Source organism: Medicago truncatula, chromosome 2 (assembly GCF_003473485.1).
Source record: "Medicago truncatula cultivar Jemalong A17 chromosome 2, MtrunA17r5.0-ANR, whole genome shotgun sequence".
Lineage (NCBI taxonomy): Eukaryota > Viridiplantae > Streptophyta > Magnoliopsida > Fabales > Fabaceae > Medicago > Medicago truncatula.
Genome location: NC_053043.1, coordinates 26,599,668 through 26,670,394, shown reverse-complemented (window position 1 = coordinate 26,670,394; position 70,727 = coordinate 26,599,668). Strand labels below are relative to the sequence as shown.

General features: G+C 38.1%; 2 protein-coding genes and 3 non-coding genes across 5 annotated transcripts; all 5 read left to right on the top strand.

Moving 5' to 3' along the window:
* Positions 1 to 11,089: 11,089 nt before the first annotated feature.
* On the top strand, positions 11,090 to 14,128 carry LOC120578347 (uncharacterized). The gene is made up of 3 exons (XM_039831028.1): positions 11,090 to 12,465; positions 12,685 to 13,318; positions 13,400 to 14,128. Exons 1-3 carry the CDS (start codon positions 11,090 to 11,092, stop codon positions 14,126 to 14,128), a joined length of 2,739 nt encoding a protein of 912 aa, XP_039686962.1.
* A 16,504-nt stretch (positions 14,129 to 30,632) lies between these two features.
* On the top strand, positions 30,633 to 30,743 carry LOC120578822 (small nucleolar RNA R71). Its single transcript, XR_005644631.1, has one exon. It is a non-coding gene; the product is annotated as a small nucleolar RNA R71 (small nucleolar RNA).
* A 5,105-nt stretch (positions 30,744 to 35,848) lies between these two features.
* TRNAD-GUC (transfer RNA aspartic acid (anticodon GUC)) lies at positions 35,849 to 35,920 on the top strand. Its single transcript has one exon. It is a non-coding gene; the product is annotated as a tRNA-Asp (tRNA).
* A 2,418-nt stretch (positions 35,921 to 38,338) lies between these two features.
* On the top strand, positions 38,339 to 38,445 carry LOC120578736 (small nucleolar RNA R71). Its single transcript, XR_005644547.1, has one exon. It is a non-coding gene; the product is annotated as a small nucleolar RNA R71 (small nucleolar RNA).
* Positions 38,446 to 63,844: 25,399 nt separating this feature from the next.
* On the top strand, positions 63,845 to 68,249 carry LOC120578346 (uncharacterized mitochondrial protein AtMg00860-like). The gene is made up of 3 exons (XM_039831027.1): positions 63,845 to 63,870; positions 63,925 to 64,078; positions 68,070 to 68,249. Exons 1-3 carry the CDS (start codon positions 63,845 to 63,847, stop codon positions 68,247 to 68,249), a joined length of 360 nt encoding a protein of 119 aa, XP_039686961.1.
* Positions 68,250 to 70,727: the final 2,478 nt, after the last annotated feature.

Sequence of the window (70,727 nt, the reverse complement as noted above, 5' to 3'; positions counted from 1 at the left end):
GGGGAACTCCTTTGAGGAGGAGCACTTTTCTGGTCAAAGCCTTTGATGGAACCCGCAAGAGCGTTCTCGGGGAGATAGACATGCCAATAACTATCGGCCCCGAAACCTTTCTAATCACCTTTCAGGTCATGGATATCAATGCCTCTTACAGCTGTCTCTTGGGGAGACCATGGATACACGACGCAGGAGCAGTGACCTCTACTTTGCACCAAAAGTTGAAATTTGCAAAAAGTGGAAAGCTTGTTACCATTCATGGAGAGGAAGCATACCTGGTTAGCCAGCTATCATCTTTCTCTTGCATAGAAGCAGGGTCTGCAGAGGGGACCGCTTTTCAAGGATTAACTGTCGAAGGTACGGAGCCCAAGAGGGATGGAACTGCAATGGCTTCTTTGAAGGATGCACAGAGAGCCGTCCAAGAGGGTCAAGCTGCCGGCTGGGGCAAGTTAATACAGCTTCGTGAGAACAAGCATAAGGAAGGTCTTGGCTTCTCCCCAACTTCAGGAGTTTCCACCGGGGCATTCTGTAGTGCTGGGTTTGTCAACGCAATCACAGAAGAAGCAACTGGATTTGGCCCGAGGCCTGTATTTGTTACACCAGGAGGCTTTGCGAGAGATTGGGATGCCATTGACATTCCCTCAATCATGCATGTTTCTGAGTAATATACCTTGTTGCTTAAGTATCTTGTTTTTTCAAAATAACAATCCTCTCGCTCTGCCCAAAGCGAGAGTGATATTTTCTGTAAGGGCATGTTTGTTTCGGCATTGCCGTTGATTAATAAAAATTTTGTCGTTTCTTCCACGACTGCTTTTTTAGTGCTTTTTCCCTTGGAAATAATGGTAATGCCAGAAAAAACCAAAACATCTGTATTTTCTTATTAATTTCAAAAATCTGCATAAAAAAACCTCCTTCTAAAATCATCCAATCATTTTACGCAGATTGAACTATAATAAACCCGTTGGGCACAGTAATCCTGCATTCCCTCCGAATTTTGAGTTCCCAGTGTATGAAGCCGAAGATGAGGAAGGTGATGACATACCATATGAGATCACTCGGTTACTTGAGCAAGAAAAGAAAGCCATTCAGCCTCACCAGGAAGAGATTGAGCTTATCAACATAGGTACCAAGGAGAACAAGCGAGAAATCAAGATCGGTGCTGCTCTAGAGGAAGGGGTTAAAAAGAAGATCATCCAACTCCTCCGGGAATATCCGGATATTTTTGCATGGTCGTATGAAGATATGCCAGGTCTAGATCCTATGATTGTGGAGCATCGGATCCCCACCAAGCCTGAATGTCCTCCCGTCAGGCAGAAATTGAGAAGGACTCATCCAGATATGGCTCTCAAGATTAAGAGCGAGGTTCAAAAACAGATTGATGCGGGTTTCCTCATGACAGTTGAGTACCCTGAATGGGTTGCCAATATTGTACCTGTGCCAAAGAAGGATGGTAAAGTCCGGATGTGTGTTGACTTCAGAGACCTGAACAAAGCTAGTCCAAAAGACAACTTTCCATTACCTCATATTGATGTGCTCGTTGATAACACTGCTCAGTCTAAGGTGTTCTCCTTCATGGATGGTTTCTCCGGTTACAATCAGATCAAAATGTCTCCTGAAGATAGAGAAAAGACGTCTTTTATCACTCCATGGGGTACTTTCTGCTACAAAGTGATGCCGTTCGGCCTAATAAATGCTGGTGCTACCTACCAAAGAGGAATGACTACTCTATTTTATGACATGATTCACAAAGAAGTCGAAGTATATGTGGATGATATGATTGTGAAGTCAATAGATGAGGAGCAACATGTTGAATATTTGACAAAGATGTTTGAAAGGTTGAGAAAATACAAGCTTCGATTGAATCCCAACAAATGTACATTCGGCGTCAGATCCGGGAAGTTATTAGGCTTCATTGTCAGCCAAAAGGGCATTGAAGTCGATCCTGATAAAGTCCGGGCCATCCGAGAAATGCCAGCACCACAGACCGAGAAGCAAGTCAGAGGTTTCCTCGGACGTTTGAATTACATCTCCCGATTCATATCTCACATGACCGCAACCTGCGGGCCGATCTTCAAGCTACTCAGAAAGAATCAGCCTGTTGTATGGAATGATGAATGCCAAGAAGCTTTTGATAGCATCAAGAATTACCTGCTAGAACCACCTATCCTTGTCCCACCCGTGGAAGGAAGGCCTTTGATTATGTATTTGGCAGTATTTGATGAATCCATGGGATGCGTACTTGGTCAACAAGATGAGACTGGAAAGAAAGAACATGCTATCTACTATCTAAGCAAGAAGTTCACCGATTGTGAAACTCGGTACACAATGCCTGAGAAGACTTGTTGTGCTTTGGCCTGGGCCGCTAAACGCCTGCGTCATTATTTGGTGAATCATACGACTTGGTTGATATCCAGAATGGATCCGATAAAGTATATCTTTGAGAAAGCTGCTGTTACTGGGAAGATTGCACGCTGGCAGATGCTTTTGTCTGAATATGATATTGTGTTCAAAACTCAAAAGGCAATCAAAGGTAGCATTCTTGCCGATCACCTTGCTTACCAACCTCTTGATGATTACCAACCAATTGAGTTCGATTTCCCCGATGAAGAGATCATGTATTTGAAATCCAAAGACTGCGAAGAACCGTTGATTGATGAAGGTCCAGATCCCAATAGCAAGTGGGGTTTAGTCTTTGATGGTGCTGTCAATGCTTATGGTAAAGGAATTGGGGCAGTCATTGTATCCCCGCAGGGGCATCACATTCCTTTTACCGCCCGAATTCTGTTCGAATGTACCAACAACATGGCTGAGTATGAAGCATGTATCTTTGGGATCGAGGAAGCAATTGACATGAGAATCAAACACCTCGACATCTATGGAGATTCTGCGCTCGTCATCAATCAGATAAAGGGTGAATGGGAGACCCACCATGCTAAGTTGATTCCTTATCGTGATTATGCGAGACGTTTGCTGACATATTTTACAAAGGTTGAGCTGCACCATATTCCTCGTGATGAGAACCAAATGGCTGATGCTCTTGCTACTCTATCCTCCATGTTTCGAGTAAACCATTGGAATGATGTGCCATTAATCAAAGTGCAACGCCTTGAAAGACCTTCACATGTGTTTGCTATTGGGGATGTGATCGATCAGGCTGGCGAAAATGTGGTTGACTATAAACCCTGGTACTACGACATCAAACAGTTCTTGCTAAGCCGTGAGTATCCGCCGGGTGCTTCCAAACAAGAGAAGAAGACCCTGAGAAGATTGGCCAGTAGATTCCTGTTAGATGGAGATATTCTGTACAAGAGAAACTATGACATGGTATTGTTAAGATGTGTTGATGAACATGAAGCGGAGCAGTTAATGCACGATGTACATGACGGTACCTTCGGGACCCATGCTACAGGGCATACTATGTCAAGAAAGTTGTTACGGGCAGGTTACTACTGGATGGCCGTGGAGCATGATTGCTACCAGCACGCCAGAAAGTGCCACAAATGTCAAATCTATGCTGATAAGATTCATGTGCCTCCGCACGCTCTCAATGTTATTTCATCCCCATGGCCGTTCTCAATGTGGGGCATCGACATGATTGGAAGAATTGAACCGAAGGCTTCAAATGGTCATCGTTTCATCTTAGTGGCAATTGACTACTTCACCAAGTGGGTTGAAGCAGCATCTTATACCAATGTGACCAAGAAAGTGGTAGCTAAGTTCATCAAGAACAACATCATATGTCGATATGGTGTTCCCAGCAAGATTATTACCGACAATGGTACCAACCTGAATAACAATGTGGTGCAAGCTCTTTGTGAAGAATTCAAAATCGAGCATCATAACTCTTCTCCCTATAGACCTCAGATGAATGGTGCAGTTGAGGCCGCCAACAAGAATATCAAGAGAATTGTCCAGAAGATGGTAACCACTTACAAGGACTGGCATGAGATGTTACCCTATGCTCTGCATGGCTACCGTACTACCGTGCGCAGTTCAACCGGGGCAACCCCTTTCTCTCTTGTATATGGTATGGAAGCAGTTCTTCCTTTGGAAGTGGAGATCCCATCTCTCCGTGTGATCATGGAAGCAAAGTTATCTGAGGCTGAATGGTGCCAAAGCCGGTATGATCAGTTGAATTTGATTGAGGAAAAACGTATGGATGCCATGGCTCGTGGACAGTCATATCAAGCAAGAATGAAGACTGCTTTTGACAAGAAAGTCCATCCTCGAGAATTCAAGGTAGGGGAACTTGTATTGAAAAGGAGGGTAAGCCAGCAACCCGACCCAAGGGGCAAGTGGACGCCTAACTATGAAGGTCCTTATGTTGTCAAGAAGGCCTTCTCCGGTGGTGCTTTAATCCTTACACACATGGATGGTGTAGAACTTCCAAATCCAGTGAATGCCGATATAGTCAAGAAATACTTTGCCTAGAAATATGAAAAGAACAGCGTGGTAGGTCGAAAACCCGAAAGGGCGGCCTAGGCAAAAATGCGCTTCCCGGTGGATCGAAAACCCGAAAGGGCGGTCCAGGCAAAAATAAGGGACAAAAAAAATATATATGAAAAAGCTCGCTGAGATTGCACGCAACTCAGGCAAGAATGAGCGTCTCGATGAATCGAAAACCCGGAAGGGCGGTTCATGCAAAAATGAGATTGAAACAAAAGGCAAGTAACTATATCTGGCTAACCACCGTCCCCCTTGGGTAATCTGCAGCTGTTAATGACCATCTTCATCAGAAGTTTCTGTGCTTGTGAATTCAAAATTTCCAGGAAATGTAATGATTACCGTGTTCAATGTACCACCAACCAATAAAAATTACCATTTTCCAAGCTTTGTAAATCCGTGGAGTCACGCCTTCGGCTGACCACCACTCTTATACATGGATTTGAGCCTGTGCTTTTGTTTGAAACTCTGCTTTCTTTTTACTTTCAAAGCTATATACAAAACATTTTCTTTCTATTTTGATAATGATAATGCTCGAAACAAACATCTTGAAAATTGAAAAAGTTTTTTTGAAAAGCAAACCTGAGCAACAGGGTACATTCAAATGAACATGCATGAGCGAGTGTGTTTTGGTGTCTATTTCAATATATGTTACAAGCAGGACCTCCCCCGAGATGATCTGTGGTCAATGGCAAGAATGAAAAAACAGAATGAAAATGCATGAAAATAAATGAGCTCGCTAAGTGGAAAACCCGAAAGGGCGACTTAGGCAAAAATGAGCACCCCGCTGGATTGACAACCCCAAAAGGGCAGTTCAGGCAAAAATGGGGCAAGAAAAGAATTTATTTCCCCGGTGGATCGAAAACCCGAAAGGGCGATCCAGGCAAAAATGGGATGCAAAAATAATGATGAATGAAAATTGAAAAAATAACATGCAAAAAGCATTGACCACAGATGCGACGTCCACGATACATCCAGCATTATTCCCAGTAGAGTCTTCCGAGATTCTATCCTCAAGCAAGTTGCATAGCTACCTGCCCTCAGCCATGGTCCCGATACGTCTCCCAACGACGTCATCTCCAAAGAGGATTTCCAGGAATGTGTAATATAGCACGAGCCACTACGTGCCCAATACTCCAATGTCTTGTCTGTCTCTGCGAAACTGTGTCTACAAACTGCCAACAGTCATGCATTACAAGCATTCATACATGCATAATCATGCATATTACGTGCCCATGCATTTAATAAAACTGTTATATCATCCACGCATATTGCATTTCCAATGTCAACATCAGTCTCAATTCAATACTCATATCAGGTTCTCTATCAAGACCTTGTGAGCCAATAATATCGGTCAATTTCTACCTTTCAAATCAAATCGACGTCAAGTCAATTTCAACTTATATTTTGTCAAAAAACTAATCCCCAGTGAATGTGTTTCTGTTTGGTCGAGTGGCTAGTTCAAGTCCAAGAACAGCTTGTACCTATCAATTTGCTTATGTTATCGGTCGAGTGCCCAGCTCAATCCAAGAGCAGCTTGTACCCGTCTATCTGTTTCTGTTCGCTCAAGTGGCTAGCTCGATCCAAGAGCAGCTTGCGCCTGTCTATTTTGTCTTTGTCTCCGGTGGAGTAACCAGTTCGCATCCAAGAACAAGCTCGCACCTGTCTATTTGCCTTGCTTTCAGTCGAGTGACTAGTTCGAATCAAGAACAACTCGTACTTGTCTATTTGCCTTTGCTTTCAGTCGAGTGACCAGTTCGAATCAAGAACAACTCGTACCTGTCTACCTTTTCTATGTCCCCGGTCGAGTGACCAGTTCGAATCCAAGAACAACTCGCACCTGTTTGTCTGCTTTTATCCCCGGTCAAGTGCCCAACTCAATCCAAGAGCAGCTTGTACCCGTCAATTTGTTCCTAGTCTTCTATCTACCCTGTTATCTGTTATCTTGTCAATGTCTACCAATCCCGCAATGGATAGGACATCTTTTGTTAATTCCAGCTTTCGTTTGTCTCGCACTCATAATCCAAATGTTGCATGGCATTCATGATATTTGAAAATGTACAAGCGTATTTTTACGTCCAAACACAGTGCAAATGTTAATATTTAAGTATCTTTGTCCCGTCAAGCCAAAGACTCCGTCTCTTGACCCTCCAGACAAAGAAACTTAAATAGGGGCAGCTGTTATACCCTGATTTTGGACCTAAAAATACTCGTTCAAATTTCTTTTTTAACACTGATATTTGTCAATTCTCTGTTATTTTACTCTGAACCTTTACTCTTTTTTTCATCTGCATATTTTAATGTCTCTGTCTCAAAGTATGTTCAATCATGATTTTCTTGCATAAAGCTATCCAAAGTGTTTTCCTTGCATTACAAGTCATTTAAGCACTCTCTGAAACGTCGCATTACTTTTCTTGCATTTTATTTCAAAAAATCATGCAAAAGGGTATTTTGGTCATTTCCTGCAGTGGAACCCATTTTTGTCCCTGTATTTGTCTCAAAGTCTTCTTCAACTTGTCTGTACAAATCATCGTTAATTCTTTGTTAAAAATCATTTCAAAATCGCATCTGAGTCAATTTGGGTCAGTTTAGTCCCTAGGGGCATTTTGGTCTTTTTCTGTCAAAATTTCGGCAGGGAGGTATTTTAAAATACCTCATGTCGGTAATTTGTTCGTTTTAGTCCGTTTGTTGATTTTATTTTTCGTTTCACTTTACTTTTTTACCAATTACCAATTTTAATTCAATTTTATTTTTAATTACATTTTAGTCCATCAAACAATTTCCAGAATTGCATTTTAGTCCAAAACAGTTTAAAAATTACATTTTAGTCCTTTTTTATTATTACAGTCCAATCCTTCATTTTTTCCTTTTTGCAGAGAGGTCCCTAAGTCCAGTCCAGGTGTCATCACCCCATTGGGTCTCAAATTACACATGGCAGTCTATAAATAGCTTTATTCTGCACAGATCCACACATTGATTGACACATCACAAACAGATCTTTTTTCTCTCTCCATTCAGTTACAAATCAAAACAGAGAAATCATAGAAAATCATCAAGAACATTCACATAAACCCTAACCAAAATCATCACAAATTCATCAAATTCATCATTCTTTTTGTGCGATTCTCAGAGATTCTTCACGAATCTTCATCACTGAACCGTTTTCTGCTCCGCAATTCAAGTGCGAATTCGCCACCGAAAGCGGCGAATCCGAGCACGATCACGGAGAAGAGGAAAAAAAGCAACAAAACCGAATCTAGCAGCAAAACCGAATCCAGTGCCAAATCCAGCAACAAATCCGCGCTAAGAACCACCAAAATCAGCAAAGTCCGAACCAAATCACCAAGAACATCACCAAATAACAAGCACAGATTCGGTCAAAGAGTCACGAGAAGAAGAAGAGAAAGAAGGAAGGAATATTCCGGATATGGAAGAAAGCAAAGCTCTCTCCCTTGCTCCACAACACATCACAAATAGGTAACAATCTCTTCTTTCCTCTTTCCTCCTTTTGAATTCAAAAAATTTCCGAATCTTTGAAGTTAGATCTACTCCGATTGGGACTTTTTTTCAAAAAATAAGTTCAGATTCGTAAATAGCATAAAAAAGGATATCTAAAAATGTAAGAATTTTCGAAAACGGAGAAGTTTGCTCAATTCCGGCGGCGGCGCCGCCGCCCTTGGGTGGCCGGCCACCGCGCTGGAGGAACAAACCTCACCGGAGAAGATGAAGATCTTCCTCCATTTCCAGAAACCGGCGCGGGTGAGGGAAGAGAGAAGTGAGAGCTTCTCTCACTAGAGTGAGAGAAGAGAGAGAAGGAGAGGAAGAAAATAAAAAAACCGGAGTTCCCCCCTTTTTAAAGCCAGTGAACCGGACCGGTTCAAGACCGGTCCAACCCCCTTTGTTCCTGGCCGTTGGATCTAGGGTTTCCCTCCCTGGATCAATCCAACGCCTCATGTGTAATCTGTTTTTTTGTGTGTTTGGGCTTTGGGTTTGGGCTTAATTTTCTGCACGTTTCTTGTTTTTTTCTTGCTACCTACACCCTACTTTTCTGCTAATTGAACCCCTGTTTGCTCATTTTTTTTCTCTAAAAATTCCAAAAAAAATGTTATATGTTTCTTAATACATTTTAACACTTTTGTGATATTTTCCAGTGGTTTAAAAAATGATAAAAATGTGTGTGTTATTTTTTCTTGATTAATTTTGTGTGTGATCTAAGTTTGTGTATTTTTGTGGTATATTTTCTCATAAAATGTTGGCATGTAATGTGGATGATTGGTGTGTAATTTCATGATGAATATGTTGCTGATCATGTATATATCTCGCTGATTGTGGATGTAGATTTTCATGTCTCTCTTGTTTTGCAAGCAATGTGTGTTTTTATCAAGAAATAAAGTGCAAAATATCTTTAAAAAATGTGTCATGATTCTTGGCTTGAATATGTCCAATTGTTCCACATTATAGCTCAAAATCAAACCCCTTTAACATTGCTATAATGAGGGGATTATAGGTCATACGCATTGTCTAAGGGTCATAACCAATTTTGGGTATATTTTGCCACTTTATTTCATTTCATTACCCTTTTTCCTCTCTTGCTATTCTATTCAATTTTGTTTACCTTTCTACTATTTTTATGCTTTATGATACTAACCATTTCATCTCACATTTCATTCATCCCATAGTTTTGGCATCATTTTTTCTATTCATTTTTATATCAATTGGGTTTGTAATAATCTTAGATAGATTAGTTCCTTTTAAAATTCTTCACAAAGACCATAGCATGTATCTAGGACAATGTAAAGGACTATGGACATTATAAGGGATGTACACCGACACAAGCACCGACACGCACACACGTTGCATGATTACCGCTTAGATGTATGCTTAGGTTTTCCGACGCTTAGAAAAAAATCATTTTTCAAAAATACGAATAACCTCACTTGAAAACTTTTTTTCTAAAAAAGGAGTCAAAACTCCTCATTTCCCTTTTGTTTTCTTAAGAAAAATCCCAATGAATTTTAATCATACTTAGACTTTATTTTACAAAATAACTACTCCCACCTCACATTTTCCAAATCTCATGCTCTTGAGGCCTCTCATCTCTATTCTTCAAAAATTCTTTTTTAAAACTTAAAATCAACCAACAAAAACAAAAACCTTTTTGAGAACGAACTACGTTTGGTTTTGATCCCTTAAAAGGGTACGTAGGCAATGAGTTAAAACTCCTCCAAGCCAAATAAAAATAAGATCTCAATCATCTTCTCTCCCCCATTCTTCACTCAAATAAAACTTCTTTTCTTTCAATAAGTAGGCTATAAAAATAAAGCGTAGAAATAAACTTAGGAGAACGGTTCTTATGGAATACCATAATCGTTCCGGGTGCCTAACACCTTCCCGTAGCGAAAACGACCCCCGAACTTCGAATCTAAGAGTTTTTTCTCAATTTTGCCCTTCCCAAGAAAAAATAGAGAATATCAAAGATTGAAAGGTTCAAGCCTAATTTATGACTTGACACCCGAAAATCGCGATAACACTATGACACGAACTCAATGGCGTAGGTACCAACGCCAGAAAAAAGCGACAGCTTTACAAGACATCACCAATGTTGACAAAACGGAGGGTAAGCAGAAAGTGGTTTTCGAAATGATTAAGAAACCAGCAAGAGAGAGAATTTCACCCCCATTGTCAATCTTGAAGAAAGATCATCCCAAAGAGGATGAGGAGATGACTTCGAATTTCACGGGATCTGACCCGAGCCTTGACATAGTTTGCAATGTGGTTTCTATCCTACCTGTGGAATACGATGTCCAGTCAGAAATTAACGAAGTGGAAAGTGATTTCGTCGATGAAATGGTAACCCACAAGCCACTATGCTATTATGTCATGAACAATGGTTGTGTAGAAGAGCAACATGCAGTCTTCGAAAAACCAGACACTTCGATGAAATCACATTTCAAACCTTTATTTATTCAGGCCAAGATAAATGGCGTAGGGGTAAATAAAGTACTAGTGGATGGTGGAGCCACCGTCAACCTGCTGCCTCAATCATTTCTGGGAAAAATTGGACTTTATGACTCCGATTTGAAACCTCATAATGTCATTCTCACTAACTATGAAGGTACTTCAGGAAATTCTTTGGGTGCCATCGAACTGGAATTAATGGTGGGCAGCACCAAAAGGATAACAACGTTTATGGTGGTCCCGTCGAAAGCAAACTTCAATGTGCTGTTGGGTAGGGAATGGATACATGGTGTGGGTGCAGTTCCCCTCTACGGTTCATCAAAGGATTGCCATATGGAAAGAAGATGGGCTAGTTGAAAATGTGGAAGCCGATCAAAGTTATTTCTTGGCTGAAGTAAACACTATTACCAAGAAGAATTTCGATAAACAGCTGGCACATATAGCCCAAACAGATGACTTCGAACGATGAAATGTACTCAATGAAGCTGCAACCAGAAGCAGGGTTCGTGTGGGAAAAAGAATTCAGAGACCATGATTTTGTAATGGTCAATCAACAAGAAGCTCAGTTGGAGAGCGAAAGTTCGCTCGTAACTAGAGCCCAAGCATACAAAAAGGTTGCTGATAGCCTTGCCCTTAATGCTGTTGAGTATGCTACCCCACCACTAGGGGGGGGGGGGCGCAAGAAGTTGAAATTATGTCTGATCCTAGTATGTGGGAGAGACATACGACCTACTTGGCCGAAAAAGAATTACAAACGGCCAGAGAGGCCGGATCTTCGAAGCAAGAAGAAACTGAGAAATTAGAAGACGAATCGACGGATGTTGATGTCGAAGACCAGAAACTGGATTGCATTTATGATGATGAACCGTTGGGCTTCGAAGAGGATCCTATGGGATCCACCACAAAAATGAAGGCACAAGATCCCCTCGAAGAAATTGATCTGGGTGATGGGACAATTAAAAGACCCACTTATGTAAGTGCCAAAATCCCTGAAAAATTTAAATGTCAAATTGCAGAGCTGTTAAAAGAGTACAAAGATTGCTTTGCATGGGATTACAACGAGATGCCTGGTTTGAAACGAGAAGTAGTGGAGTTAAAGTTACCAATTCGATCAGACAAAAAGCCAGTCAAACAGATTCCGCGTAGGTTCGCTCCACAAATCCTACCAAAGATCAAAGAAGAAATCGATCGACTGTTGAAATGCGGCTTTATTAGGCCTGCAAGGTATGTAGATTGGCTAGCAAATGTAGTTCTAGTTAAAAAGAAAAATGGAACCATAAGGGTATGCATAGATTTTAGAGATCTGAATCTCGCTACCCCTAAAGACGAATACCCAATGCCGGTAGCAGAAATGCTAGTCGATTCAGCGGCGGGTTTCGATTACTTGAGTATGCTAGATGGATACTCTGGTTACAATCAAATCTTTATTGCAGAAGAAGATATCGCTAAGACCGCATTTCGATGCCCAGGGGCATTAGGATGTTATGAATGGATAGTGATGCCATTTGGTCTAAAAAATGCTGGTGCTACATACCAGAGAGCGATGAATTTAATGTTCCATGATTTCATAGAGAATTTTATGCAGGTTTACATAGATGACATTGTAGTGAAATCTTCTTCAGAAGAGAGACACTTGGAACATTTACGCCGATCATTCGAAAGGATGAGGCAATATGGATTGAAAATGAATCCTTTAAAATGTGCATTTGGGGTTTGTGCAGGTGATTTCTTAGGGTTCGTCGTGCATAAAAAGGGAATCGAGATCAACCAGAACAAAACCAAAGCAATAATTGAGACCAAGGCTCCTTCTACAAAGAAAGAGTTACAATCTCTATTAGGAAAAATCAACTTTCTCCGAAGGTTTATATCGAACCTAAGTGGCAAGACACAAGCTTTCTCACCACTACTCCGACTAAAGAAAGATGATGTTTTCAAATGGGAACCCGAGCACCAACAAGCTTTCGATGAAATCAAGTCTTATTTGGTAAACCCTCCGGTTCTTTCCCCTTTGTTGAAAGGTAGAAGAATGAAGTTATATATAGCAACGTCAGATGGCACCATCGGAAGCATGTTAGCACAAGAGGATGAATATGGCACAGAAAGGGCCATTTATTATTTAAGTCGAGTACTTAATGATGTTGAAACAAGATATCATCCTAGTGAAAAACTTTGTTTGTGTTTATTCTTCTCATGTACAAAACTTAAGCATTATATAAAGAATTTTGACGTTTATGTGTATTCCCATTTTGATATCATTAAACATATGCTGTCAAAACCAATTTTACATAGCCGAGTCGGGAAATGGGCTTTGGCACTGACAGAGTATTCATTGACTTATCAATCATTAAAAGCTGTCAAAGGCCAAATTGTGGCCGATTTCATTGTAGAGCATTCAGTGAGCGAGGTTTTGACAACTGAAATAGACAACCACCCATGGTATTTATATTTCGATGGTTCTAGTCATAAAAATGGTACTGGCATAGGGATAGTCATAATCTCGCCTAAAGATCATACATTTGAATACATGTTTCGAATTAATCAATTTTGCTCTAACAACGAGGCCGAATACGAAGCCTTAATTACAGGTCTAGAAATTGCACTCGAACTGGGGGCAAGATACATCGAAATCAAAGGAGATTCTGAACTGGTCCTCAAACAGATGACTAAAGAATATAGGTGCGTTAAAGAAAGTTTGGTCACCTATCATGCAATAGCCAGCAGGTTGCTAAAACAATTTACCCATGTGGGCATTCGGCACGTATCTCGAATGGAGAACCAACATGCAAATGATCTAGCACAGAAGGCTTCCGGATACAAAGTCCCTAAGGAACAGATGCAAGAGCCAATAGAAATCAGAAACAGGCGAAATTCGATAGAGTCTTTTTCTGGCGAATCGTTAACGCCAAAACTTGGGGGGACCAGAGCAAGCCAAAAGTCCATAAAAGGTTAGGATTTTGTCGAAATTTTTGTCATTAACGATTTAAATGAAAATGATTGGCGAAAGCCCATAGTAGATTATCTGGAAAATCCAAATGGAGCCACCCCTCGAAAAGTGAAATACAGAGCCTTGAGCTATGTAATAATCGGTAATGAACTATTCAAAAAGACTTCAGAAGGAGTTTTATTGAAATGCCTAGGGGAAACAGACGCGTATTTGGCTGTCTCTAATACTCATGATGGAGCATGCGGGACACACCAAGCAGGCCACAAAATGAAATGGCTCTTGTTTCGACAAGGTTTGTATTGGCCAACTATGCTCAAAGACTGCATAGAATTCGCAAAAGGATGCCAAGGATGCCAAAAATACGCTGGAATTCAACGCGTCCCAGCAAGTGAACTCCATGCGATAATCAAACCTTGGCCATTTAGAGGATGGGCTTTAGATGTAATAGGGGAAATTAAACCCACTTCATCGAAAGGATACAGATATATCTTAGTAGGAATAGATTATTTTACAAAATGGATAGAAGCAATTCCCTTAAAAGATGTTACTCAAGAGGAAGTTATAAGCTTTATCCAAAAGTTCATCATCTATAGGTTTGGTATTCCAGAAACCATAACCACAGACCAAGGATCCGTATTTACTGGTCGAAAGATGGTGAAATTTGCCGAAGATACAGGCTTTAAATTGCTAACTTCGACACCATACTATGCGCAAGCAAATGGTCAAGTTGAAGCAGCGAACAAAAACATTATTGCCATTATTAAACGGAAAGTACTTGAAAAAGTATAAACCAACGTTGCAGGAAATTAAAATCATACAAGAGTAATTCGAAAAGATAAATTCAAACATAGCATTTCATGGGGCCAACTAATGGGAGGTTTACACAAAAAGTTTCAAAATGAGCTTCAAAGGAGCGCAAAATAAACCACTACAAGAGAAATGCTACAAACAGAAAATGATTGCTTCGATGGAAAACCCTACATAAGCTGGCCAAATCCAAAAAGATCGAGGAACCATCGAATCTCGCTATCCAGACGACACCTAAGGCAGAAGCACTGGAAATCGTATTGGTCATCTTCAGCAGGATGAAATCCTCGATAGTTGCGCCTCAATCCGTCCCCGCGACAGTTGTGCCAGTTGTTGCAGAATCGACGACGGATTAACTGGGGAGGCAGTAATCTCTTGTACCAGCCTGAGACGAAGCGGAAACGGGTATTCCCGCCTGTTATCTCCTTGCGATAGCGCGCGACGTTTCTTGTCTCCAAAAGAGACCAGAAATCATGAAAGAGTTCAGCAGTATTAGGTGTGATACCGTCAAGCGCCCTCAGCAGTACGTCGAAGTAGAGAGCAGTCACAGAACCAGCATCCATGGCATTCTTAAGCAAGGCTTTGACAGTAGGAATGCATGGCTCAATATCCAACATGAATTGGGTACATATCAAAATGCAGAACATATGATGTCCATGCTCCCACAAACGAAGTTGAAAATCCAACTTAGGATGAGTGGGCTTCAGATCGGTGAGCAGCCTGATGCAATCCTCACCAAAAGCTCTTGAGACCTTACGGTCCCTACAGAGAGCAACAATCCTTTTGTTTTGTCTTTGAAAACAAAAAAGATCAAACATGTTGTCTTTAGCAACTCTTGCAGCGATGTCTATGATCAAATCATCACTCAAACAACTTATGTAATCCATGGAGAAAGTTTTGTTTGTGGAGAAGTGTTTGATAAGCACAAAGAAGGATAAGTGAGAGATGAAAAGACAAGATCCGAAGAACGCTATTTATAAGAAGAGTGGGAAGTTGAAAAGTGGTTTTTTCCCCCTTAAAATACAGGCGACGGTTCTTCTCTTTGGATCATCATGGATCATCAAGAGACACGTGGCAACAGATGGACGTTTTGATTGCCAAATCTTGGGAAGGAAGTTGTAACAATACTTTATGTTTTATCTTCCCTAAAAAAGAATCTCATAATTAGATTTTTGGAAGATTTACGGTTCCCTAGGTGAACTAATCTTACCAAGTTATGAAGTGACTTTTTGGTTTCTCATCATTGTGATCATCTTGAGATTTGTTCCAATAAAAAGAGCAATTTGAAATAAATATAGTTTCTTATTGAATATTACTCCAAGTTTAAAAACGGTTGCTAGACCGTTACAAGTTTAATACGAGTACAAAAAAAATAAAAAAAATAAACACAAAATAGGAACTAAACTCCCAGGATGGGTTCGATACAAGACGGTTACATTTGAAAACCAGAAGTAAGTTGATGCAGTTGTTGTTTCAAGCCATCGAGTTTGTCTTCAAGGGCTTTACCTTGGGCAGTGAGAAGTGCTATTTCCTGCTGAGAGGATTTCGATTCCTTAATCTTCTGGATGGCAATTTGGGCCTCTGACTTCATTATACCCTCTTTGGCCAAAAGCTAGGCTTTTTGGCCCTCCAGCTGCTCGATTTTTGCTTTATATTGAGCAATTGACGAGTCAATATCCGCTACTTGAGATTGGATGAGAGGAGTTTCCTGTCGAAAGGCTTCCAGCTTGGATTTAAATGCAGCAATCTCGTCCAACAGCTGATCATATCGGAAGGCCTGTTCCTCATGCTTAGACTTGCCATCTTTTCTTTGAAGACACCCTTGCTTTATGCTATCCAATAAGGGCTCTAAAGCTTTAAAAAATTGCTGGAACTTGAGACTTGAGGGAAGAGCTATGAGTTTGTGAAATATTTCTTGTATTTCGAGAAAAGCGTTCTCATCTTGCTCTATGATTTTGAATAAATCAACCCTCAACACTTTGCTTCGAAATTCGGCGAACAGGTTTTCGGTCGAAGCTTGAGAAGGATCCCCAGTCGACACATTGGAGGATTTCCCGGTGCTCCTAGACATGAGGATGTCACTGGCCAAAAGATCGAAAGCGTCCAAGGGATTAGACTCCTCAAGTTGACTTAGGTTTCTTGGAACCGAAGTTGGATCATGTCGAGATGGCTCAGCATTGCCTTTAGAATCCGGGGTATGAGTGAGCGAAGGGTTTTCAGAAATGGGATCATCTATGGGAGTAACGATAAATTGATCGGCATCGAGATCCACTCCCATGTCACTACCTTCTTCCGGCGCTTCACCTTGACGATCACTTGAGTCAACCACGATGTGATTAGGAGAAGTGATCTCCAGATCAGGTGTAAGAACGCTAGTTTCGACACCTTCATCCTCTTCAGCAATAGGTGAAGCTTCGGCTTGACCAACTTGAGCATGTTGGGGAATATCAATGTGCATGGCCTGCGAGAGAAATACTGTTGTGAGGGGCATATTTCGAGACCCATGGCTAAAAATAATTAAACAAAAGGGTTTTATGAAAAAATACCTTCGAAGCGTTGTCACCAACGCAAGAGTGAGCACTGTTAGGATTTGAATCTTTGTGGGTTTTCATCTTCTTGGGACTAGGTTGACCCAAAGTTTCTTCCACTACAGCTGTCTCGAAGGCTGGAGAATCATGTTTCCTTTTTCTATGACTCTCTTTCGGTTGAATAGGTTCAGAGACAGCGGCTCTTTCGATAGCAGTAGGAGGAATTTCAACCTGCAAGGAAGTTTAAGTTTAAAAGACTTTCCTACAGAGAGTATGGTTTGAAATCATTCAAGGAATGACTTACCTCATCTTCGACAGTCTGGGTTTGTTTTCCTTTGGAAGATTTTTCGGACTTCTTCTTCTTGTCCGTCTTCGAAGATTTCTTCTTGTGAGCAGTCTTGTCAGACTTTGATCTAGATGTCCTTCGAGAGTTGTCTTCTTTCGGATATTCTACATCTCCTGAGGCCAAAGGAAGCGCTGCTAGCCATAAACACAAAACAGATAAGTATCCTCTTTTATTCAAATATAATAGGCTCGGAATTTGGATGTTTTTTCTAAAAAAGAGAAATAGAAAGGGTTCATTACCTAATCCCATTTCGGACAAAATTCGAATATGAGGATCAGTTAAGTGCAGATGCCATCTATATGTATATAGGCTGTGCTTGGTCGCAGTTACTCTGTCTTTTTCCCTCTTAATAAATCTTTATTTCATCCCCATTATACTATCACAAAATAACCATTTGGGATAAGGTGGCCTAAAGGCCAAGGCCAACGGACTAGTTGGCAAAACGGGAAACCTCGTTTTAAAATGAAGTGCAAAAAGATATTTACTAGGGGTAAAAGGTGGAAAAGACATCAAAGGAAGTTTTTCGTGAATCTTATCCTTTAAAGTTTTAGCCGCATAATGAACTGTCCTCTTTAGATGGAGAGGATCATATACAGTTTGAAAGAAATTTTGAAAAGTTTGAATTTCTCGAATATGCGTACCTTTGTTTTTCTTCGATTTTCTCTGCACAGTGTGAAAAGCAAGGATTAGTTCAGGAAGTAAAGTATAAGGATCTATACGATCGGATTGGTGCTTAAAATAGCACTGCCACCATCGATAGAACACTTCCGTGCATGCAAAAGATGAAGTAAATGGTTTGGGTTCGAAAATAAGCTTTTGCGTTGAGCCCGACGCAGGATAGACATCCAGACATGCTCTATGAGAGGTTGCCTCAAATCATCTAAGCACTTGTACAATGAACTTGGCTTGGTCTGAATTAAGCCGAATTGCCTAGCCACATGGTTAGGTTGATAGCTGTACACACCATATGGGCTTCCGGCAGTCACTCGACTAGACAGAAAAGTGGGGGTGAGGTAAGCTTCCCAGATGGCATTAATATCTACTTCTTCTTCAGTAGAATCGGTTGGGAATCTTGCCGTAAACCATGAAGGCCCATGAGATCTAGTGGTAAAGGGAGCCATCGAAGGTGTGAAAGACGTGCAGCCTAAGAACGCGTTGTAAGCCACTGCAAACAAATAAGGAGAACTCCTATTTCCGTACTGAAGCATGGCCAGACATAGACCTTCGATTGACCTATTATCATAAGCTTTCGAAAGAGCAGGGGGCAGGTGAACTGCCAACTTCGTTCTGAAAGTGGCCAGAAGCCACAATTGGAATAACCAGATAGGGCCAGGAATAATGAGACTGCTACCAGGTTGGAAATCTTTTATACTGGATACTGCATGGTTCAAACTCTCATATAGAGATCCTAAGATAAGCTTGCTTAGGCATATATCCCTCCCTTCATGCAATTGGATTGCTAAAGTGGTGAATTTCTTGGGAATCTGAATTGACCTTGAGCAAAAAATGTACATGGATAGCCAATAAGTCAAGAAGGCGATATGCTCCTGATCAGACACTGTGGTACTAGAAGTGTCGTGATGATCAATGATGAAGTTACCATAGGCAGGTCTCGAAAAATCGAAAGATATCTCCGAGGAATGAGTATCAGGGTCGAAAATTTGGCCTACAGGTTTCAAACCCACTAGACCAGCAACATCTAGCAAAGTAGGAGTCAGCATACCACACTTTAAGTGAAGGCTATTGGTTGAAGGGTTCCATAAATGGAGAGCAGCGATTATCATCTCATTATCATATTTTGGTCCCTACCGGGATAGCTGAATAAGATCGAAAACTCCCATTTCTTTCCAAAAGGGACCTTTGATTTTCTCCACTTTATCCAGCCAGTCAAGGTATTTCTCGTTATTTTCTATCTTGGGTTCAGTCCTAAATTTAGACTTAAAAAAACTTAGGTCATATGGACCTTTTGAGAAAATAAGAGGCAATTGTGCCTCGTTGCAAGGAAAAACGGTGTCTAGTTTTTTCTGATCGTCGGAGTCGTCCGGCAAAGGCCCTAGGTATGCATGCGATGAGTTTGGGCATGAGATGATTACCTGAGATTTCCAGATTTTGTCTTCAGCTTCTTTGACATCTGGTTCTTCCATAAACTGAGGATTTATGGGAAAATTGGCACTTGGTTCATGTTGTTCCGTTGGTTGAGAAGAGGAACTTTCTGCGCGCGTCATGGAGATTCAAATTTTTGTTTCAGTAAACGATGAACAGTGTTTGGATCGTAAGTTAGAAGAAGGGGATGGTGAAAAGAGTAAAATTACTAAAGAGAAACAAAGTAAGAGTAAAAGTATGACTCAGGGTCATATATAGCTTTTGATGTTGGACAGATGTCAATCATCGCATGGAGCAGTTGTTTTTTGATGGTTCCCAATGACGGCATGGCCCACTAAGTCCTGAAAAAGGTGGTTTTGAACCTTTTCAAATATCCCGTTTGTTAAAAGAGTGATGTCAAGCTGAGGAATCATATTTTATCGGAGCCCTGGGATCGTTGGTTTCATCTAAATAACAAGTCCTTTTCAAACCAAAACTATAAGCTTATAATGTTATGTTTAGACCTAATTTCTCAAGACAGATTCTCTTATGTTCCTCTAGCAACCAAGCCTATTTCGCTGACTTGATTACTATCAGATTTTGGTTCCTCTAACAGCCAAGCCTATTTCGCAGACTTGATTGTTATTAGTTCCCTTGAAGATCGAAACTATATGTCTCAAAGATTGCAAAGCCTATTTCGCTGACTTTGCAATCCTTGTTTGAATTCACTTGTTCGAATATCAAAGCTCCACTTTCGTTTTATGAATTGTATTTGGAATAATGGATAAACAATTATCAAACCCTCCACTTTCGTTTCCACAGTTTGATAATGGTTGATCCATGTTAAGACGGTGAATTCATATAAGAAATTAGGGTTACATAAGATTAAGGCTTAGAGTTTGGTTTGATTAGGATTATGTCATTTAGACTTATCCAACAATCCCAAGACAAGGAGAAGTCTACTCACTCATGTTCATCGTAGACATGGGGGAGAAGAGAGAAAGCATAAAAGTAAATGACAAGAAAATAAAGGAAAAGAAAAAACTTTAATTAGAAAAGCAATTGTCACTTATTGAATTCCAAGTAAAGATGAATATTTGTGATGGATGGTGTTAGTCAATATTTGTGAAAATATGATCATTTAATGCAGTCAAGGGTTTGACCCAAAATTGGGGCGTAGCTTTGTGAAGAAATCCATCGACAAATACATAAGTACCTCAGCGGGAATCGAAGAAGCTGTTTTAGTTCGACGGATGAAAGAAGTTGTAGACGCGCCTTCAAGTCTGGTAGATAAGACCAAGCGGTTAGCAAACGGCTAGTTTTCGAACGGCTAATTTCGATTTTTGAATCGAAAGGATGTGATTAGGTAGTTATAGGACTATCTGTATAAATAGTAGTTTTTCTTAGGAAAAATGGGTCACAATTCAGTCATACTAAAAACTTACACTCAATACTGTCCGTATGAAAGCGACAAACGAGTCACAAGTTGCAAAGTATGAATATTGATGAGATAAAACCGCAAGTGCACGGTCTTACCGAAGTAGTATAAAAGAGTATCGTTCCGACAGGGAGTAGTTCAATTCAATTAAATTTTTAGAGATGATTAGAAGAGAGAAGAGAATTGTAAGTTGAGGGTTTTCAAGCGTTTGAAAGATAATAATAATAAAAAGAGCCTTGGGATCGTTGGTTTCCTCTAAATGATAAGTCCTTCTCAAACCAAAACTATAAGCTTATAATGCTACGTCAGACCTAATTTGTCAAGACAGTTTCTCTTATGTTCCTCTAGCAACCAAGCCTATTTCGCTGACTTGATTACTATTAGATTTTGGTTCCTCTAACAACCAAGCCTATTTCGCTGACTTGATTGTTATTAGTTCCCTTGAAGATCGAAACTATATGTCTCAAAGATTGCAAAGCCTATTTCGCTGACTTTGCAATCCTTGTCTGAATTCACTTGTTCGAATATCAAAGCTCCACTTTCGTTTTATGAATTCATATTTGGAATAATGGATAAACAATTATCAAACCCTCCACTTTCGTTTCCACAGTTTGATAATGGTTGATCCATGTTAAGACGGTGAATTCAGATAAGAAATTAGGGTTACATAAGATTAAGGCTTAGAGCTTGGTTTGATTAGGATTATGTCATTTAGACTTATCCAACAATCCCAAGACAAGGAGAAGTCTACTCACTCATGTTCATCGTAGACATGGGGGAGGAGAGAGAAAGCATAAAAGTAAATGACAAGAAAATAAAGGAAAAGAAAAGAACGTTAATTAGAAAAGCAATTGTCACTTATTGAATACCAAGTAAAGATGAATATTTGTGATGGATGGCTACTCTATTTATAGCATTTGTTCGACTTAAAATCTAAGCTATTACATTCGGGCTAAAAATAGAGTAGCTTAAAATCTAAGCAAAAGCAGCAAAAGTGACACTGGAGGGTGGCACGGGCGTGCCAAGTTTAGCACCGGTCGTGCCAAGCTTCTGGCATGGGGGAGACATATTTTTGTCTCTCAATCTTCATAATTTTGCATCCAATCGGCTCCAAGTCCCTTTCTTTTGCTCCAAGACTCAATCCATCCAATATTCATTCCTGAAATAAAATAAAATGCAATTTAAAGTAAACTATCCTAAAGCAAAAGGCATAGACATGGCAGCAACAAAAGGATTAATATATGACACTTTAAATAAAAGCTTATGTCTCCCTCGAGGTTTCATTTCAATGTACACTAATCACAACTTCAAGCATTCCTTGTAAACTTATTCAACCCGACAACAAATTTCAAGTGAGTGTGTGTGTGTAGTCCAACCCTTTTCTTGCTCCTGTATAAGATAGATATTATGAGGAACAGGTTCTAACCTTAACACTAAAATGACCGAGAAAAATCTTTTCTTCATTTCATATAAGAGAAGTGGGAGAGTTAAGATAGACTTGATGAATTTATACATTTGGGGGCTTGTAGATGCCTAGGGGCTATCATTTCACATTGGAAGTCCGTGAGGGGGTATCCTTTCCTCCAAGTTTCAATGATCACCCTAAGTAGTGCTACAACTTGTTTACTTCACTTAGGAAGTTCCTCTTTTTAGAGGGTTTAATTCAAGCACAATTTATTTGAGAAGTCATCACCACATTTAGGAAGTTAGTGAGAGGGTATCCTTTCCTCCACGTGTGGTGATATCCTTCCGCCCCATTTCGGTTTACACATTTCATCACATTAGAATTATTCCCACATAAACTTATACTACTTTTACTCTGAAGATTTTTAAGGGTCCAGGTTACCATTAAAGTTAGAACGTGTTCCTTAAAATACCTATTCATACACTTACTCAAGGATTGCAACCAGGTGTTTTTCTCATTGGAGAATTAATTTCACAATAAAACTTGATGTGGGTATAGCAAGAATACTTATAACACAAGAGATCACTTTCATGTACAAGAAACGACCATTTGAAGAGACGACAAAAAATTATGTCATAATAAAATAATAAAAACAAGCTGCTTATTCATGCCTTTTACAATAAAACATAACAAAAGAATAAAGTTCAAGGGAGTTTGGAAACACTACGACTAATGACACTTTATTAGGCTCCCCCCACACTTAGGAGAAGCATTGTCCTCAATGATTCAAGATAGAGGAAAAAGAGGAGGGAGGAGAATGAGATAGAAATTGAAGAGATAAGGTGAAAAAAAGGAAGAGGAAAGCTCACATTTTTATTGAGGTCCATAGGGAGGACCTTGGAGGTTGAAGTGTTGCATCATGTTCCGAAGCATTTGGTTATTTTCTTCGGATATGCGGTTGCCCCTTAGGACATCATTTCTTACCCCGGATAATTCAACACCTTGCCTTTTTTGCTCGGTGCTTATCCTTTGTACCTCGGTTTGCATCCATGCCCATCTTTCATTGTTGTCGTTATGGTCATGGGGTTCCTCTTCATGGTGCATGTGTGCACCGTCTTCGTCACCTTGATTATGCTCTTCATGTACCTGTAATCCATCACCAACATACAACAAATTCGCCTCCACCTCGGGGTTAGTCCAAGATGGGTTAGGAAGGAGAAACAAAAGAGGTATGCGAAGCTGAAGTGCATAAGTCATGGGTGGGTGAATCTTAATGAAATTCATAGCAACAAGAGTTTCAATATTAAGCCTATTGTTACCCGCAATTGGATTTATCCCATCTTCCTCACCCACTCCAAACTTCCTAGCTATGAAGGTAATGATACCACCGACTACTATCTCAGCTCTATTATCCGGTTTAGCACCTATGGAGGAAAGGTAATCAAGTAGGTAGAAACAGGTATTAACGGGATTGTTACTAAGCATTGCCCAAAGCATAAAAAGTTCATCCGTCCTAGTTGTTCCTACCTCTTTTCTACCCCAAATGGTACAAGCCATGACTCTCCGGAGGTATCTAAGCACTGGGTTGTGAATGTTACTAGCCTTATTGTTGCGAGGATTATATTGCCTTAACCCGGTAATGCGTTTCCAAAAGAGGGCGGGGTCATAGTCTTTCGACTTAAGATTTGGATTCCAAGAGTCATGGATGAACCCCGCATTTGCGAAGTCCATTTCTAAACAAAAATTTTCAAGAGACATCTCGTAATCCACATTCAAAAGTCGGAAGGAGACTCTATGGTCGGGGTTATCAAGGTTCACTTTATCCTTCGTAAATTCAATAGAACTTAAGAATTCATAAGTGAAATTTTCAAAACCTTTCATAGGTCTAAGCATATCCACCCATCCTAAATTTCTTAGTAAGCTAAACACATTATCCCTTAGTCCTAGCACACTCAAAGTATAAGGATCAGGATATCGACAAGGGTGCAAAGGTTTAGAGATAAGAATTTTATACCTGTCCCTTTGCTTGGTGTCCTTGAAGACTATGCCATGATTCTTGGCTTGCGTTTTCTTCTTTGATTGTGGTCCTCCGGAAGAGCTTGCTCCACCTTTCCTAGATGCCATTATCCGTAACCTTGGTTGACCTTTTTGTGTTTTGGGTGAAGGTTGGGTTTTGGGAAGTGGTTTTGGTGGAAAAGGTTGGTTGGGTGAAGGGTTGGTGTTTGAGTGAGTGTTAGGAGTTGGGTTGGGTGAATTGGTGAAGTATTTGTGGGTTTTTAGGTAGGTGAATGGGGGCTACGAATTTGGTGATTTTTGGTAGGGATGGAGGAAAGTTGTTTTTGAGTGAAGGGTTATGATTGGAATGTGGATTGTGATTGATTGGGTGAAGAAATTTTGTTAATTGGTGAAGTTTTGAGGGAGATATGGAGGTTTGAAATTTCTATGGTTATGGAGGTTTTTGAGAGAAGTTTGAATGTTTGTGGTGGAGAATGAAGGAAGAAGAAGATGAAAGGTGAGGTATATCCTTACCTGTAGTCGGGCACGGCCGTGCCAACCTTAGCACGGGCCGTGCCAACATTCTGGGGTTTTTGGAAGGTGAGGTCTGGCACGGCCGTGCCAATGTGAGCACGGGCCGTGCCAAGGTTCTGGATATCGGGGCTTTAAAATTTTCCCTTTTCTCGAATCATACTCGGACAATTACCTATAAAACAATTAAAAACAAAACAAAACAAAACAAAAGCAGTCAAATGCGTGGGTTGCCTCCCACGAAGCGCTTCTTTATAGTCATTAGCTTGACGTTATAGGAAAGTGTCCATTAGAAAGGATCAAAGAGGTCATATTATGTAGATGGCGCTAATGAGCGTTCTTGCACATCATGACCTTTAATCACATTACAAGAATAGAGGGCGGGACCTTTCATATAATTCTTCAACTCAAATCCTATCAACTCATCACTCACTTGAAAAACAATCCTACCATTTTGAACATCTACTATAGCACCCGCAGTGGCGAGAAAGGGTCGTCTTAAGATTATAGGGCACGCATTGTCCTCATCTATGTCAAGCACCATGAAATCAGTTGGGATGTCTATCCCTTCTATTTTAACGGGGATGTCCTCGACATATCCGACAGGTTGGATATCAGAACGATCGGCTAACTTCAATGTTGTTTCGGTAGGCTTTAACTCGCCCAACCCTAGCCTTGTAAAAAAGGATAAGGGCATCAGACTAACACTTGCTCCTAAATTGCATAAGGCTCGGTTTAAGGTTTCAGTCCCTGATGAGATAAAACCGCAAGTGCACGGTCTTACCGAAGTAGTAAAATAAGAGTATCGTTCCGACAGGGAGTTATGAATTCAATTAACTTTCAATAATGATTAGATGAAAGTTTCAAAGGTTAAAAGTTTGGATTTTTAATTATAAGAAAATAAAAGAAAAGATAAAAGCCTTGGAATCATTGGTTCATCCTAATGACAAGTCCTTCACAAACCAAACTATTAAACTTATAACCTTATGTTAGACCTAATTTCTCAAGACAGTTTCTCTTATGTTCCTCTAGCAACCAAGCCTATTTCGCTGACTTGATTACTATTAGATTTTGGTTCCTCTATCAACCAAGCCTATTTCGCTGACTTGATTGTTATTAGTTCCCTTGAAGATCGAAACTATATGTCTCAAAGATTGCAAAGCCTATTTCGCTGACTTTGCAATCCTTGTCTGAATTCACTTGTTCGAATATTGAAGCTCCACTTTCGTTTTATGAATTGATATTTGGAATAATGGATAAACAATTATCAAACCCTCCACTTTCGTTTCCACAGTTTGATAATGGTTGATCCATGTTAAGACGGTGAATTCAGATAAGAAATTAGGGTTACATAAGATTAAGGTTTAAAGCTTGGTTTGATTAGGATTATGTCATTAGACTTATCCAACAATCCCAAGACAAGAGAAGTCTACTCACTGACGTTCATCGTAGACAAGGAGAAGAAGAGAGAAAGCATAAAAGTAAATAACAATAAAGTAAATGAACTTTTATTAGAAAACAATTGTCACATATTGCATTCCAAGAAAAGATGAATAATTGTGATGGCTAGCTACTCTATTTATAGCACACATTTGACTTAAAATCTAAGCAAGTATATTCTAAGAATATTCCACGAGAGATTGTGCGCTAAAATAGAATAGCTCAGAATCCAAGCAAAAGCAGCAAAAGGTATTCTGGAGGGTGGCACGGCCGTGCCAAGGCTAGCACGGGCCGTGCCAGGCTTCTGACTTGTGGGAGACGTATTTTGTCTCTCAATCTTCATATTTTCGTGTCCAATCGGCTCCAAATCCCTTTCTTTTGCTCCAAGATTCAATCCATCCAATATTCTTTCCTGAAATATAATAAATTGCAATTTAAAGTAAACTATCCTAAAAAGGAAATAATACTAATATAAAATTATATAAAATCTAAATAAAACTAAACTAAAAAGCATATTAAAATAGTATATAAATGACTCATCAAACTCCCCCACACTTGAATCTTTGCTTGTCCTCAAGCAAAAGGCATAAACATAGTAGCACTAACAGTTATATCAAATGACAATTTCAATTAAAGCACATGTCTCCTCAAGGGCTTAAATCCCAAATGTACACTAATCACAAACTCAAGCATTTCTTGTAATTTTTATTCAACCCAACGATCAAGTTTCAAGTGAGTGTGTGTGTGAAGTCCAACCCTTTTCGTGCTCCTGTATAAGATAGGCATTATGAGGAAACATGGTCTAATCCTAGCACTAAACCAACCAAGAAAGATTCCTTCTATAATTCATATAAGAGAGATGGAAGTATTTGAGGATCTTTGTTCTTTGCCATTTGCACATTTTAAGTTCTTTATTTAAGGAACAACATCTTCACGTAGGAGGTCGGAGGGCCTACCCCCTTCCCCAATCTAGATCCAATGGTATCCCTTAAAACATCATCTTCACGTAGGAAGTCGGAGGGCCTACCTCCTTCCCCAATCTAGATTCAATGATGCTTTTTAAAGTTTTTTTTCTTAAGATATCAATCATCTTCACGTAGGAAGTCGGAGGGCCTACCTCCTTCCCTAATCTAGATTCAATGATGAGATCTTTGGAATTTATTTGGCTTTTGGCTTTTTATGAACTCCCTTATACTAACTTATACTACTGGCACTTTGAGAATCTTTAAAGGTTAATGCACCACTAAGATTAAAACGCGTTTCCTTAAAATACCTATTCATACATTTACTCAAGGGAAGCAACTTTTTTGTTTTTCTCATTGGAGAATTTTATTCACTTTAAAACAAGATGTGGGTATATCAAGAAGACTTAGAACACAAGAGTTTGCTTTCATGTACAAGATTCAACAAAATAAGAGGAGATAGTGAAAATTTTTGTGTCATGATATTTTCAATAAAAATTAGCTACTTAACCATGCCTTTTACAATAAAACAAAACAAAAGAATAAAGTTCAAGGGAGTTTGGAAACACTACGACTAAAGACACTTTATTAGGCTCCCCCCACACTTAGGAGAAGCATTGTCCTCAATGATTCAAAATAAGAGATATGAAGAAGAAGAAGAAGAAGAAGGAGGAGGAGGAGTAGTAAGAGAAGAGAGGAAGAGGAAAGCTCACATTTTTCATTGAGTTCTATAGGTAGGACCTTGGAGGTGAAAATGGTGCATCATGTTCCGAAGTATTTGGTTATTTTCTTCGGATATGCGGTTGCCCCTTAGGACATAATTCCTTAGTCCCGACAATTCAACACCTTGCCTTAGTTGCTTGGTGCTTATCCTCTAGTCCTCGGTATGCATCCATGCCCATCTTGCATTTTCATTTGTTTATCCGGCATCATGGTCATGGTGCTCCTCATCATGGTACAATTGTGCACCTTCCTCTTCTTGGTGCAAATGTGCATCTTCCTCGCCTTCATTATCGTGTTCTTCATGTACCTGTGGATCATCAACAACATACAACAAATTTTCTTCCACCTCAGTGTTAGTCCGAGATGGGTTAGAAAGTATAATCAAAATAGGCACATTGAGTTTGAGTGCGTAGGACATGGGTGGATGGGGCTTAATGAAGTTCATAAAGATAAGGGTCCTTATGTTAAGCCTATTGTTTCCCTCAATTTTGGTAATCCCTTGGTCCTCACCCACTCCCAATTGCCTAGCTATGTATGTGATGATACCACCCACGACTATCTCTCCCGTACTATCAAACCTATTACCGTCATGGGAAAGGTAATCAAGCAATTAAAAGCATGTGTTAACGAGGTGGTTGTTAAGCATGGCCCACGACATGAAGAGTTCATCCGTCCTAGTGTTCCTCAATTCGGTCCTACCCCAAATACTGCAAGTCATTACCCTTTGAAGGTACCTAAGCACCGGGTTGTGAATATGGCTAGCTTTGTTTGAACGTGTGTTAAATTGCCTAAGGTTGGTGATATGTTCCCAAAAGGTGGCGGGTTGATAGTCAACCGGCTTAAGACTTTGATCCCAAGAGTCATGGATGAACCCCGTGTTAGCGAAGCTCATCTCATCACAAAAGTGTTGGAGAGACATCTCGTAATAAATGTTCATAAGCCGGAAAGAGATTCTATGATTAGGGTTATCAAAATTCATCCTATCCTTTGTAAAAATGATAGAACTTAAAAACTCATAGGTGAAATTTTCATAACCCCGCATAGGTCTTAACATAGCAACCCACCCTAATCGTCTTAGAAATTTAAACACATTGTCACTAAGGCCTAATGTAACCAAGTGATAATTATCAGGGTACCTGCAAGGATGTAAATGTTTAGAGATGAGATTTATATACCTATCCTTTTGCTTGTTGTCCTTGAATATTATGCCATGATTATTTGCCGGTACTTGCTTCTTTGGGGGAGGTCCTCTTGAAGATGTTGCAACTTCTTTTCCACTTCTTTTGGAAGCCATAGCCTTGACCTTGGTTGGACTTGGTGTGGTTGTGGTGAAGGTTTAAGTGAGTTTTAGGAGTTGGTTGATGGAGGTTGTGATTTTTTTTGGATTGGGTGGATGAAAGTGGATTTTGTATGGATGGTTGCGGTGGGAATGGTTTTTGTGGTTGAATTGGGTAAGAAATTTTGTGAATTGGTGAATGTTTGATGGAGATGTGGAGGTTTGAGGTTTTGTGGTTATGGAGGTTTTAGAGAGAAGTAGGAGGGATGAGAGGGGTTTGGTTTGAAGAATGAGGGAAGAAGATGAAGGAAAATGAGGTTTAACCTTACCTGAGGTCGGGCACGGCCGTGCTGAGGTTGGCACGGGCCGTGCCAAGTTCCTGGAGTTTGGCCTGGTTTTGGAAGGGCAAGGTCTGGCACGGCCGTGCCAGTGTGAGCACGGGCCGTGCCAAGGTTCTGGAGACCGGGACTTCAAAAATTTTCTTTTTCTTGAATCATAGTCGGACAATTACCTACAAAACAAATAAAAACAAAACACAACAAAACAAAAGCAGTTAAATGCGTGGGTTGCCTCCCACGAAGCGCTTCTTTATAGTCATTAGCTTGACGTTCAAGAGGTTTCTCTACCCTATACCCAATCTTTCCCAAAGGGATAGTGGCGTCAACCTGGCATTCTCTCCCAAATCACACATGGCTTTCTTAATGCTTTCGGAACCTATGACACAAGGTATGGGAAAATTTTCTGGATTCTTAAGTTTAGATGATAATTTGGTTGGAAGTATTTCAATAAAAATTCTAAATTGGTCATCTAACTTTGATTTGACAAAACCTTGTGTTAATGGATTTTTAGGCTCATGAGGTGGTGAAACAAATGGCTTTTCATTTTCTCCTATAGTTTTCTCACTTTGAGGCTCATCACTTCCTATCTCTCCCTCATTGTTCTTAATTGTCACAACGGGGTCCTCTAATTGGTTACCATCCCTAAGAATAATAGAACTTATATGGCCTTTGGGGTTGGTTTCAGTTTGACCTGGAAAGATCCCGGTGGTTTGAGAGGAAGTAGTCACGTGTTGGGCCACTTGAGAGATTTGGGTTTTGAGTATCTTATTGTGAGTTGCTATGGAGTCTACCTTGGATGTGATTTTGGCAAGAGAGTCATTCAAAAATCCTGTTTGGTTTTTAAGCTCTTGGAGTTGCTTGGATTGATTTATAACATAATTTTCCATTAAAAGTTCCAAGCTGGATTTTTGAGGGACTCTTTGGTTGTTTGCATAACTGGGTGGTGTTGCTTGTTGTCCAAAAAGATTTTGAGGGGTTTGATAAAAAAAGTGGTTGTTTCCAAACCCTCGATTATATTGAGCATAGTTTACTTGCTCAGGACTTCTAATAACACTACCTAGTTGGCAATCAATGCCAATATGGCCAAATACACCACAAACTTCACAACGAGGTGATACAGGAGCAGGTGTGACAACACTAGTATTCATTGTATCAAATTTTTGTGTCAGTGTGTCAACCTTAGCAGTTAGATGATCAAGGGAGGAAATTTTGTACATACCTGCCTCTTTTTTAGAGGGTGAAGAAGCAGTGATGACTCTCTCACTTGTCCACTGATAGTGGTTTTGTGCCATGCCCTCGATCAAATCATATGCTGCTGTGTAAGTTTTATTCATCAAAGCTCCACCTGCAGCTGCATCAACATAGATTTTTGTGGTATACGAAAGACCATTATAAAAGGTGTGGATAATAAGCCACTTCTCTAAACCATGATGGGGGCAAAGCCTAAGCATTTCTTTGATTGAAACGCTCCCACGCATCGTAAAGAGATTCACCATCTTTTTGAGTGTATTAAAAAAGCCTCGCCCTGAATTGAGCGGTTTGAGAAAGGGGAAAGAATTGGGCAAGGAAAGCTCGCCTCATTTGGTCCCATGAAGTGATAGAACCAATAGTCAATGAATGAAACCAAGCACTAGCTCTATCCCTTAAGGAAAAAGGAAAGAGGTGCAGCCTTACGGTCTCTTGGTTTGCCTTCAAAGTTCCACTGAGTTTTAAAAAAATTGAAACATGAAGATTCGGATCCTCAGTGGGTGATCCGAAAAATTGATTTTGCTGCACTAGGTAAATAAGTGCAGGTTTTCTTTCAAATTTACTACCCTCAACCGTTGGGTACACAATAGCATCGTACGACTCATCTGAAGATGTGATTGCATACTCTTTGAGAGCACGTTTCTCATCCATGTCGTTATTATTGTCTTTGAGCCATGCCTGAAATCAAAACGGTTAAAGATAGAAAATAAAAAATAAGGAGAAAGGGAGGGAGAGATATATAAAATAAAAATAAAATAAGATAAGGAAATAAAATATATTATAAATATAAAAAATAAAAAAATAAAAAGGTAAGAAAAAGGAAATAAAATATTTTATAAATATTTGTATATATACTATTATATTATATTATATTTTTTTTATATTATATTTTTTTTTTAGACTAACCACTATTAAAAAGTTAATCAAATTACAATAACTCCCCGGCAGCGGCGCCAAAAACTTGGTTCCGGAGACCGGGACTTCAAAAATAAGAGTATCGTTGTGACAAAAACTTATGTCATTAGACCATGGATCAACTATCTGATAATACCATGTCATTAGATCCATGTTGTGACAAAAACTTATGACACTTGCGGTAATACCATGTTTTTCTACCCTTGATCATCTATCTGATAAGGTGGACACACTTCTTCAAAAATTTGATAAATTAACTGTAAGTGTCGTCACACATGCTCTTGTCTCACCACCTTGTGAATTTTGTGGAATATTTGACCATACTGATGTTGAATGCCAACTAGGTAGTGTTGCTAAAAGTCCCGAGCAAAAATTTTATACCTTTGGACAACAAACAACACCACCCATTTGTGCAAACAACGAAAGAGTCCCTCAAAAATCTAGCTTGGAAATTTTACTCGAAAAACATGCTATGGAGCAATCCAAGCAATTTCAAGAACTTAAAAATCAAACTGGATCTTTGAATGACTCTTTTGTCAAGCTTACATCTAAAGTGGACTCCATTGCTACTCACACTAGAATGCTAGAAACTCAAATCTCTCAAGTAGCCCAAAAAGTAGCTACTTCCTCTCAAACCCCCGATGTCTTTCAAAGTCAAACTGAAGCCAACCCCAAAGGCCTTATAAATGTTATTCAACTTAGGGACGGTAAGCATTTAGATGACCCCATTATGAAAACTAAGACAATTGAGGGTGAGATAGAGAGTGAAAAGCAACAAGATGAGAAAGTCATAGGAGAGAGTGATAAGCCAATCGCTTCACCACCTTATAAACTCAAAATCCATGTCCCACAAAGGCTTGTTAAGCCTAACCTCATAGTGATTGAGAGTTTTTCCACCCCTTGTGTGATTGAGAGTGAAACCATTGAAAAAGCTATGTGTAAAGTGGGAGAGAATCTCAGGTTGATGCCACTATCCCTTTGGGAAAGATTGGGTATTGGGTAGAGAAACCTTCTAATCGTCAAGCTAATGACTCTAAAAGAGCGCTTCGTGGGAGGCAACCCATGAGTTTTATTGCTTTTATTTTGTTTGTTTTGTAGGTATTTGTCCAAATATGATGCGAAAAAGTGAAAAAGATTTGAAGCCATTGACCAGAAATCCACCCAAAAAAAAAAAAATAATAATATTTCTTCCCTCTTTTTCCAGAAAGTTAGCACGGCCCGTGCCTGAGTTGGCACGGCCGTGCCAACCCATCAGCACAAAAAAAAAAAAAAAAAAATTTTTTTTTTTTCTTCCCGTATCCAAATCAAATAACATCTATAATCCTTCTTCCGTAATTCTCTCCAAACTTCACCAACATTCATCCACCCACAACCAAACCAATCTAGGGTCAATGGCATCAAAAAGGAAAGGTGAGAAGATTGAAGCCTCCAAAAGTGGTGCAAGCAAGAAGCAATCAACAACCCGAATCATGGGATCCAATTCAAGGATTCCGAGCAAAGCAATAGGTATAAATCTCTAATATCTAGAACTATCTCTCCTTGCAGGTACCTTGATGTTAATGCTATGGATAGACTAGAAATAGATGAACATGTGATTAGGCTGTTGAATAAATTCCCAACCCTGTGCTTAGGTACCTTCACACGGTTATTGCTTGCACCATATGGAGTAGAAAAGAGGTAGGAATGATGAGCTATTTATGTTGTCGGACATGCTTTATAACCACCATGTTAACATTTGCTATTTTTTTGCTTCATTATCTTGTTTCAATTAATAAAAAGAAACCGGATGATAAGGGTGATATAATGGTAGGTGGAATCATCACTTTTATTGCTAAGAGGTTTAGGGTGAGTGTGAATCAAAGGATCAAGAGGATAGATGAAAATTATTATCCAAACTTATATACTCTCACTACTTTGTCTTTCCTTAGAACCCATGACCATACTCACAATTACCAATATGAATGGAGAATTATTAGAACTAATTGTTTGATTATTCTACCTAATTCGGACATTACTAATCCGGAGGTGGTGGAAAATTTGCTTTATGTTGGTACTAACCCACAGGTACAAGATGATGGTGATGATGGTGGTGATGAAGAGGAGGTAGGTGCACAACACCATGAACAAAAAGCCGGTGGAAACTATAATGATAAACGGTGGGCATGGATGCAAACCAAAGTTCAAATAATATGCACCGAGCAACAAAAACAAGGTGTTGAAATGGTCGGGGTAAGAAACGATGTCCTAAGGGGCAATCAAATAAATGAATAACACAATCAAATGTTCCAATACATGATGCAACACCTTCACCTCCAAGGTCCACCTTGTGGACTTCCATAAAATTGTGAGCTCTCCTCTTCCTCTACTCTTCTCTACTTCTCTTCTTCTTCTTCTTCTTCTTCTTCTTCTCCTTCTTCTTCTTATTCTTCTTCTTTTTCTTTTTCTTATTTTGAATCATTGAGGACAATGCTTCTCTTAAGTGTGGGGGGAGCCTAATAAAGTGTCTTTAGTCGTAGTGTTTCCAAACTCCCTTGAACTTTATTCTTTTGTTTTGTTTTATTGTAAAAGGCATGGTTAAGTAGCTAATTTTTATTGAAAATATCATGGCACAAAATTTTCATTGTCTCCTCTTATTTGATTGATTCTTGTACATAAAAGCAAACTCTTGTGTTTTAAGTCTTCTTGATATACCCACATCTTGTTTTAAAGTGAATAAAATTCTCCAATAAGAAAAACACAAAGTTGCTTCCCTTGAGTAAGGAGGTAGGCCCTCCGACTTCCTACGTGAAGATGATTGTTATCTTGAGGAAAAACTTTAAAAAAGCATCATTGAATCTAGATTGGGGAAGGAGGTAGGCCCTCCGACTTCCTACGTGAAGATGATGTTTTAAGGGATACCATTGGATCTAGATTGGGGAAGGGGGTAGGCCCTCCGACCTCCTACGTGAAGATGTTGTTCCTTAAATAAAGAACTTAAAATGTGCAAATGGCAAAGAACAAAGATTCTCAAATACTCCCATCTCTCTTATATGAATTATAGAAGGAATCTTTCTTGGTTGGTTTAGTGCTAGGATTAGACCATGTTTCCTCATAATGCCTATCTTATACAGGAGCAAGAAAAGGGTTGGACTTCACACACACACTCACTTGAAACTTGATCGTTGGGTTGAATAAAAATTACAAGAAATGCTTGAGTTTGTGATTAGTGTACATTTGGGATTTAAGCCCTTGAGGAGACATGTGCTTTAATTGAATTGTCATTTGATATAACTGTTGGTGCTACTATGTTTATGCCTTTTGCTTGAGGACAAGCAAAGATTCAAGTGTGGGGGAGTTTGATGAGTCATTTATATACTATTTTAATATGTTTTTTAGTTTAGTTTCATTTAGATTTGATATAATTTTATATTAGTATTATTTCCTTTTTAGGATAGTTTACTTTAAATTGCAATTTATTATATTTCAGAAAAGAATATTAGATGGATTGAGTCTTGGAGCAAAAGAAATGGATTTGGAGCCGATTGGACACGAAAATATGAAGATTGAGAGACAAAATACGTCTCCACACCTTTTGCTGCTTTTGCTTGGATTCTGAGCTATTCTATTTTAGCGCGCAATCTCTCGTGGAATATTCTTAGAATATACTTGCTTAGATTTTAAGTCAAATGTGTGCTATAAATAGAATAGCTAGCCATCACAAATATTCATCTTTTCTTGGAATGCAATATGTGACAATTGTTTTCTAATAAAAGTTAATTTACTTTATTGTTATTTACTTTTATGCTTTCTCTCTTCTTCTCCTTGTCTACGATGAACGTCAGTGAGTAGACTTCTCTTGTCTTGGGATTGTTGGATAAGTCTAATGACATAATCCTAATCAAACCAAGCTTTAAACCTTAATCTTATGTAACCCTAATTCCTTATCTAAATTCACCGCTTTAACATGGATCAACCATTATCAAACTGTGGAAACGAAAGTGGAGGGTTTGATAATTATTTATCCATCATCTCAAATATCAATTCATAAAACGAAAGTGGAGCTTTGATATTCGAACAAGTGAATTTAGACAAGGATTGCAAAGTCAGCGAAATAGGCTTTGCAATCTTTGAGACATATAGTTTCGATCTTCAAGGGAACTAATAACAATCAAGTCAGCGAAATAGGCTTGGTTGCTAGAGGAACAAAAGAGAAACTGTCTTGAGAAATTAGGTCTAACATAAAGTTATAAGTTTAATAGTTTGGTTTGAGAAGGACTTGTCGTTAGGATGAACCAATAACCCCAAGGCTTTTATCTTTTATTTTATTATTTGCTCTTAATTAAAATCCCAAACTTTTCTACCTTATAAACCTTTAGTCCAATCATTATCTAAAGTTAATTGAATTCGTAACTCCCTGTCGGAACGATACTCATATTTTACTACTTCGGTAAGACCGTGCACTTGCGGTTTTATCCCATCAAGTTTTTGGCGCCGCTGTCGTTGTAGTATAGTGGTAAGTATTCCCGCCTGTCACGCGGGTGACCCGGGTTCGATCCCCGGCAGCGGCGCCAAAAACTTGATGAGATAAAACCGCAAGTGCACGGTCTTACCGAAGTAGTAAAATAAGAGTATCGTTCCGACAGGGAGTTATGAATTCAATTAACTTTCAATAATGATTAGATGAAAGTTTCAAAGGTTAAAAGTTTGGATTTTTAATTATAAGAAAATAAAAGAAAAGATAAAAGCCTTGGAATCATTGGTTCATCCTAATGACAAGTCCTTCACAAACCAAACTATTAAACTTATAACCTTATGTTAGACCTAATTTCTCAAGACAGTTTCTCTTATGTTCCTCTAGCAACCAAGCCTATTTCGCTGACTTGATTACTATTAGATTTTGGTTCCTCTAACAACCAAGCCTATTTCGCTGACTTGATTGTTATTAGTTCCCTTGAAGATCGAAACTATATGTCTCAAAGATTGCAAAGCCTATTTCGCTGACTTTGCAATCCTTGTCTGAATTCACTTGTTCGAATATCAAAACTCCACTTTCGTTTTATGAATTGATATTTGGAATAATGGATAAACAATTATCAAACCCTCCACTTTCGTTTCCACAGTTTGATAATGGTTGATCCATGTTAAGACGGTGAATTCAGATAAGACATTAGGGTTACATAAGATTAAGGTTTAAAGCTTGGTTTGATTAGGATTATGTCATTAGACTTATCCAACAATCCCAAGACAAGAGAAGTCTACTCACTGACGTTCATCGTAGACAAGGAGAAGAAGAGAGAAAGCATAAAAGTAAATAACAATAAAGTAAATGAACTTTTATTAGAAACCAATTGTCACATATTGCATTCCAAGAAAAGATGAATAATTGTGATGGCTAGCTACTCTATTTATAGCACACATTTGACTTAAAATCTAAGCAAGTATATTATAAGAATATTCCACGAGAGATTGCGCGCTAAAATAGAATAGCTATGAATCCAAGCAAAAGCAGCAAAAGGTATTCTGGAGGGTGGCACGGCCGTGCCAAGGCTAGCACGGGCCGTGCCAAGGCTAGCACGGGCCGTGCCAGGCTTCTGACTTGTGGGAGACGTATTTTGTCTCTCAATCTTCATATTTTCGTGTCTAATCGGCTCCAAATCCCTTTCTTTTGCTCCAAGATTCAATCCATCCAATATTCTTTCCTGAAATATAATAAATTGCAATTTAAAGTAAACTATCCTAAAAAGGAAATAATACTAATATAAAATCTAAATAAAACTAAACTAAAAAGCATATTAAAATAGTATATAAATGACTCATCAGTCCCTATCATACAAGGGATGGCAAAACTTCCTGGATCTCTAAGCTTTGTAGGTGGCTTCTTGATGATTGCATTATTTTCCCTTGTCAAAGCTATTGTTTCATTATGATCCATAGCCTTTTTCTTTGAAAAAATTTCTTTTAAAAACTTGGCGTATAGGGCCATACGAGACAAAGCTTCAGCATAGGGGATCTTAATGCAAATCTTTTGAATTATGTTTAAGAATTTAGTGAATTGAGCCTCCAAGTTGAGCTTAGTAAGCCTTAATGGTGTAAGGGCTTTGTTCTTGTTATGCGATTTTTCACTTTTTATCACACCTTTCTTACCTAAACACCTAACACTCTCCCTCTTGACACTTTTGGCTTTAGTAACGGTCTCTTCTAGCTTACTACCCCCAAGAAAAATAGCGTTGACATGGGCTTTGGGGTTTGTTTCAGGTTGACCAGGAAAGACTCCTGGTGTTTGAGAAGAGGTGGCCACCTGTTGGGCTACTTGGGAGATTTGGGTCTCAAGCATTTTTGTGTGTGTGGCGATAGAATCAACCTTGGTATTGAGTTTGGAGAGAGAGTCGTTCAGAAATCCTGTTTAGTTTTTCAATTCTTGAAGATTTTTATTTTGATTAGCAATGCAATTTTCCAATAAAATCTCCAAACTTGATTTCTGAGCTACTCTCTGGTTGTTTGTATAGCCAGGTGGTGATGCTTGTCCATAGGAACCTTGAGGATTTTTGTAAAAATTTTGATTTGGCCTCATTCCTTGGTGGTATTGAGCGTAATTCAGTTGCTCAATATTGGCAGCATTACCTAACTGACAATCAACACCTATATGACCGGATATACCACAGACTTCACAAGGAGGGGATGCAGAAGAAGGTGTGACAGCATCAACGTTAAGTTTTTCAAATTTTTGGGTTAATGCCTCAACCTTAGCAGCAAGGTGATTATATTCAGAGACTTCGTATATACCTGCCTCTTTCTTAGAGGGAGTAGGAGTGGTGACGGTTCTCTCATTGGTCCATTGGTAGTGATTCTGAGCCATGTCCTCAATCAAAGCATAAGCCTCCGTATAGTTTTTGTTCATTAGAGCTCCACCTGCAGCTGCATCAACAGACATCTTAGTGGTATATGACAAGCCATTATAAAACGTGTGGACTATAAGCCACTTCTCTAGGCCATGGTGGGGACAAAGTCTAAGCATTTCCTTGAAACGCTCCCATGCCTCATAGAGAGATTCCCCATCTTTTTGATTGAAACGAGTAATTTGATCTCTAAGTTTAGCGGTTTTAGATGGGGGGAAAAATCGGGCAAGGAATGCTCGCCTCATATCGTCCCATGAAGTGATGGAACCGACTTCTAGGGAGTGCAACCAAGCGCTAGCTCTATCCCTTAAGGAAAAGGGAAAGAGATGAAGTCTTACGGCTTCTTGGTTCTCTTTTATGGTTCCACTGAGTCTAAGGAAGGAAGAAATATGGAGATTTGGATCCTCAATGGGTGATCCAGAAAACTGATTTTGCTGCACCAAATGGAGTAGTGCAGGCTTGATTTCGAAGTTATTACCCGCAACCGTTGGGTACACGATAATAGCTTGTGGCTCTTCCGTTGAAGGAGTAGCATACTCTTTGAGAGTGCGTTCAGCCATAGCAGTATTATTTTGTGCCTCTCTCTTTTTCTTATGCAAAAGCCTTTCGATCTAAGGAATAAATTCTCCGAGACTTTTACTTCTTCGCATAAGAAACCGAGAACCCAAGAAGTTAGTGGTAATACAAAGAGAGAAGTAGAAGAAAAGAGGAAGAGAAGAGAGTTCTAATCACAAAGAAAGGGTTAATCAAATTAGTTTACTCCCCGGCAGCGGCGCCAAAAACTTGATGAGATAAAACCGCAAGTGCACGGTCTTACCGAAGTAGTATAAAAGAGTATCGTTCCGACAGGGAGTAGTTCAATTCAATTAACTTTTTAGAGATGATTAGAAGAGAGAAGAGAATTGTAAGTTGAGGGTTTTCAAGCGTTTGAAAGATAATAATAATAAAAAGAGCCTTGGGATCGTTGGTTTCCTCTAAATGATAAGTCCTTCTCAAACCAAAACTATAAGCTTATAATGTTACGTCAGACCTAATTTCTCAAGACAGTTTCTCTTATGTTCCTCTAGCAACCAAGCCTATTTCGCTGACTTGATTACTATTAGATTTTGGTTCCTCTAACAACCAAGCCTATTTCGCTGACTTGATTGTTATTAGTTCCCTTGAAGATCGAAACTATATGTCTCAAAGATTGCAAAGCCTATTTCGCTGACTTTGCAATCCTTGTCTGAATTCACTTGTTCGAATATCAAAGCTCCACTTTCGTTTTATGAATTGATATTTGGAATAATGGATAAACAATTATCAAACCCTCCACTTTCGTTTCCACAGTTTGATAATGGTTGATCCATGTTAAGACGGTGAATTCAGATAAGAAATTAGGGTTACATAAGATTAAGGCTTAGAGCTTGGTTTGATTAGGATTATGTCATTTAGACTTATCCAACAATCCCAAGACAAGGAGAAGTCTACTCACTCATGTTCATCGTAGACTTGGGGGAGGAGAGAGAAAGCATAAAAGTAAATGACAAGAAAATAAAAGAAAAGAAAAGAACTTTAATTAGAAAAGCAATTGTCACTTATTGAATTCCAAGTAAACATGAATATTTGTGATGGATGGCTACTCTATTTATAACATTTGTTCGACTTAAAATCTAAGCTATTACATTCGGGCTAAAAATAGAGTAGCTTAAAATCTAAGTAAAAGCAGCAAAAGCAGCAAAAGTGACACGGGAGGGTGGCACGGCCGTGCCAAGGTTAGCACGGGCCGTGCCAAGCTTCTGGCATGGGGGAGACATATTTTTGTCTCTCAATCTTCATATTTTTGCATCCAATCGGCTCCAAGTCCCTTTCTTTTGCTCCAAGACTCAATCCATCCAATATTCATTCCTGAAATAAAATAAAATGCAATTTAAAGTAAACTATCCTAAAAAGGAAATAATACTAACATAAAATAAAATAAAATCTAAATAAAACTAAACTAAAAAGCATATTAAAATAGTCAATAAATGACTCATCAAATATGTGTACCAACTTTCATTAAGTCTTTACAAATTCAATACAATCTTTTAAACACTTTTGTAATTCAAGTCTTGTTTTACTAAGTCTTTTCAAAGTACTTCCTTTTACTGTCATTATTTACAGAATTTCGATTGGATTCAACCCGGATTGGATTCGATTCTTTACATTTTGTTCTTATCTTTATCTTATCGAAAATACTTTACAAACAATTATTACTCCCATTTTCAAACAACAAAAGCACAATATGCTCCTAAGATTTACTGGTTGGTCTTGCAAGTAAACATCATTGAAACCAGCGATTGTTTACCAAAAATCAGTGTAAACAGATGGCTACTCTATTTATAGCATTTGTTCGACTTAAAATCTAAGCTATTACATTCGGGCTAAAAATAGAGTAGCTTAAAATCTAAGCAAAATCAGCAAAAGTGACACTGGAGGGTGGCACGGCCGTGCCAAGGTTAGCACAGGCCGTGCCAAGCTTCTGGCATGGGGGAGACATATTTTTGTCTCTCAATCTTCATATTTTTGCGTCCAATCGGCTCCAAGTCCCTTTCTTTTGCTCCAAGACTCAATCCATCCAATATTCATTCCTGAAATAAAAGAAAATGCAATTTAAAGTAAACTATCCTTAAAAGGAAATAATACTAACATAAAATCTAAATAAAACTAAACTAAAAAGCATATAAAAGTAAGCAATAAATGACTCATCAATTAGTGAGAATAGTTATTTTACTAAGTTACTAGAGTAAAGTTGAGATTTTTTAGTTTAGTGACCGTTAGTGACATTTTACCGTTATTAGTTAATTATCGGTTAGAGTGTAGAAATTTTGAGATGTGAATAGAAATGGGTTAAGTCCATTAGGTTTTGGGTTAGGCCCATTAGAGGGTTATACCACAAAACAATTGTCTTAGAGAAAAACCTCATTCATTTCATTTTATAGATATTTTCTAGAGAGAGGTAGAGAGAGAAAGTGGGAGAAGAGAAGAACAAGGGTTAGAGAGAAGAGGAACTTGAAGAATTCAAGGGTTTGAATAATCATAGGAGCAAAAGTGAAGCTTGAGTTAATAGTGGGTGATAATTAAGGTAAGGGGGTTAGTGTTCATCATAATCACTTTTGTAATTTTCAATTATTTGTATGATAAGTGCTTAATTGGATGAATTGATTAATTGTTTATAAATGATGAAATTCGTGCTCTATTTATGATGACATGTTTAGATGTATGAAGTTATGGATAATTGGATTGTAGTTAGTTGAAATACATGTTCAAAGTATGAGAAGTTGGTATATGTTGAAAATATGCTTAATTCGTGAATTATGTTTTGTTGTTGTTGAATTGTGATAAGTTTAATGATCAATTGATGTTGTTGTTGATATGTCATGTTGTTGATGATAATTCATAGCTTGGGTTTGCATGATTCATGATTGTTGTTGAGAAATGAGCTTTTGTTGGTGGTTTTGTAAAATGGGTTGATAATGAAGAAGTTTGATTTTGATGATGTTGAATGAGTTAAGGAAGTTGTTAGAATGATTTAAGATGATATGATTTTCTGTTTTAATCACTTGGTTTTGGAGAGAAATCGTTTTGGGAAGAAAACGGGTTTTTGAGTAAAAGTAGTTTTTAAGCGCTTTTGCAAAATAAGTCATTTTGGGATGAGATTGATTAAGTTGGTTTATTGTTTAAATGTCAAGTTTTCAAGTGTGGTTTGTATGGTCTAAGTGTTAGGAATGCATTGGCGAAAACGGAACTGAAATCAGATTCGAAAACAAGATTTTATGCGCAAAAACGTAAAAATGCATTTTGCTGTACTAGTGAGGTGACACAACCGTGTGTCTAGATGACACAACCGTGTCAGATTCTCCTGTAAGGGATGACACGACCGTGCATTTTGATGACGCGACCGTGTCAGTTCTGCAGAATCCTGAAACCTCGTTTTTTTCGTGTTTTTGTGTACTTTTAAGCATGTCAATGGAATCCAAACACCTAACCATATTCGATCAATTTATAATTAAGCTTCTAAGAGTATCATAGCTTGATTCTAACTTGGTTTTGATTTGGAAATGATTTGATTTCGCAATATGGAAGAAATGATATGAACTTGTCGTAACTTGGTAATTTTGATGATTTTGTCGAAATGAACTTTTGTAAACTAAATAGGATTAAACCTACAGCTCTTATAGACTTAGGTAGGACTTGTATGGTTGGTCAAACATCTTAATCATGTCAACTGTGATATTTCGGGTGGGAATGTAGAAAACGTGAAATTGGGTTTTCTCATACGAACTTTAGCTATTCTTTGAACTAATGTCTAATAGCTTGTAAGTGGCTTAAGCTCATGACTACATGATTGATTAAGATTGTTTGAGAGCTTTCAACTTGTCTAAGTTTCTTTGTCTTGGGAATTATCAATGTTGGCCGTTTGCCACTTGATACGGTTTTTGTCAGAAATGTTTCCTTTGAACCAATTTTCTTATGATCTATCGTGACTATCCTTATATGACTAAGTGATGGTGTGGTTGATGTTGGATGGTTATATGTTGGATATGATATTTGTCATGAGATGTTGTATGTTATCTTACTTGGAATATGAGAATTGTTTGGAATGGTGAAACTATATGATGTGGTTGATGTTGAATGGTTATATTTTGGATATGATGTTTATCATGAGATATGTATGCTATCTTGCATAGAATGTAAGGAATGCTTGAATGGTGAAACTATATGTGATAGTTGATGTTGAATGATTGTATTGGATATGATGTTTATCATGAGATGTGTATGATATCTTACTTAGAATGTAAGGAATGCTTGAATGGTGAAACTATATGTGATGGTTGATGTTGAATGGTTATATGTTGGATATGATATTTTTCATGAGATGTTGTATGTTCTCTTACTTGGAATATGAGAATTGTTTGGAATGGTGAAACTATATGATATAGTTGATGTTGAATGACATTGTTGATTATTGATAATCATGTTGATGTGTGTCGATGAATACTATGATTTAATTGTGTGTGGGCATGTTTTCTTGATAATGCAAATGTTGTGGAGATAATCAATATAATTCGGTGTTTTCCTATATATTGAGGTGAAATTGTGGATTGTTGTCGCATTATCGAGTCCTTATACATGTCCATGCATCATAGTTGTGTTGAGATGATGATTTATTCATTATTAGGCTTCGGCCTAGCAGAGATCTTTTGAGATCAAATTTTAGGGCTTCGGCCTGGCAGAGATCTAGTTATAGGGCTTCGGTCTGGCAGAGATCTTTTGAGATCTAGTTATGGGGCTTCGGCCTGGCAGAGATGTTTTGAGATCTGGATACGATGTTTGATTTCGTTATAAGGCTTCGGCCTGGCAGAGATCTTTTGAGATCTGGATATGGGTGACGACCCTGAGGTGATTTGGTACCACATGCATATATGTGTCAATAGGTGCATATCATGACATGAGTCTTATGATACATGTGATTGGTGATTGTTCACGAAATATGATTAATGATTGTTCATGGCTTATGATTGGTGTTTGTTCATGATGTATATGATTGGTGATTGTGTATGAATAACTGTGAATTGATATTTGTTCATGACACATGTGATTGGTGATTATTGATGTGAGATATTGGGGTTTTGATGTAAGTATATATATGAGAATATTATTATTGATCAAGTACATGATGTTTATATTGAAATATTCATGCTAATTGTTGATTGGATTATGATGATGTAATACTTACCCCTAGTGGATCTGTGATGGACCGCCTACCTATTTGTATGGATGGGTAGACGTTGTGCAGGATTAGTTGCTTGGTGGATATCGGGAGCTACCTCCGATATCGGTGTTTTTAGAGTCTAGGTTGGCTCTGATCTAGGCGTCGGTTATGTCTGTCTAGATTATCTTTTGTTTTGGATTTTGTTATGTTTGGAGATTACCCGTATGTTGGGATTTCGAGATGCATCTATGTTGATGTAATGATTGATTCATGACATGTATATTTGGATTACTCTGGTTTATATTCCGCTGCGCCTATTGAGGTTTATATACATGTTTATTGGTTTTTGAATTTTGGATGATGGCATAGCCTCTATTTCTTGAATAAATGTATTATTCGCATGTTTAATTGCTTTAATAGAAATAGGAGTGTTACAAGTTGGTATCAGAGCCATGGTCGGTCTTGTCCGGACTAGTATTCGTTGAATTTCATGTTTGTATGCGAATGGTATTGAGTTACCTTCGGTACTTGTTGTGTTGTTTCGTTCTTTTAGGTGGGTTTGAGCGTAGTGGGGGAGTAGCAGGTTGCATCTAGTGTGTTAGTCTGGCAAGGGAAGGTATCTTTGGCTGCGGAGGGTCAGTTGGTTGTGGTTTGTGTTAATTGTCGTGTTGATTTTGGATTTTGTTTGCTTCTTTGAAGGAGAATCAGTTGTGTGCTAAGTTGTCTAAGTGTGAGTTTTGGTTGCGGGAAGTGAGTTTCCTTGGTCATGTGATTTCTTAGGGTGGTATTTCTGTGGATCCTTCTAAGGTTGATGCAGTGTGGCAGTGGGAATCTCCTAAGTCTGTTTTTGAGATTAGAAGTTTTCTTGGTTTGGTAGGTTATTATCCGAGGTTCATCAAGGGATTCTCTAAGCTGGCGTTGCCATTGATGCAGTTGACTCAGAAAGGACAAACTTATGTTTGGGATGCTAAGTGTGAGAAGAGTTGAAGAAGAGGTTGATTTCAGCTCTAGTGTTGATTTTGCCGAATCCGAAGGAATCATTTGTTCTGTATTGTGATGCTTCTAAGATGGGTCTTGGCAGTGTGCTTCTGCAGAATCTTCAGGTTGTGGCTTATGCTTCGAGGCAATTGAAAGTGCGTGAGAAGAATTAACCGACTCATGATTTGGAATTGGCCGGCGTTGTGTATGCATTGAAGATTTGGAGGCATTATCTGTATGGTTCTAAGTTTGAGGTGTTCAGTGACCACAAGAGTTTGAAGTATTTGTTTTATCAAAAAGAGTTGAATATGGGGCCAAGAAGATGGTTGGAATATCTTAAGGATTTTGATTTTCAGTGGAGTTATCATCCCGGGAAGGCTAATGTTGTTGCTGATGCTTTAAGTAGAAAGACTTTGCATAAGTTTGCTTTGATGGTTAAAGAATTGGAATTGATTGAGCAGTTACGAGATTTGAGTTTGGTTAGTGAGTTGACACCGGATGGTGTGAGGTTAGGGATGTTAAAGTTGACAAGGTAAAGGTGGAGACTTTAGATTGGATGAGAATGGTGTTTTGATGTTTCGTGATCGAGTTTGTGTGCCGGATGTTGTTGAGCTTAAGAGGTAGATTTTGGACGAAGGTCATAGAAGTAGTCTGAGTATTCATCCAGGAGCGACTAAGATGTATCAAGATTTGAAGAGGTTGTTTTGGTGGCCTGGAATGAAGAAGGATATTGGTGAGTTTGTTTATGCTTGTTTGGTTTGTTAGAAATCAAAGATTGAACATCAGAGACCGTCGGGTTTGATGCAAGCGTTGTTTGTGCCAGAGTGGAAGTGGGATAGTATTTCTATGGACTTTGTTGGAGCGTTGCCTAAGACTAGTAAGAGTTTTGATTCCATTTGGGTGATTGTTGATCGGTTGACGAAGTCGGCACATTTTGTTCCTATTAAGACTAGTATGTCTGCGGCAAAGTTGGTTGAGATTTACATTGAGCAGATTGTTAGATTGCATGGTATTCCTTCTAGTATTGTGTCAGATCGTGATCCGAGGTTTACTTCTAAGTTCTGGGAGAGTTTGCAAGCTGCTTTGGAAACTAAGTTGAGACTGAGTTCTGCTTACCGTTCTCAGACCGATGGGCAGACGGAGAGGACTATTCAGAGTTTGGAGGATTTGTTGAGAGCTTGTGTGTTGGAGCAAGGTGTCAGTTGGGATGAATGTTTACCGATGATTGAGTTTACTTACAACAACAGTTTTCATTCTACTATCGGAATGGCTCCGTTTGAGGCTTTGTATGGTAGGAGGTGTAGAACACCGTTGTGTTGGTTTGAATCCGGAGAAAGCGCTTTGTTAGGACCGGAAGTTGTGCAAGAAACTACGGAAAAGGTTAAGATGATTCAAGAGAAGATGAAGGCGTCTCAGAGTAGACAGAAGAGTTATCATGATAAGAGGAGAAAGGATATTGAATTTCAGGTTGGTGATCATGTGTTTTTGAGGGTGAATCATGTGACCAGTGTTGGTCGTGCTTTGAAGTGTAGGAAGTTGACTCCTCGTTTGTTGGACTGTTTGATGTTATTGAGAAGGTTGGGGTTGTAGCGTATCGGATTGCGTTACCACCGTCTTTGTCGAATCTTCATAATGTGTTTCATGTGTCTCAGTTGAGGAAGTATGTGCATGATGCCTCTCATGTGATTCAAGTGGATGAATTGGAAGTAAGAGATAATTTGATGGTTGAGACTTGGCCGGTTAGGATTGAGGATCGTGACTGAAGAGTTTGCGTAGCAAAGAGATTGTTTTGGTCAAAGTGATTTGGGTTTGACCAACTAGTGAGAGTGCCATTTGGGAACCGGAGAATAGGATGAAGGTTTCGTATCCGGAGTTGTTTCCTTCAGGTAATTTTCGAGGGCGAAAATTCTTTTCAGGGGGGGGGAGAGTTGTAACAGCCCAATTTTTAGCTAGATTTATTTTAATTACTTTTATTATGTGTTTTATGTGCTTGTGTGTGATTATTCATCATTGGGTGCATTTTCCTGGGTTTCCGTGTTGGAAGGGTATTTTAGTCATTTTGGACTTAGGGGTATTTTGGTCATTTCGTGAGAACGGGTAAAATTATAATTTTGGTGGAAATTACTTTTAGTGATTAGTGAGAATAGTTATTTTACTAAGTTACTAGAGTAAAGTTGAGATTTTTCAGTTTAGTGACTGTTAGTGACATTTTACCGTTATTAGTTAATTATCGGTTAGGGTGTAGAAATTTTGAGATGTGAATAGAAATGGTTAAGTCCATTAGGTTTTGGGTTAGGCCCATTAGAGGGTTATACCACAAAACAATTGTCTTAGAGAAAAACCTCATTCATTTCATTTCATAGATATTTTCTAGAGAGAGGTAGAGAGAGAAAGTGGGAGAAGAGAAGAACAAGGGTTAGAGAGAAGATGAACTTGAAGAATTCAAGGGTTTGAATAATCATAGGAGCAAAAGTGAAGCTTGAGTTAATAGTGGGTGATAATTAAGGTAAGGGGGTTAGTGTTCATCATAATCACTTTTGTAATTTTCAATTATTTGTATGATAAGTGCTTAATTGGATGAATTGATTAACTGTTCATAAATGATGAAATTCGTGCTATATTTATGATGACATGTTTGGATGTATGAAGTTATGGATAATTGGATTGTTGTTAGTTGAAATACATGTTCAAAGTATGAGAAGTTGGTATATGTTGAAAATATGCTTAATTCGTGAATTATGTTTTGTTGTTGTTGAATTGTGATAAGTTTAATGATCAATTGATGTTGTTATTGATATGTCTTGTTGTTGAGAATTGAGTTGTTCTTCGTGGTTTTGTAAAATGGGTTGATAATGAAGAAGTTTGATTTTGATGATGTTGAATGAGTTAAGGAAGTTGTTAGAATGATTTAAGATGATATGATTTTCTGTTTTAATCACTTGGTTTTGGAGAGAAATCGTTTTGGGAAGAAAACGGGTTTTTGAGTAAAAGTAGTTTTTAATTAGGGCGTATATAATAGCCTCACAAGTTGAAAGTGACATTTAGAAATACTAAAAGGACCCCTAGTGCACGAGGCAAAGTTCAAAAGTGGCTGACTGAGGTCATCTTCGCTTAAGCGACGGCTAGCTCGCTTAAGCGACCGGCTTACAGTAAGTCTGGGTTCTGCTCGCTTACGATTCGCTTGAGCAAATTCCTGGCAGAATCAAAAAGGTTCCTCGCTCACGGGCTCGCTTACTGTAACACCCCGTTACCCAAAAGTAATTAAATATAACATAAACATCAGAGTTAAGCACCAAACGGGCATGCTACACTACATTTCAAAATTCCTTAAATAGCATATATAACTATTTAAATAAACAACTGTCAAACATCAATAAACTTGCAGCGGAATATTTGTTTCAACATCAACCATTATTTAAACCTCCAATAATATCTTGGCATTAAGCCTAAACAACAATAAATCAACCAACAAAGGGCCACATCATCAAGTTCCAAAATTGATACATAGGAAGGAAAAACAACAGTAATAATAATAATAATTCCCATCCCACGTATCAGAGCCCTAGACACGACTCTTGAGCCACCACCGACTACTCAGGATCACCTGCAAGTTACCCATAGGAAGGGCAACATTTTCAAGCAGAAAGGGTGAGATTCACAACAATAAAATATAGATATTAAAAACTTCAATTGAATCTAACACCCTATAAACATCAATTTATCATCTTGCAAATGTAAATATATAATTCACAAGCAACAACAACATCTCATCAATCAATCCATCATAATATGTATATAATTATATATATATCCATCAACAACATCATCATCATTAATATGGCAACTACAACCAACAACCAAGACTCATGCATGACATGACGACACCACTAAGACTCCTCAATTATGCAATTATGCATGTGGTACCAAACAGGACCGAAGCCCTCACCGCTTTTGAATGGTTAAAGCATTCATCAGGACCAAAGCCCTCACCGATGTGAACAACTAGTGCTCCAGGACATGAGTCCTCTCCGCTGTTTATGCATATGCAATGGACCTACTTTTGTATATCTACATACAACTTGACCATGCATACATACTCCATATGACTCCACTTATACAACATGTATGATTCAATAATTTTAGCATACAATACAGTCATCAGCAACAACATCAATCATCACCATACACACAACAACAATCAGCATGCAGCATTTAGGAACTCTCCTCGCGAGCACATCTGCTCGCTATGGCGAGCTCACAAAACAGGCTACTCGCCATGGCGAGTTCAAGGCGAACTCGAGGCGAGTGAAAATAAGGTACTCTCGGGAGTTTGTATGTTATTTATCGTCAATTCTGTTATTTATCGTAACTTTGTTCAACTGACGGTAATCTATGCACAATCTCATACTATCGTAAATCTCATACATCAAGTCGTCAATTCTCGGAAGCGGATATCTGTTATTTATCGTAACTTTGTTCAACTGACGGTAATCTATGCACAATCTCATACTACCATCCTTCTTCTTAACCAACAACACCGGCGCTCCCCAAGGTGAAACACTGGGTCTTACAAACTTCTTATCTAACAAGTCCTCCAACTGTTTCTTCAATTCAACTAACTCAGAAGCTGACATACGGTATGGTGCCATCGACACCGGCTTCGTTCCTGGGACAAGGTCAATTGAAAATTCAACTTCCCTCTCTGGTGGCACATCAGGAATCTCATCAGGAAACACTTCTGGAAATTCATTCACCACAGGCAACCTGTCAATTACAGCTTGATTTTCTAACGACAAATATGCCATTAAAGAATACATCAGAATCCCGTCCCGTTCTAGCTGTTTCATCTGTTTCGTAGACAAAAGTTCAACTTCACCTTCTTCTTCAGCAGAAGAAAAATGCACCGTCTTACTAAAGCAGTTGATATGAACTCGGTTATACTCTAACCAATTCATTCCAAAAATAACATCCATACCCGACAACGGCAAGCAAACTAAATCAACCACAAAGTCCCTACCAAACATAGATATAGGACACCCCAAACAAACAAGAGAAGTAGTTACTGAACCCTTAGTTGGAGTTTCAACAAGTATTTCTCCTTTCATATCAGATACAATCAAACCCAACTTATATGCACTTTCTAAAGCAATGAAACAATGAGTAGCACCAGTATCTATAATAGCAATTAAAGGAGTACTATTAAAGAAACAAGTACCTCTGATAAGTCGGTCCTCATTAATAGTCTGCGTACCAGTCAACGCAAACACCTTCCCTCCGGTCCTAGCCTTCTTCGGCTGAGTACACTGTGAGCTGATATGACCCTCTTCATTGCAGTTGTAGCAGACAATGTCCCCACGCTTACATTCAGCTAGTGCGTGTCCCTTCTGACCACACCTGAAGCACTTCCTCTCATCTCTACCACAAGCATTGCTCTTGTGGCCTTTTTCACCACACTTGTAACAAACAATCTCAGAAGGAGCATCTCTCCTCTTAGGCCTCCTATCATCATTCACTTTCTGCTTTCCTTTGTCAGCAGGAGCACTATAAGGCTTAGGACGACTCTGCTGTCCCTTGCCCCTCCTCTCACTCATTATCTTGTAATGAGCTTTGGTGTCTTCCTCATAAATCCTGCAGCTGTTTACCAACTCAGAGAAGACTCTGATCTGCTGATACCCAATAACTCTCTTAATATCAGCTCTCAACCCATTTTCAAATTTGATACACCTGGAGAACTCAGCTGTCTCCGCACTGTAATGAGGGTAGAACTTAGCAAGTTCCACGAACTTAGCAGCATACTCCGTAACGGACAAATCACCCAGTTTCAATTCCAGAAACTCAATTTCCTTCTTACCTCGGACATCCTACGGGAAATACCTGCTCAGAAACTCCTTCCTGAACATGGCCCAAGTTACCACAGCACCATCCTGTTCCAGCACAGATAACAAACTCACCCACCAGTCGTCAGCCTCTTCCGCTAACATGTGCGTCCCAAACCGCACCTTCTGTGTCTCTGAACACTGCATGACCCTAAAAATCCTTTCAATCTCTTTTAACCATTTCTGAGCACCATTAGGATCATATCTACCTTTGAATGTCGGTGGATGATTCCTCAAGAAGGTCTCCAACATTCTAGTTCCATCACTACCAGCTTCAGCTTTTGGTTGTTGTTGAACAGCTTGAGCTACAGCCTCAAGCGCAGCAACAAGAGCAGCATCACTACTTCCAGTCATCTCGAAGTTCTACATGAGAAACAACAACTTAGAACAACAACAAAAAGCAACATTAAAGTTGACACTCTATCCTAGGTGGCTCAACACGACTCTACTACTTGGCCGGACGGACCAACCTGCTCTAATACCAATTGTAACACCCCATTAACCAAAAGTAATTAAATATAACATAAACATCAGAGTTAAGCACCAAACGGGCATGCTACACTACATTTCAAAATTCCTTAATAAACAACTGTCAAACATCAATAAACTTGCAGCGGAATATTTGTTTCAACATCAACCATTATTTAAACCTCCAATAATATCTTGGCATTAAGCCTAAACAACAATAAATCAACCAACAAAGGGCCACATCATCAAGTTCCAAATTTGATACATAGGAAGGAAAAACAAAAGTAATAATAATAATAATTCTCATCCCACGTATCAGAGCCCTAGACACGACTCTTGAGCCACCACCGACTACTCAGGATCACCTGCAAGTTACCCATTGGAAGGGCAACAATTTCAAGCAGAAGGGGTGAGATTCACAACAATAAAATATAGATATTAAAATCTTCAATTGAATCTAACACCCTATAAACATCAATTTATCATCTTGCAAATGTAAATATATAATTCACAAGCAACAACAACATCTCATCAATCAATTGATCATAATATGTATATAATTATATATATATATCCATCAACAACATCATCATCATTAATATGGCAACTACAACAAACAACCAAGACTCATGCATGACATGACGACACCACTAAGACTCCTCAAATATGGAATTATGCATGTGGTACCAAACAGGACCGAAGCCCTCACCGCTGTGAACAACTAGTGCTCCAGGACATGAGTCCTCTCCGCTGTTTATGCATATGCAATGGACCTACTTGTGTATATCTACATACAAATTGACCATGCATACATACTCCATATGACTCCACTTATACAACATGTATGATTCAATAATTTTAGCATACAATACAGTCATCAGCAACAACATCAATTAGAGATCCAACAATCCAGAATAATGCACAATTAAGTATAACTATGCTCAAAACAACAAAAACAATCATCACCATACACACAACAACAATCAGCATGCAGCATTTAGGAACTCGCCTCGCGAGCACATCTGCTCACTATGGCGAGCTCACAAAACAGGCTACTCGCCATGGCGAGTTCAAGGCGAACTCGAGGCGAGTGAAAATAAGGTACTATCGGGAGTTTGACATTTTTCTCACTCAAACCTCAATTCCAAGCTCCCTATTCATGTTTTTAACCTAAAACTTGCTCCAGTCATCATTAAAATCATTTAGGCACATTAAACCATCCCCAAAACATCTTATAACAACAATTTGAAAATCAAGAATTTCACTCACTAACTCGCCATGGCGAGTGGTTCTGCTCGCAAGGCGAGACATGATGTTGCTCACTCGCGAGGCGAAGCATGAATACTCGCGAGGCGAGCGATGAACATCAGTACGGCCAGAATCTAGGTTTTTCCCAAAAATCCCATTTTTCTTCCATTCACTCCCCAAATCAGTTTACAGATATAAGTTAACTTGCTGTATACACTCAGAACCTATTTCTAACATCAAAACAACAATTCCTACTCCAAATTCATCATTTCTTCACAAAACCCATAATCCCCAATTTTCACCAAAACTCTGTTAAACTCAAAATTAGAAATTAACATCTACTCTACTGAAGCAAACCTCACCCTTACCTTAATTCAGAATGAAAAATGCACATCAATTGGATTCTCTTGGTTCTCCTCCCTTGTTCCTGGTTTTCTCTCCCAAAGCTTGGTTTCACATAAAACAGTTCTAACTCTCTTTTCCTAACTTCCCATTACTTAACTCCCCTTAATTATCACTTAACTCCCCATAATTCTAATAATTTCTATTATTCCCCCAAATACCAAAATAATTATTATTTCTCAGTTATTCTAATTATTATTAAAATAACTATATAATAAAATAAACACACCACATAAATCACCAAAAATCATATATAAGACTCTAATTAAATCAAAATAATTAAATATATCGACTAGGGCGTTACACTTACGGTTCGCTTAAGCGAATTCTGGGCAGAATCAAAACAAATTTTCGCTTACAAGCTCGCTCTCTGTTCGCTTGAGCGAACGGCTAAAGACGATTTCTGGGTTGCTAACATGAATGTTCGCTTAAGCGACGGGTCGTTCGCTTAAGCGACTATTCATATGGATTGTGCAAAAACCTACGGGTTTCAGACCCTTTCCCACTCCAAAACCCAATTTAAATCCCCTGAACAATTCATGTTAAGACAATTTTCAGAAATTATACATTATGGTTATTGAGAGATAGTCTCACCCTTACCTTAGATTTTGCAGAAAGATTGCACAGCAAATTCGGTCCTTAGGCTCTTCTCTCTTGTTCTTGCTTTTGAAGTTGAAGTAAATATCACTAGAAGGGGGGGTTGAATAGTGACCCTTTAAAAATTTCTCTGTACTCTTAGAGAGTTTGAGCTCTCAATACTTTGCTTGGAGTAATATGATTAGTAAAACAATAAATAACAACGCATAAAGTAAAGAGTAGAGTTTAAGAGAGATCACACAGAGAAGTTATCCTGGTTCCCCCAATATGGGTTAGTCCAGTCCCCACAGCTTTTGTGAGATTATCCACTAGTTCTTTAGGAGTTTCTTCCTCCTTTTTGCAATGTGCAACACAATATGTATTCACTAAGCCTCACCAGGCTTACACTGACTCTCGAGCTCTCGCTGAGCTTGAGGCTAAAACAACTATGTACTCTCCAAGCCTCACCAGGCTTACACCACTGATATTATTAGCTTCAGCAAGCTTACAGTATCACTCAAGATTTTACAGGCTTGAGGATATACAATCAAAATGAGATTTGATGTTTGGATCTAATTAAAACTTTCAAGCTACTAAGAGAATGAGAGATTGTAGTTTGTGATACTCTTAAAAAGATGATCCGAAAATATGATTTGGTTCTGTAAGAGTATTCTTGATATTGAGACTGATTGATGAATTTATTGCTTGTATGTAGGCTTGTGATTGTATTGGAAATTCATGCTTTCTTTGTTGAGAGAAAGCTTCTATTTATAGCCATCCTTCATCCTTCAATATCTGCAACTGTTCATTCTTGTGTAGACGCCCTTGCTGTTAATAGGAATTGCAAAACTGCCATTGTCCCGACGTTGAGTTTTGAGCTTTTCAGCCTCGGCCTCAACTTTTAACACTAAGAGCTTGAGCTTGAGCTTGAGCTTGAAATGAACCAGGAGCGTGTGTGAATAGTGAAAAGTACATGAACAGTGAAAAGTATTCTTTCTTTTCCACTTTCTTCTTACTTGTTCTCCAAGATACATCATTGTCACTGTCCTTGCAATGCTTTGTCTCCAAGATACCATTTATAAATTATATTTGAATACTTGGTCACCAAGTCATTGTACTTTATGTCTTTTTGCTTGCTTGCTCATCAAGATACATAATAGGGCTTATGTCATCATCCCTTTCTTCTCCAAATGATTAGCACATGATTGAAAGACAATTTTCCCTTGCATTTGCGCATGGTTTTCTTTGTGAAGCTTTCTTGGATTAAATCATTTAATTACCCTTTAATAATGAACACATATTCTTCTTGAGAGCTTGAGCTTGAAACTCCAATGATACATGGCTTTAACAATGTGTGAGAATTGGACTTTCCTATCCTTAATAAAATTCACTCAAGAGCACACATTCAATAACCAAATAACATTATAATCTTAATTTTAATACAAGAGTTTGTTTATCATTTAAAAACAAGTTCAAAGGGATTTTTGCTTCAACAATCTCCCCTTTTTTTGATTCATGACAAACTTTTGAAATTAAAATTGCATAAGGAGGTTTAGAATGAAAACTCCCCCTTAATTTATGCATCATATTAATTTTGGGGCTCCCCCTCAAATTATGATTATAAGATGGAAGGATTTAAAAGCATAGAGTCATTCATTTCATTAATCAGAATAGTTCATGATTACATTTGATTCATGAATATTTGCATAAGCATAATATTAAAATTTCAGAGGATCATTTTGCTACATACACCATGTTTAAGCTCAAAAAAGATCCTGGAAATTTCAAAAAGAGTTAAAAAACAAGAAATTCTCCTTTGCTACATATACGATGTTTATACAAGCACGAATTGCGCACTGATTGCAATTTTTAGAAAGCAAGAAATAAAAAACATAAAAACAGCATACACCAGATTTTTTCAAGACATTCTCCCCCTATTGTCAGCAACCAAAAAGTAAGGGGGTGGCCAGAGGTTCAGCCTCAGCCTCAGGCTGGAGGAGGAGCAGGAGCTGGAGCTGCAGATACTGGCAGGATGGGATACACAATTTCTGGTAGAAAAGGAGTAGCGAGATTTGGGGCAACAGCAGGTAGAAATTCAATTAGCAACCAATTGTTCATAAAAGCTTGCCTATTTCCATAACTAGCAATGGTTTGTTGCAAACCAACAATATTCAGAATCACATCAGCATTAGTGGGACCAGCAGGAGCAGCAACAGGCGCATTAGCATTTTTAGAGTTATTGTTTCCAAAAGATCCAAGTGAACCGAAATGACTAGGTTCAGGTAAGGGAGAGGAAGAAGAAGGTTTATTAAGCTTAGGATCAATTAATGGTGAAGCAAAGTAGTCACGAGTAGCTTCCATCAGAGGGTTATCAGTTGATTTTGTTGGTGAGATGAAAGAGGTTAAAGGAAAATTGTTATTGGTTTGTCCTTGAGAGATACCTTGCATTTCATCATCCAGATGAAATCCACCAGTCATGGAATAGAACTGTTGGGATTGAGATTGAAAGGTATGGCAGAAGCAGGATAAAAAAACGTAGAGTTAAAACCTTCTTGGACATCTTCATTCAAGTTTGGTAATGGTGAGGATTGGTGATCAAACGGAACAGGACTAGGGGATTTTCTAGGTGAAGGAATGGGAGGTGTATTGTGTTCAGGAGTGAAATTGTCTTCAGCTAAAGCATGATCTTGCTGAACATCGTCTTTCTCATTTCTTGGTTCTTTCTCAGATTCTTCAATTTCAGCTTCAGATGATTCAGATCCTTCATTAGGACATTCAGGTTCTGGCGTAGGTGTTGAGTACTCAATCTCTTCAGAAGGCTCAGGAGTTTCAGATCCTGAGTTAGACAAATCTGTTTCATGATCAGGTAGTTCGTCCTCAGCCTCAGCCTCAGCTCAAGGTTCACCTACTTTCCCTTTTTTCTTAACTGACTTACTAATCTTATGAGTTGCAGTTTTCTTTCCCTTAAGTTTAGGACCAATAGTAAAACCCAGGCGCCCTAAATTTGAACCATCAATCACAGCATATTCATCTAGGCTCACTTCATCATCTAAAGGAACTTTAAACTCTCTAAAAATTTTAGTTAACAACATAGCATAAGGAGTTGTTCTACGACGAGAGGCTGAGTGTTTCATATGAGTTAAAATCAAATAACCTAGGTTTAGAGGTTTCTTCTTCACCAGATGATAAATAACAATTAGGTCAGAATTGTTTACCTTGTCCCAACTACCAGCTCTTGAGAGAATGTTGCGAACGGTTATGTTATGAAATAGGTGACACAAAGGAGTAAGGTTGGAAGCTGTTGGTTTTTCATCAGACCCTTCCTTTAGAAAGCTTGCTAACACATCATCACTATCTAGCTTGTAATGATCGAACCAGTTATCTCCATAGAGATGAACACCCTTATTTTCTATGTGAAAGAGCTTACACAAGATTTCTGGAGTGAGTTTGAAAGTCACACCTTTGAGAGTGACAGAGACAGAGTTTGCTTTGAACTTAGTAGCAGCATAAAAAGCTCGAGTGAGACGTGGGTACTGTAACTCTTTTACAGATAGAATAGGTGTCCAACCTAAGGCATCAGAGTAAGGTTTAATATTCTGACCTCTTGAAGTCATATCAACCACATCTACTAACCTTCCATTTGCAATTGCTTTGTCCGCCCACTTGCTTAGATAAGCAGCCTTGATAGCAGGATCTCCAAAAACAATGTCCCGAGAAGCAGCTTTATCCTTTTTTGGAGCTTCAGATTTTTCTTTATCTCGAGCTCTCGGAGAGCTTGAGCCAGAGACCTTTAATTTCTTCTGAGGTTGAGGTGAAGATGACTCAACAGCTTGTTTCCTCTTTTTAGAAACAAATTTCTTGGACTATTTCGAATGAGGATGAGAGGTTTCAACTGCGGTTTCAACAGCCTTTCTCTTGAGAGGTGATTTCTGAGGTTGAGTTTCAATAGGTTCAGTGAGTCCTTCAGTTTGTGATTCGATCTTTTCCGCAACCCTAGGTTCGGTTCTTTCTCCATCAGAATCAATAACATGCACAGTTGAATTGATTATTGGAGGTTTGTTCACAGACCTCATTCTTTGAGATTTTCTAGTAGGGATCGATGATGAAGAGATTTTAGGTTTAGATTTCTTTGATTTTGAAACAATTGATTTAGACATGGATGCAGAAGAGGCTTTTGAAGTAAAAATAGTTGGAACAGATTTGGGAACAGAAGAAGGAGAGGAGTTCTTGGATTGAAAAACAGTGGTCTTTGGTGAGGGATTATTTGGTATAAATGGTACCAAAGCAAGATGACTGTTTGGTGGTGGTGTTGGTGGCGAATCGGGTTGATGAGAAGGAGGAAGGGATGGTTCGGTTTGATGAGGAGAAGGAGGTGGTGGTGAGGGTGACGGCGGAATTGGTGGTGGTTCGGTTTCAAAGGCGAGAGGTGGTGGAGATTCATTTTGAGTTTCTTCCATGAATGGTGATAGTTCGATGGAGAGAAGGAGAGACAAATGTGTTGGTTCGATGGAGAGAAGAAGAAGAAGAGGAAGAGTTTTTGTAGGAAATTGAAAAGGTAGTTTTTTGTAAGGGATAAAGAGAAGAAAAAATAATGATGATTAAAGGACATAAGCCATGGGAAAACGTGAGAGAAAAAGTTTGAAAAAAAAGTTTTTGATGCAAAAGACATCTATTGATTTGACCAATAGTGGTTTAGGAGACATTCAAAAAAGGTGGTATTTGGAGGGAAATAACAACAAGAGGTTTTTAAATAATGAGCTTAGGTGTAGTAAAAATGTTTATCCTCTATTTTAATGTTTGGAGAGAATTATAAAATAATTATTTTAATGAAGATAAACTAATAATAGATAATTTATCTCTTAAAAAATTAAATCTATCTTCTACCAACGGTTTGGTAAAAATATCTGCGAGTTGATTTTCAGTATCAATGAAAATCAATTCAATTTCTCCTTTCTGAACATGGTCTCTGATGAAATGATGTTTTATTTCAATATGTTTAGAACGAGAATGATGAATGGGATTTTTAGACAGATTTATAGCACTTGTATTATCACAATGAATAGGAATTTTTGTGTATTTTACGGAGTAATCTTCCAGCTGATTTTTTAACCATAATACCTGAGAGCAACTGCTTGCAGCTGAGACATATTCGGCTTCAGTAGTAGACAGAGCAATTGTATTTTGTTTTCTGCATGACGAACTGATGAGAGCTTGACCAAGAAATTGACATGCTCCGCTTGTGCTTTTTCTTTCAATTTTATCTCCGGCATAGTCAGCGTCACAATATGTTGTAAGATTAAATTTTTTGTCCTTTCTATACCACAAACCAAGATTAGTAGTACCGACAAGATATCTGAAAATACATTTAACAGCAGTAAGATGTGACTCTTTGGGTGCTGTTTGAAATCTAGCGCAAAGTCCCATAGCAAAAACGATATCTGGCCTGCTCGCTATTAGATATAATAATGATCCAATCATTCCTCTGTATTCTTTTTCAGATACAGACTTACCTTGTTCGTCTTTGTCTAAGCTTGAGGAAGGATGCATGCGAGTAGACATAATTTTTGCTTCATTCATTTTATAATTTTTGAGAAGATCTCTAATATATTTTTTTTGAAAAATAAAAATGCCGTCTTCTTGTTGTTTGATTTGCAAACCCAGAAAGAAACGAAGTTCTCCCATCATACTCATTTCAAATTCACTTTGCATGAGGTTAGAAAAATCCTCACACATTTTTTCATTTGTAGATCCAAAAATAATATCATCAACATAGACTTGAACAATTAAAAGGTCTTGGTTAAGACTTTTTCTGAAAAGAGTTGTATCGATATGTCCACGAGTAAAATCATTTTTGAGTAAAAAGGTACTTAGTCTTTCATACCAAGCTCGAGGAGCTTGTTTGAGACCATATAAGGCTTTTGAAAGTTTGAAAACATAATTTGGTTTTTTGTTATCCTCAAAGCCAGGAGGTTGATGGACATAAACCTCTTCATTCAGAAAACCATTTAAGAAGGCACTTTTAACATCCATTTGAAAAAGTTTGATTTGTTTATGTGCAGCATATGCAAGTAAAATTCTAATTGCTTCTAACCTTGCTATCGGAGCATAAGTCTCATCATAGTCAATACCTTCTTGTTGATTATAACCTTGAGCAACTAGTCTTGCTTTGTTTCTGACCACTTTACCATCTTCATCTAGTTTATTTCTGAACACCCATCTTGTTCCAATGATGGTTTTGTCTCGAGGTTCAGGTACTAAATTCCAGACTTTGTTTCTTTCAAACTGAGAAAGCTCTTCAGTCATGGCTTCAATCCATGATTGATCAATGATAGCTTCATTTATGGATTTTGGCTCCATTTGAGAAATCATAGCCATGTTTGTTTTGTCTTGGAATGATGATCTTGTTCTTACTTTATCAGCAGTGTCACCAATGATTAATTATTTTGGATGATCAACAACTGATTTCCAGCTTGGAGGAATGAATGAATCTGGTTCATCTTCATCCTTTTGTTTTGATATATCAGAGGTTTGTTGATGACTAGAATGATGAGGTTCATCTTCATCCTCATTTACATTCTCAACATTAAGATCATTAAATTCATCAAAAACAACATGCATACTTTCCTCTATACATCTGGTTCTTAGATTATAGACTCTATAACTTTTGGAAGAAGTAGAATAACCAAGAAAAATGGCTTTGTCTGACTTAGAGTCAAACTTACTCAGATTATCTTTGTTATTCAAAATGTAACAATAACATCCAAAGATATGAAAGTATGCAATGGTAGGTTTCCTATTTTTCCAGAGTTCATATGGGGTTTTGTTTAGAAAGTTTCTGATAGTAACACGATTCAGGATATAGCAAGATGTGTTAATTGCTTCAGCCCAAAAATATTTTTCAACATTTGATTCATTTAACATGGTTCTGGCAATTTCTTGTAAAGTTCTATTTTTTCTTTCAACTACACCATTTTGTTGAGGAGTTCTGGGACAAGAAAAATTGTGAGAAATCCCATTATCTTCAAAGAAGGATTTAAAGGATGAATTTTCAAATTCTCCTCCATGATCACTTCTTACAGAAATAATGCGTGAATTTTTTTCATTTTGAATTTTTTTGCAAAACGTTTTAAAAGCTTCAAATGAATCATCTTTGTTTTTTAAAAATAAAACCCACGTGAATCTGGAGAAATCATCAACAATTACAAATCCATATATTTTTCCACTAAGACTAGCAGTTTGAATAGGACCAAAGAGATCAATGTGAAGAAGCTCAAGAGGTTTGTTTGTGGAAATAATGTTTATGGGATGAAAACTACTTTTAACCTGTTTCCCTTTTATGCAAGCTTCACATATGTTATCTTTGTCATAACTGAGTTTAGGAAGACCTTTAACTAGATCAAGTTTGGATAGTTTTGAAATAGTTTTCATGCTTATATGACCAACTCGTCTATCCCAGATCCATTTATCTTTATCTATGGACGTGAAACAAGATTTAGTTGGAAGTTCATCTAAGAATAAAATGTACAGATTTTTATGTCTTGATCCAGTAAAGATGATTTTTCCTGAGGATGATTGCTTAATTTCACATATGCTTGGTTTGAAGATAACTTGAAAGCCACTATCACAAAGTTGACTGATGCTTAGCAAGTTATATTTTAAACCTTCTACATATTGAAGATCCTTAATCTTAGCAGATTTATTGTTACCAATGACACCCATACCTTTGATTTTAGCTTTATCATTGTTACCAAATGTTACTCATCCTGCTTCCCTTTCTTCGAAGGAGAGAAAACAACCTTTATCTCCTGTCATATGCCTTGAGCAACCACTGTCCAAGTACCAATGCCTTTTCTTGGTTGCCAGCATACATTCCTGTGTCAGAGGTTAGTAGTAACTTAGGTACCTATATAGATTTGGGTCCTTGAGGGTTAGTGTTCTTGAGATTTTTGTTTTTATTGTAACATTTGGATTCATGATGACCAAATTTGTTGCAATAGGAACATTTTTTCTTTTTCTTGACCAGATAGTTTGTTTCAAGATGTACAGGTTTTCTATAACAGTTATCTTTAGAATGACCATGTTTTTTACAAAAAGAGCATTCCTTTCTTATTTTAGGAACTAAGATTTTTTTACCTGGTTTAGGAATAAAAAAGTCTTTATATATTTTTTGCTTCTTTGAAATGTTAAACCCTATCCCTGTTTTATCGAGCATTCCTTTTTGAGAGCCAATAATTTTTTGAAATGTTTCAGTTGATTTAACAAAACTAGAGATGTCATTTGTTAATCCTTCTACTTGATCTTTCAAAAATTAATTTTCTTTTTCAAACATTTTTGTGGTTTGTTTGACTGTAGTAATATCACTTATAGGTTCCTCTATTTGAGTTTTGTGAGAATCAATATTTTCAATATTTTTTAAAGGAGGAGTATCTAACGTAATTTTTTTTTCAGATAATCTAAGATTTTCTTATTTTAGATTTTGAATGGTTTGAAGATATTCTTCATTTCTTTTTTGTAGCTCCTCATTTAGTTTCTTCATTTCAATAAGTTTATTTCTTTGAGATAAACATTTTTGAGATAAAGTTTCTGAATCGTTTAAGAGGTTATCAAAAATTATTTCTATCTTTTGACAAGAAAGACAGGAGTTTGAGAAAATTACCTCTTCTGCATCATCTTTTGCCATAAGACATAAGTTTGCTTCTTCAACCTCTATTCCATCATTTTGGTCGTCAGCATCATCCCAAGTGGCAGGCATAGCTTTTTGGAATGGAGGTTTCTTTTTCTTTTCCATAGGACATTCCGATTTGTAGTGTCCTATCTTGTTGCATTCGAAACACTGAACCTTGCTTTTATCTGTTTCGACTTTTTGAGGCTCTCTTCTGTTTTGAAATGGTCTTCTATTTTGATTTCTTCTAAAGACCATTTTTTGAATTTTTCTTGAAATTAAGGCTAGGTCAACCTCATCCTCATATTGATTTGTGAGATCGTCATTTGATTCAAGATTTTGTGAACAAGACATCTCATTTTGATTTTCATGGCTTTGAGAGGCTTTCAGAGCAACCATCCTGGTTTTTTGTGGTGGTTTATCTTCCATGAGGATGGATTCATGAGCTTTTAAAGAACCTATTAATTCTTCAATCTCAAGCTCTTTAAGATTCTTAGCTTGAGTGATTGCCGTAACCATTGGTCTCCAAATCTTTGGAAGACTTCTTAGGATTTTCCTGACTCTCTCATGATTTGTGTACTTTTTACCAAGAGAGCGTAATTCGTTTACAATGATTGTCAATCTTGCGAACATTTCATCATTGGTTTCATCTTCTTTCTTCTTTAACATGACTAGTTCCTTCATGATGAGTTTTTAAAGCTTCCCATATTTCTTTTGCGGTTGTACATTCTTCTATTCAATCATATTCTTCCCTGCTTAAAGCACATGTTAGAAATAATTGAGCTTTAGAGTTTAGAAGTACCTGTTCATTTTCTTCTTTTGTCCATTCTGCTTGTGGCTTTATTACTGAGGGTGCGGTTGTTGTGCCCGTTGTCATTGGAACAAAATTTCCATGTTCAAGACTGGCCACATATAATTGTCTTGAGATATTAGAAATAATCTCATCTTTCCTTTCCAATAATAGTAGTCTGTTCCATCAAAATATGGAGGTCTATTTGATGATCCTCCTTCAGGTACAAACTTTGCTATTTTTGACATTTTCTTCTTCCTGAATCTTTTCCTCTTACACTATTAAGTGCTCTAATCGAGGTAGAGCTCTGATGCCAATTGAAGTTGAAGTAAATGTCACTAGAAGGGGGGGTTGAATAGTGACCCTTTAAAAATTTCTCTGTACTCTTAGAGAGTTTGAGCTCTCAATACTTTGCTTGGAGTAATATGATTAGTAAAACAATAAATAACAACGCATAAAGTAAAGAGTAGAGTTTAAGAGAGATCACACAGAGAAGTTATCCTGGTTCCCCGAATATGGATTAGTCGAGTCCCCACAGCTTTTGTGAGATTATCCACTAGTTCTTTAGGAGTTTCTTCCTCCTCTTTGCAATGTGCAACACAATATGTATTCTCTAAGCCTCACTAGGCTTACACTGACTCTCGAGCTCTCGCTGAGCTTGAGGCTAAAACAACTATGTATTCTCCAAGCCTCACCAGGCTTACACCACTGATATTATTAGCTTCAGCAAGCTTACAGTATCACTCAAGATTTTACAGTCTTGAGGATATACAATCAAAATGAGATTTGATGTTTGGATCTAATTACAACTTTCAAGCTACTAAGAGAATGAGAGATTGTAGTTTGTGATACTCTTAAAAAGATGATCCGAAAATATGATTTGGTTCTGTAAGAGTATTCTTGATATTGAGACTGATTGATGAATTTATTGCTTGTATGTAGGCTTGTGATTGTATTGGAAATTCATGCTTTCTTTGTTGAGAGAAAGCTTCTATTTATAGCCATCCTTCATCCTTCAATATCTGCAACTGTTCATTCTTGTGTAGACGCCCTTGCTGTTGATAGGAATTGCAAAACTGCCATTGTCCCATCTTTTGTACGTTGAGTTTTGAGCTTTTCAGCCTCGGCCTCAACTTTTAACACTAAGAGCTTGAGGTTGAGCTTGAAATGAACCAGGAGCGTGTGTGAACAGTGAAAAGTACATGAACAGTGAAAAGTATTCTTTCTTTTCCACTTTCTTCTTACTTGTTCTCCAAGATACATCATTGTCATTGTCCTTGCAATGCTTTGTCTCCAAGATACCATTTATCAATTATATTTGAATACTTGGTCACCAAGTCATTGTACTTTATGTCTTTTTGCTTGCTTGCTCATCAAGATACATAATAGGGCTTATGACATCATCCCTTTCTTTTCCAAATGATTAGCACATGATTGAAAGACAATTTTCCCTTGCATTTGCGCATGGTTTTCTTTGTGAAGCTTTCTTGGATTAAATCATTTAATTACCCTTTCATAATGAACACATATTCTTCTTGAGAGCTTGAGCTTGAAACTCCAATGATACATGGCTTTAACAACGTGTGAGAATTGGACTTTCCTATCCTTAATAAAATTCACTCAAGAGCACACATTAAATAACCAAATAACATTATAATCTTAATTTTAATACAAGAGTTTGTTTATCATTTAAAAACAAGTTCAAAGGGATTTTTGCTTCAACAGCTTTTCCTCCCAAAACTTGTTTTACGTGAAACGTTTTCTAACTTCTCTTTTCTTAACCCCCAAAACTATAACTCCTCCTTTATTTCATTAAACTTCCTTAATTTTTATTAAATCCTAATTAACTCCCCAATTTTCCAAATAATAATAATTCTCACATTATAAATTTCATAAATAATCATATAATATAATATAGCACACCAAGAATCAACATAATTCATATTAAAATCATACAAAAGACTCTAAAATAAATTAAAATAATTAATAACAACTAGGGCGTTACAACATGAGTCTTATGATACATGTGATTGGCGATTGTTCATGAAATATGATTAACGATTGTTCATGGCTTACGATTGGTGTTTGTTCATGATGTATATGATTGGTGATTGTGTATGAATAACTGTGAATTGACATTTTTTCATGACACATGTGATTGGTGATTATTGATGTGAGATATTGGGGTTTTGATGTAAGTATATATATGAGAATATTATTATTGATCAAGTGCATGATGTTTATATTGAAATATTTATGCTAACTGTTATTTGGATTATGATGATGTAATACTTGTAACACCCTAGTCGTTATTTTATTATATAGTTTATTTATAATAATAATAATAAGTGGGAATTTGAATTATTTTGGAAGTTGGGGAGTTATTTAGGAATTAATAGAATTAAGGGGGAGTAAATGATATAAAGGGGAGTTAATATTTGGGGAGTTAGGAAAAGAGAAGTCAGAAAGCAGTGTACGTGAAAAACAGACAAGTTGGGAGAAAAAGGGAGAAGAGCCAAGTAGAGCCAAGTGAACCAGATTGTCGTGCTTTTGTTCATCTGAATTAAGGTAAGGATGAGGCTAACTCTCAATGATTATAGTTTGTATAATTATGATTTTGATTTAGCAAGGGGTTGTGATTAAATTTGGGAATTGAGATTAGGTTTTGATTATTGATTTTTGAATGAAAAAGTGTAGAAACCATAGAATTGAATGGTGAAAAGAGTGGTTAATCAGGTAGGGTAGTGATGGATTAACGTTTTAATGATAGGGTAATCATATGGTGATGATTATGGATGATTTTGGAGAGTTTAGGGTCAAGAAACAGAGCCAAGGAGGCTCCCATGGTATAAAATCGCAGAAAAATCTGTAATATCAGCATGTATGATGCTGTCGAAATCGTGAGGCGATTCCAGTGATCGTGAGGCGATTTTGACAGAAAATCTGTAAATTTCAGTATGTCTGATGCATACCCTATTTCATGTTCTTGCGTCTTTTTCACACGTTTCTGTTTTGAATTGACCTTTGGTGTAAACATGAAAGTTGTAGATAATTTTGTTAGCATTCCAATGACTTTGGTTTGACTTGAAAATGATTTTTTGTTTTTGAGTTATGATGGAAATACTCTAGGGGAGGTCTTAGTGAAACCTTATGAAAATTCAGCACAACCATTTCTAAGTTAATCCAAAACTTATGGGATAATTCCAAGGCTCAAAACTAGAAGTAATATGAGTTCAATTAAGGTGTTTAAGAATATTTAACCCATTTCCTGAGTTCGCCATAGCGAGCAGATGTGCTCGCGAGGCGAGTTGCCCAGTTTTAGAACTATTTGTTGTTTAGTCGAATGATGTGGAGTGAAATTGATGTATGAGCATAATTATAATTAATTGTGTATGTTCTGGATTGTTGAATTACTTATGATGATCTTTTGATGACTGTAACGTATGTTATATTTATTAAATCATACATGTTGTTTGAATTGCGGAGTTGTAAGTCATGAAAACATATGCACTGTTAAGTTGTATGCAGATATACACAAGTGGGTCAGTTGCATAAGCATATAAAGCGGGTGGGCTCTTGCCCTGGAACGCCTTGTCGTTCAAAGCGGTGGAACACTTTGTTGTTCAAAGCGGTGATTAGCGGTGAGGACCTATGTCCTGAAATGAATGCTTTAACCATTCTATTAGCGGTGAGGGCTCCGGCCCTGAATATGGTACCACATGCATTGTAGAGGAGTCTTAGTGGAGTTGTGGAGTATTTCATGAGTCGATGTTGTTGGTTTTAATTACCATTTGTTGTTGATGCTGATAATGATGATATTTATATATATTGATGAATTATTATTATGATAGGGTGTTGGATTCAATTGATGCATTCATTATCTATATTTATTGTTGTGAATCTCACCCCTTCTGTTTGAAAATGTTGTCCTTCCTATGGGTAACTTGCAGGCGATCCTGAGTAGTAGGTGGTGGCTCAAGGGTCTAGGGCTCTGATACGTACGGGATGGGATTTTATTGCTTGTTTTCATTCCTATGTATCAAATTTTGGAACATGATGTTGTAGCCCTATTGTTGTTTGAATTTCTTTGATGAGGCTTTCATGCCAAGATTATTTATTGGAGATTAAATTTGTTGGGTGTTGTTGTTATTAAAAGTTGAAAATATTCCGCTGCAAAGTTTTGATGAAATGATTTAAGTTGGTTGTTTAGTAAATAGTTTTATACTCTATTTAAGAAATTTTGAAAATGTAGTGTGACATGCCCGTTGGGTTGTTACTCTGATGAATTATTTATTATTTAATTGATTTTGGGAACGGGGTGTTACAATACTTACCCCAAGTGGATTTGTGATGGACCGCCTACATGTCTGTATGGATGGGTAGACGTTGTTCAGGATTAGTTGCTTGGTGAGTTCTTGTGCTTGGTGGATATCGGAAGATACCTCCGATATCGGTGTTTTTAGAGTCTAGGTTGGCTCTGATCTAGGCATCGGTTATGTCTGTCTAGATTATCTTTTGTTTTGGATTTTGTTATGTTTGGAGATTACCCGTATGTTAGGATTTCGAGATGCATCTATGTTGATGTAATGATTGATTCATGACATGTATATTTGGATTACTCTGGTTTATATTCCGCTGCGCCTGTTGAGGTTTATATACATGTTTATTGGTTTTTGAATTTTGGATGATGGCGTAGCCTCTATTTCTTGAATAAATGTATTATTCGCATGTTTAATTTCTTTAATAGAAATATGAGTATTACAAGTTGGTATCAGAGTCGTGGTCGGTCTTGTCCGGACTAGTATTCGTTGAATTTCCTGTTTGTATGCGATGGTATTGAGTTACCTTCGGTACTTGTTGTGTTGTTTCGTTCTTTTAGGTGGGTTTGAGCGTAGTGGGGGAGTAGTAGGTTGCCTCTAGTGTGTTAGTCTGGCAAGGGAAGGTATCTTTGGCTGCGGAGGCTCAGTTGGTTGTGGTTTGTGTTAAGTGTCGTGTTGATTTTGGATTTTGTTTGCTTCTTTGAAGGAGAATCAGTTGTGTGCTAAGTTGTCTAAGTGTGAGTTTTAATTTCTGTGGATCCTTCTAAGGTTGATGTGGTGAGGCAGCAGGAATCTCCTAAGTCTGTTTTTGAGATTAGAAGTTTTCTTGGTTTGGCAGGTTATTATCCGAGGTTCATCGAGGGATTCTCTAAGTTGGCGTTGCCATTGACGCAGTTGACTCAGAAAGGACAAACTTATGTTTGGGATGCTAAGTGTGACAAGAGTTGAAGAAGAGGTTGACTTCAGCTCCAGTGTTGATTTTGCCGAATCCGAAGGAATCATTTGTTGTGTATTGTGATGCTTCTAAGATGGGTCTTGGCAGTGTGCTTATGCAGAATCGTCAGGTTGTGGCTTATGCTTCGAGGCAATTGAAGATTTGGAGGCATTATCTGTATGGTTCTAAGTTTGAGGTGTTTAGTGACCACAAGAGTTTGAAGTATTTGTTTGATCAGAAAGAGTTGAATATGAGGCAAAGAAGATGGTTGGAATATCTTAAGGATTTTGATTTTCAGTTGAGTTATCATCTCGGGAAGGCTAATGTTGTTGCTGATGCTCTGAGTAGAAAGACTTTGCATATGTTTGCTTTGATGGTTAAAGAATTGGAATTGATTGAGCAGTTACGAGATTTGTGTTTGGTTAGTGAGTTGACACCGGATGGTGTGAGGTTAGGGATGTTGAAGTTGAAAAGTAATATTTTGGAAGAGATCGAGAATGGTCAGAAGGAAGATTTGGAACTCGTGGACCGAGTGACGTTGGTTAATCAAGGTAAAGGTGGAGACTTTAGATTGGATGAGAATGGTGTTTTGATGTTTCGTGATCGAGTTTGTGTGCCGGATGTTATTAAGCTTAAGAGGCAGATTTTGGACGAAGGTCATAGAAGTAGTCTGAGTATTCATCCAGGAGCGACTAAGATGTATCAAGATTTGAAGAGGTTGTTTTGGTGGCCTGGAATGAAGAAGGAGATTGCTGAGTTTGTTTATGCTTGTTTGGTTTGTCAGAAATCAAAGATTGAACATCAGAGACCGTCGGGTTTGATGCAACCGATGTTTGTGCTAGAGTGGAAGTGGGATAGTATTTCTATGGACTTTGTTGGAGCGTTGCCTAAGACTAGTAAGAGTTTTGATTCCATTTGGGTGATTGTTGATGTAACACCCCATTCCCAAATATAATTTATTTAATAAAATAAACACACATCAGAGTAATAAATCCAAATGGGCATGTCACAATACATTTTCAAATTTCTGAAATAGAATATAAAAAAAATATATTTATTAAACATCCAATGAAATCATCATTTAATATGCAGCGGAATATTATCATCGAAACGTCAACAACTGTTTAAAATCTCCAAATAATATCTTGGCATAAAAAGCCTCAACCAGAATGATTCATCAACCATAGGGCTATAACAACAATAACCAAAATTTGATACATAGAATGAAAGAAAACAATAAAATCCCATCCCACGTATCAGAGCCCTAGACACTTTGAGCCACCACCTACTACTCAGGATCACCTGCAAGTTACCCATAGGAAGGGCAACATTTCCAAGCAGAAGGGGTGAGATTCTCAATCAATAAAAATAATATATAATGACATCAATTTAAAATCTAACACCTTACAACATCAATGATTATTCAATAAGCATAGGTATTTCATAATCAACAACAATCATTCAAGAATAGAATTCAATCAACAATGCAACTCATGATATGACATGACACCCCCCTTTAATACTCCTCAATAAATACAAATATGCATGTGGTACCATAATTCAGGGCCATGACCCACACCGCTGTCGAATGGTTAAAGCATTCTCAGCAGGACCTAAGTCCTCACCGCTCCACACCGCTTTGAACAACTAGTGTTCCACCGCTTTGAACGACAAGGCGTTCCAGAGCCGAAGCTCTCCCACTTTGATGTTTATGCAACTACCCCACTTGTGTATATCTACATATAACTCAACTAATGCATCTGTTTCATATTACTTACTACTCCGTAACTCAAAGAATTCAGAACATTCACAATTATTTATAATTATGCGCTTACATCAATTTCATTCAATAGTTGTATATTCACTTAATTTCCTACTCAATTATCTCCAACATTTACTAACACCAATCAATTCGATCGCCAGCTTGTTCTAGTAGGATTCTGATACCTATACTAAGATTATACAAGTTAAAGAGGGAGTTAAAGGACGCTCTAGAAGTCCCCTCATGCACTAAGCAACAGTTCAGAAAAAGGCTGACTAAGGTTCACTTCGCTTAAGTGACGGCTAGTTCGCTTAAGCGACCAGCTTACAGTAGGTTCGTGGTTCAGTTCGCTTACGGGTCGCTCACGGTTCGCTTGAGCGAACTTTGGACAGAATCAAAATTGGTTTTTCGCTCACGGGGTCGCTTACCATTCGCTTAAGCGAATTCTTGGCAGAACCAAACTTAATTTTCGCTTACCAGTTCGCTCACGGTTCGCTTAAGCGAACGGGTAAAATCGCATTCTGGGCAGCTTGCTTGAATGCTCGCTTAAGCGACGGATGCTTCGCTTAAGCGACCACTCATCTGGGCAGTGTAAAACCTACAGTTTCAGACCTCTTCTCACTCCAAAAACCCCATTTTAATCCCCTGATCACCCGAAATGTTTTCCAACAGATGTTTACAGGTCCTATATACAACTAGGCATTATAAAGAAACACAATTCAGCCATCAA

Bases quoted from the DNA above. Each gene is read 5' to 3' on its own strand.
- LOC120578347 (XM_039831028.1), top strand. From the start codon at position 11,090: ATGTCTGATCCTAGTATGTGGGAGAGACATACGACCTACTTGGCCGAA. The intron at 12,466-12,684 runs GTTAGCACAAGA...AATTTTACATAG, and splicing joins GATGGCACCATCGGAAGCAT to CCGAGTCGGGAAATGGGCTT. The intron at 13,319-13,399 runs GCAAGCCAAAAG...GATTGGCGAAAG, and splicing joins CAAAACTTGGGGGGACCAGA to CCCATAGTAGATTATCTGGA.
- LOC120578346 (XM_039831027.1), top strand. From the start codon at position 63,845: ATGATCCGAAAATATGATTTGGTTCT. The intron at 63,871-63,924 runs GTAAGAGTATTC...GCTTGTATGTAG, and splicing joins CGAAAATATGATTTGGTTCT to GCTTGTGATTGTATTGGAAA. The intron at 64,079-68,069 runs GTACGTTGAGTT...GATCCTTCTAAG, and splicing joins CTGCCATTGTCCCATCTTTT to GTTGATGTGGTGAGGCAGCA.